The following is a 72,089-nucleotide window of genomic DNA, read 5'->3' on the forward strand; positions in this document are numbered from 1 at the left end:
CAGGCTACTGGGAGGCTACTGGCATTTAGCAGGCAGATGCCAGGGATGCTGCTAAACATCCAACAATGCAAAAGATAACTGCCCACAAGAAAGAAAGAGCCAGTTCCAAATATCAATAGTGCTGCTATTGAGAAACCCTGCTCCAAATGCTTGGAAAAAATATTTTACATCATCTGTGATCAGTACTCACCATGCTATCACCCTCATGTCACTCCTGAATTTTACTTCTAAAATTCATCAGCTGATCTTCCTACAAATCATTCCCAAGAAGCAGATTAAGAGTAATCATGGCATTTACTGAGTTCTTACTGTGTGCCAGGTTCTGGAGAAAGGAATTTACATACCTTATCTCACTTATTGTCACCATTTTCAGAAGAGAAAACTGAGGCTCAGGGCAATTAAGTAAATTGCAGATTATCAATACATGAAACTTAAAGTCACTGAGGTGGGAATCAACCCAGAACTCAAGTTTCTGCTCTTTAAACTCAATGCCTTTCTAAGGAAACCAACGATGTCTATTCAATTTATTGAACAATTGCTTTATATTCAGAATTCTCTTTTTATTTTATTTTATTTATTTATTTTTGGCTGTGATGGGTCTTCGCTGCTGCACACGGGCTTTCTCTAGTTGTGGCGAGCGGGGGCTACTCTTCCTTGCGGTGCTCGAGCTTCTCACTGTGGTGGCCTCTCTTATTGCAGAGCACAGGGTCTAGGTGGGCAGGCTTCGGTAGTTGTGGCTTATGGGCTCAGCAGTTGTGGCTCGCGGGCTCTAGAGCGCAGGCTCAGTAGCTGTGGCGCACGGGGCTTAGTTGCTCCGCGGCATGTGGGATCTTCCCAGACCAGGGATCGAACCTGTGTCCCCTGCATTGGCAGGCAGATTCTTAACCACTGTGCCACCAGGGAAGCCTCAGAGTTCTCTTTTCCATCCTGAGAATTTTTCATCTTCTGACAAAAAGTATTTGTTAAATAAAATAAAACTTTGTAATTATGGTCATCCATCACTTGGAGCAAACTTGATAGATGGATTTAAAAACACATGTATTTGTAAAACTCCCTCCTTTCCAAAAAGAAGAAAAGCTGTGTCTTTTATATATTTTAGTTCCAAATTTAAAGAATCTCTTCATTTATGAAACTTCCAGACTAATGCATATAATGCTTTAAGTGGCAGAACCAGGTAAGACTACAAGGACAATTGCTCTATCTTGAGGTGTCCCTATTTAAAAGAAAGAAAGAAAGAAAAGAGTAGCATTTTGTAACACAACAGCGTATTGAATTTTTTTATTCTTGTGTCTGTCTCCTTCATTGTCCTGTGTATTAGTTTTCTACTGCTGCATAACAAATTAAAACAAATTTAGCAACTTAAGACAACACCCATTAATTAGCTCACAGTTCTGTAAGTCAGAATTTCTAGCACAGCCACGGCATAACTGAGTTCTCTGCTCAGGGTTCCCAAGGCTGAAATCATGCTATCAGTCAGGCTGAGCTCTTCTCTGGAGGTTCTGCAGAAAATTCACCTTCAAGCTCACTGAGGTCATTGCAGTTGTAAGACTCAAGTCTCATTTCCTTGCTGGCTGGTGGTCAGGGGTTGCTCTGAGCTCCTAGAATCCTCTCCAGGAGAGCAGCCCCCTCCATCATCAAAGCCATTAGTGGAGAATCTCACTGACGATGAATCTACTTCATGCTTGGAATCTCCAAGAAAAGCCCAATCCCTTGTAAGGGCTCACGTGATGACATCAGGCCCACCAAGGACAATCTCCCTCTCTGGAAGTCAACTGATTTGAGACCTTAGTTACATCAGCAAAATCCCTCACAGCAGTGCCTAGATTAGTGGTTGTTTGAATAATTGGGAGAACATCTGTGTATACCAGGAATCTTGGTGTACACAGGGATCTTGAAGGTCATCTTAGAATCCTCCCTAGTTCAGTCTGTAAATTCCTCGATGGCAAAAACTGGGCCTTGTGCATCTTTGTCTGGTACTCAATAGATACTCCAGGGATGTTCACTGAACTGAACTGTTTTAAAGGGATTCAGAAATTACGAAGTCATGAAATTGTTACACATGAGCATTAACTTCCAGGTAAGGACAACTCCCATCAGGAAAAAGATCAGATAGGATGCAATGCCCAGGATGCCTTTCGGCTGATCACTATCGTGACCTCTTCCTCTACCAAAAGATTAACTGGATTTTCTACTTTCACTATGGGAATACAGCTTTGATTTTATTAAGGGAAGTCAAGGGAAAAAGAATTCCTATCCCAGAGATGTGCAAGAAAAACAACTTTCCAGAATCGCATCTCTTCTATTGAGGAAGTGGTGTGGTCAATGGGTTTGTGGTGTCATGAGCTTCCCTTCCCTAGTCTGCCAGCTCTTTGAGGGTGGAACTACCTATTATTCATATTTACATCCCTAAGGAAAGCACAGTGCCTGGTTCAGAAGACAAACTTTAAAGATAAAAGCTGATTAAATGTTTGTAGAATGAATGCTGTTTAGCCTGTCTCTGCTACTAGTCATTCACTTCCTGCCGGCCAGGGCTCTGTCCAACGCATTTTCTGCAAGCCAGCAATGCCTGTCTGGTCCCCGGCAGCCAGTGAGCATTCAACAGGCGCAGTCTTTGGGCCTTGTACTCCTGTTTTAAAATGTATTTTCTTCTCTCCCAAATTAGCAGTTGATCATTTTAGGTTATACAATATGAATTGAAGGTGACTACTATTCAAGCTAGTCTTATAAGGCTTAGTTCTAAGAAATATTCAGCTTTATGTTAACATACACACAAACCCCCCAAATCCCAAAACTTTCATCTTCCTTTCCAAATGGACATTCATTTCAGTGTCTAGTAAATGTATTTATGGGAAACATTTCTTTACATTGATCAGAGAACAGAGCTGTGATTTCTGAAAAAGAAAAGCTCTGTTTCCCTTAGGTTTTGTCAGTTCCTCCATTGCTAGCCTCAGACAAGGTACACGTTATCTGCAATTCTGTGAGCTTTCCTGCATTTCAGTCGCATTGGGGAAAACGCTTTCCCGGCCTTCCAACGGCAGAAAAACGCGATCCACATAACTCCACTTCACTGCAACCTGGGAGCCGCGGATTTCGGGCCCGCGCTGTGACGTCACCGGGCTCGCAGGCCGCGGCGCTGGCCTCAGGCTCGGCTGATTGGCTGGGGCCCATGACGTCACGGTCCGGGGCGGCCCTGGGTTCGGGAGGGCCCAGCTATGATCCGGGTTAGTTTTTAAAAAGGGCGGGGGGGGGGGGGAAACAGGGGAGCTCGCGGAGCGCCCGGTCCCTCCCGCCGCGCCGGGTCCCGACCGGTCGCGCCCACAGCTGACCTCGCCCGGCCACCGCGCCAGCCTCGGTGGCTGCCCGAAAGGGGGCGGGCGGAGAGGCGGAGCGGGGAGGAGCCGGGCGCGGCGCCGCGCTGTCCCTGGTCGCCGCCCACCCCGTTACACACAGCATGTAAACAGTCCCCGCCGGGAGGAGCCCCGGGACTGGAGGGAACCCGCGTCGCCCGGCCCCGCCGCCTGCCCGAGAGCCCACAGAGCCGCGCGCTGCCCGCTCGGGAGGAGGGCGCCCGAGGAGAGGAGGACGGGCGGCGAAGGGAGCGGGAGGCGGGCGGCGCGTGAGGAGGCTGAGGGAGCAGCGGGCGCGGCGGGCCAGGATGGATTTCCAGCAGCTGGCTGACGTTGCGGAGAAATGGTGTTCCAACACGCCCTTCGAGCTCATCGCCACCGAGGAGACCGAGCGCAGGATGGATTTCTACGCCGACCCCGGCGTCTCCTTCTACGTGCTGTGTCCGGACAACGGCTGCGGGGACAATTTTGTGAGTGCCTGGGGGAGGGACCGCCGCAGCGCGCGGGAGTGTGGACTCGCAGCCGCTTCCCTGCGCCCGAGCTCCCTTGCCGCGAGGCGGTGGGGCGGGAGGTGGGGGGGCGTAACCGGCTGACCGCGGCGCACCCAGCTGCTCCGCGCTCCGCCGGGGGAGCCCTCGGGCCCGGCCCGTTGGGGTCAGCGCTCCGGGTGCGTCCGGTAGGCGGCAGGCAGGGGCGTCCTTAGGATCCGGGGAGCCGGGCTAGAGAGGGCTGGTTCCGGGACGCGACCCCACGGCTCGAGCGCTGTGCTCGGCTTGGAGCATCTCCGGGGGTGTCTCAGCCTCGCACCAGTGCGGGCCAGGGCGCGCGGACCGGGGCGCACGGACCCTCCCCTCCCACAGGATCCTGAGTCGGGAGCTTCCTACACCCAGGCGTCCCGCCCAGGCGAGGAACCCCGTTACCCTCTAAATACGCAGACACAACTCCTCGAGTTGCCCCCGCCGGGGAGAACCCGCTCCCGTCCCCCTCCCCCATGTTATTCTCAGCGGTGTTTGGACACAAAGCCTCCGTCCACACTAGCGATGCCCCATCTCCTGCACCTTCTTTGCGGAATTACACCTCGGATCTTAAAAACGCACTCGCGCGTGCGCATACACACACAAACACACAGGCACGCCTATCCCCCTTTCCTCTCGTGCTTCCATTGCTTCTCTGTGAGCTTCCAACGAGGTGTTTGGAGCCCGAGAGGTTCTGTCCAGCTGAGGCGGCGGTCTCGGCCCTGCCAAAGCCCTTCGGTTTTTCCAGAAGAGGGGGAATTCCCCCTCCCCACCCCACTCCCCGCCCTGCCCCAGGCTCGGAGGTACCGGGACCTGGAACTGCGGTGTCCAAAACCTCGACTTTGCATCCTGCGCCCACCTGGGATCTTGGCGCTGGTAGTTTAGGAAGGGGATGTAGAGGGCCGGGGAGTTGGGCTGGGAGGTGCAGAGACTGGGCGACGATGGCGCTTCATGAAGTGTTTGTAAGGACGAGGAAAAAATAATGGTCCCCAAATGTAAGATGGAGTCGGCTATGGGCTCAGGTTACCGGCCTGAGTCGCCGGCCTGAGCCTGGAGCTGGCGCTGCTGCCGCCCCTGCGGACGGAGGTGGGGCAGCGCCTCAGCGAGGCCTGGCGCTGGCTCCTCAGGTGGGGTGAGACAAAGCTGGGCTGAGGTCCAAGCTGTCGCGCGCCCCTACCACCCACGGGAAGTTCGAGAAGGAGTTACAGAGACAGCAAGATTGTCCCTCTTGGCCCCAGAGAGATGAAGGCTTCTGTATGACTTGTCGATAAAGCATGCCCCTCCCACCACCTCCACCCCACCCTGCAAAGATGAACAACCCACCTGGCCCCAGCCCTGCCACACTCTAGAACAGGGATGGCATTGGGGGACAGCCAGTTTTGAGTTCTGGCTGTGTGACTCCGGTCAAATGCATTTTAATGTTTTCAGATGCTCAGTGTACACATCCAAAAAATGGGTATAATACCAACCCCCCAGGTGATCAAATAGATAAAGCACCTAATAGTCTCCACTGCACAGCAAGGGCCCCACAAATTTGGGTCAGAGATCTGGGGTTCCAGAGTTTAGAACTTGTCTCTTTTTTAAGAGCCTCAATTTCTCACCTGTAAAATGAGGTTAATCAGAATTCCTCCATCATAGGTACTTGTGAAGAGCAAGTAAACTATAAATGTATGTAAGAACACTATTAACTAGTTAAAATAAGTAAATTAGTATTGTCAGTGGGAGGTCATTAAAAGGGGATTTACTCCATTGTAAAAGTAAGCTCCAGGAATATAGTGGAAAGGGCGTCAGGGTCCAAGTAACTGCAGTGTTAGGGTTTGATTAGGAGTCCCTTCTAGCCCTGGACTTCCTTGGACTGCCAGTGACCTTTCCCCCTCTTTATTGCTCGAGGTGGGACAAGAATCACTCATGGTTCCGGATTTTATGGGGGAGAGTTCCACACAACCTTCCTGCTGGCACTGCAGGAGACATATCCAAAGAGAATAAGTGGGTAGAGAAAAGCAAGGCTATTCTCTTGCCTTGAATATGTTTATCAAACCATCATTCAGAAACATTAAGTATATCAGGCCTTTTTCAAGGCCACCCATATTATATTTTAAATGTTTCCCCACCTGTATGAGTAAAGTGCTTGAAAGTATTTCTTTTGAAAGCATTCATTCACTGACAATTAAATGAAATAGATAGGGAAGAAAGATAATGGTGGGCGTGGGGGGGGGGAGTAATTCATTGGGTAGACTGGAACTTTTTCAGTTTCTAGAGGCCATAATGGACAAGATGCCAACCACTGGAGTTTTCTTCACCCAAAACATCTCCTCTAATCTGTCCCAGGCCAGATTTGTCAAGTGCTGTTTGCCTCTAGCTAAGGGAACTCAGACATGAAGTTAAATGTCCTACCTCTGTTCTTTTCCTTTTCCGAGGAAAATCTGCTAAACATTAGAAGAAATTTGAGATGAAGGGAATGTAATCTGAAGGATTTGTTAACAATAAGAATATTTACATAGCAATTCTCAATTTACAGGGTGTCTTTATATCATTCATTCATTCATTCAACAGACATTTGTTGAGGGCTCACTCTGCACTTGGCCAGGGCTACCTAGAATGGGGCCATTCTATTCATCTAAGAGGCAGTGTTGTATAATGGTTAGGGGCACAGGCTCTGGGGTCAGGCTACTTGAGTTTGCACCCCAGCTCCCCACATCTAACTTTGAGCCTTGGGGGAAGTTATTTAACCCCTCTCTGACATGATTTCCACATCTGTAAAATAGGGATGATATTAATACCTCCCTAGCAGACTTGTTTGGGAAAAGTGCCTAAAGTGGGGGTGATGATATTAGTGGCTCTGGCAGGGTCTCTGCACAGCAGTCCCTCTGGATCTATTTAAAATATAATCCAAGTCATGTTCTCACCACTCCCTACCTCTCCTAAACTGACTTCCCATTATTGCAATAAAACCTAAGCTTTCTTGGCTTCAAGTCCCCACATGATTTGTCTCCTGCCACCTCTATGACCTCATCCTGGACCATTCTTCCCCCTTGCTTACTGTGTTCCTGCCACACTGGCCTTTCTGGTCTTCAGACAAGCCAAGCTCATTCCTGCCTCAGGGCCTTTACGTTTGCTGTTCCCTCTGCCTGAAATACTCTTCCCCCACATCTTTCCATGGCCAGCTCCTTTTTGCCATTGTGGCCTGGGAGAAACCTTCCTGACCACATACTCCCTCCCTCACCCTTTTATTCTTATCATAGCGCTCATCAGCACTTGATAGTCCACTGTTTATTTTCTGCCTGCCCCACTAGTCTATAAGCTTCACGAGAGCTTGTCTTATCACTGTATTGCAGCGCTTGGAACGGTGTCAGTGTCAAACATGTGACAGGCGTTCAATCCATGTTTGTAAGAATGAATGACTAACAGTCTAGTGTAGAAGATAGATGTTAAATTTCAAGAGTGACAGCTTCAAAGACAACTACCACTTAAGTGCAATTTACTGTGTGTCAGACTTTGCATATATGAACTCATTTAATCTTAGTAATCTCACAAACTACTCTGTAATTACCTCCACTTTACAGATGAGAAAAGTGAAGCCCAGCAAGGTTTACTAACTTTCCCACAGCTAATAGATGGTAGAGCAACTTGAACTATATAGCTATATAGTGATTATATAGCACCACAGGAGTGACAACAGGGGACCCAATTCAGACTGTGGGTTCCAGGGCTACTTCTTACTGAGCCTCACAAATATTCTCTAAGGTGGGTATTATTATATCCCCATTTTATAGGTGAGGAAACCGAGGCTAATGAGTTTAAGGGACTCATCCAGGACTATGCCACTAAGAAGTAAGAGAGCCAGGACTTGAGCCAAAGCCCAGAGGGCTATGCCTTCTGCCATGCAGACTGTACCCCAGGCAGCATCAGGCTGGGGGCTCCAGAGGCCTAGGAACAAGGACTTCTTTTTGTCTGCCCTCTCTTTGGCAGCTCCTGGGTCCCTTGTGCACTCCTTCCCCTTCTTGCTTCACAGGCCATCCTGTCCCTGCAGTCCGTTTCCAAACTGCTGTCCTGATTCAGGTCTCTCTCCATGGACGGCCAGGGAGTTCAGGTCCCGGGATAAAATGTTGCCAGTGCCTTGTGTGTGCTGGGAGTTGAGGGACGCAGCTACTCTGCCTGGCTCTTCAGGTGTCATGGGGAAGTGGCCGACAGCTCACACAGGCAGTGTGCTCCCCTCTTCTGCCAGCTCAGAAGGTCCTGAGAGCTCGGTCAGGCTTGAGGAATGGAGTGTTGGCAGCCACTAACATGCCAGCCAGACAGAGGGGCACGTGCTCCTGGGCATGGCAGCACCAGCTGTTTCCCTTTTCGCCCAGGCCAGGAGAAAGGAGCTCTCAAAGTGCACTGCCCGGCCCCTCCCTGGTGCCTGGGCACTGCCGACAAGGAGGGGGGTGCTCCCTTACTGTCCACGACATGTTCGGGTCCACAGTTTTGTAGAGTTTAATCCCTCCTCAATGCAAAAACAAAGGTAGCAGTTGTCATAGTATTGAAGAAAAATGTTTTATTTATAGAGGGACTGTGTGATTTAATTTTATATGTGTGCCTATGCCTATGTCTTTCTCTCTCCGTTTTCGTCCTAGGCATGTCTCTATTCTTAACTATGTGACTAAATAACAACCTTTTCATTTTGGAGAAAGAAAATACAACTTGTTTGAATGAGATCGCATCATGTTTACATGGTGGTATAGTGGAAAGAAGGCACTTTCTTGTTAAATTTAAACTCTATTCTCAGTTTCCTCTTCTGTCAAATGGGGATAATCATACCTATATCACATTATTATTTGCAGATTAAATGAGCAATAGTGGTAGACTGTAATGCCTTCCACAGTGGCCATGCATTATTCATACAGAGAGATTATTTCAGGGGAAAAGATATGCCCTTCATCATTCATGGGTGATCATCCTGAGGAGAGTAAAATTCTGCTAATATAAGTTCAAATAGGAGGGAATAAGCACTCATTGGGCCCCTGCCAAATGAGAGGCAGGGTTATCTACAGATTATCTCATGGAATGTTTATATCCACCCCGTGGGTATTATTATTTTCTGCGACTTACAAAGGAAGGAGCTGAGGCTCAGGTTGAAGGCATGACACCTCTCTTGACATCCTGGCTTTGCCTGTTGCTTCCTGTGTGACCACAGACAAGTTGCTTAACCTTTCTGAGCCTCAGTTTCCTCCTTGGTAAAACAGAGCAGTGTTTGACACTAAGAGCAGGTGGTAGGTGTGGCCAGCCATGCTCTTCCCTGGGCAGAAATACGTTGGCTGGCATGAGATGGCTTGTAGCTCTTACCCTCTTATACCATCTCTTCTGTGGAGAGCGGTCAGTTTTGTGTTAAGCTGCACCAACTTGAAATGCACTCCCCAGTACTGCTGACAGCAGAAAACCCATGCAGTGAGAGTGAGGCCCTTGGCAATGGCCCTTTGACACAGATAACTGAGTCCTGGGAGGACAACGGGCGTGTTCTTAGCTCCCCTGCCACCCCCAGCTCTGCCTAAGCACCAGGAAGTCAAGCGCCATCCCCACAAGTGGTGGAACAGTAGGAGCACACAGACTGATCAATAAGATGTTTGTGGGATTGAATTACCTCGATGATCTAATTCCATTTTTGGGTAAGCTGGATGTTCTCATCTATACTACAGAAAACAGAAAGGCGCTCATTTTCCTGTTTGCAGGTGACATTGTTATAATGTCTTAAGCTGGGTGAGCTTTGATAATAAACTCTGACCCAACTTAGTAACAGAAAGAACGGCCGCAGATGGTGTGTGCTGAAATCAGAGTTCTCACTGGGGATTTTCAACTCTAAATGAGCAGGAATCTATAGGCTGCTCAAGGTAGGTACAAGGGGGGCCACTTCACTGCAACCCATGCCATCCTGAAAATTCGAGGTGGTTTTAGTCAGTAATGACATTTAGATTTTTTTTGATGTAACGCCCACCCTCAAATATGTAGTTAGTCAAAGTTCCATTCTGGTTCTTGTTCTCAGATTGCGGTCCCAGAACCAGCAGCAGAAGCATTACCTGGGAACTTGTTGGAAATGCAAAGTCTCAGCCCCATCCCCCATCAGAAACTCTGGGGTGAGACCCAACAATTGTGTTTTAATAAGCCTCCAGGTGATTGTGATGCAAGCTAAAGCTTAAGAACCACCGCTTTCCCCTCCTTTGCGAAGCCTTTTCTTGGCATTTCCCCTATTATAATAGTCCAGGTCTGCGATCTGCCTCGGCTCTAACTACCCTATTGGAAATTCAGTACACTCTGTCCTCAGATTTATATTTGCCAGGGAATTACGTTGTTCAAAGCCATAGGTTCTCTGACCCCCTGCTATAGTTTTTTCGTGGCCAAAGTGGGTGTTTGGTTACATATGCTTGATATTTTCCAAGTTGAAGGCCTTGTAGCCACACCCTGTGGTGCAGGACTGTGGGTCTTCAAGTGCCCATTTGTCTTTGTACAAGACTAGACCCCAGATCCTGCTTTCAGTAGCTTCAGCCCAGCCACCGCATGCTCTCTCTGCCTTCCCTTGGTTTTGGAATGGGCCTCTCTATTTTCCTAAGAGGTAACCCTCCTGTCCCTAGTCCCTTTCCTGTTAGTTCTGAAGAGCTGGTCTGTTTTATATGTGGGCACTGCCTCGGGGCACTGATGGCATGTCTTTCTTTGCATAGCATAGGCCTCTGGAAAGCAGTGGAGGCAAATCTGTGTCCCATCCGTGGCAAGTGCCAGGCTTGTCTACCGGCACTGTTGGTCCTAATCTCACTTGGTTTTACATTCTTCTTCTGTTGTTTCCCCTTTGTCTTTATGTTCTCAACTGCAGACTTAATTTTTAGTTCATCTTATCTTGTATGCCGACTGTCTTGATTAATTTTAGAAGGGGACAGTTTCAATGAATAAAACTGAATACCTTTTATTATGAGATACAATGGACATGAAACAATTAACGTTTAGCACGTGATGTCTTTTAAGCGGCCGTGGACACCTGGGCCTGTCTTATTCCAAATCCCCTGCTCCCTCACGTTATCATTTGGGCAGGGCTTCAGTTAAAACTCTTTTTTAAACCGCAAAACCAACACTACTGGGAATTCAGGATGAGTTAGACAGCCACGGGAAGGAGATTTAGGCACACTGGACGTAAGGCCCTTTGGCAGGTGTTAAGTCTTTCTTCTCCAATATATTCACAAATCAACAACTCCAAAAGTGGAGTAATGAAAATTGTGGCATGAATAATCTCCTCATGAGGCTATAGATGCCCTAGAAACACTCAAACTGAATAAACTGATTACCAAGCAGTGGTGGATACTCTGTGATTCTGTTACTGTTTGAGTGATATACTTTCCTTAGTTTACTTCGTAATTTGAAGTACTTTTTTTAAAACATGTAGTTAAAAAGTAGCCATGCAAGGTTTTCATAGATACACCTGCTTCTGAATGAACTATATCCCAAGTTGCCTTGGATAGCGTTCTCAGTGAAGTCACATAGGGTGTCTGATTTAGCCTTGTGGCAGGTGGAAACCCCTCCCCCCAATCCTCCTGCAGATGCAAAAGGGGACATAGGCGACTTACATCCACCATTTATTGAATATCTACTATTTGCCAGCCAGGCACTGTGCCAGGCACTAAATAAACATTTTACTTTTTCTCTAATCTTCACAACAAGTCTAGGGAAGGCAGGCTTAAAATTTCCCATCGTGTGGTGCTAGGTGTTAACCCCATCTCTAACTTGGATAAGAATTTGAAATATGCTTGAACTTTTTAAAATTTGAGTTTGAAAATGGGTGCTGAGCTGAACTTATATAAAGTGGGACTTTATTATTGGTCTTGCAGAATCCCCACTAATTAAGAATCAAGTGCAGTAACGGATATAAAAGCGCTTTGTACTATTATGTTTTTGTACAATGCAAGAGACTATTATATAAATGGCATTTCAGAGGCTCAACAACTTTAAGGGCCTCTAATTAATAGGGAATCGTGTTTGAGCTGTTCTCTAAGGTTGGAGAATCTAGAAGTTATCTTTATTAGGTCAGGGTGATAGCTACTCTAGAAGTCTGCTGGAATTAGAGCAGCACGTGTCGGAAATGGACCTTCACATCTATGAAACACAGATAATTGGGTGGTAAAGATGGCATATTAGCACCTTGTTATTCTCTCTTGGATCTGAGAAGTGTTTTAAGTTCTTTCTAGTTCCTGGAGATCCTGCAGTGAGAAAGAAGGAAGTGAAATATGTTTATTGAGTGTTGGGCATATGACTTTCTGGGGTGATGCTCTAATCATTTGTATTAATAGGAGGGGGCAAGTGCTTGACATGGACCATTTCTCCAAATTGATCTTGTCTCTTGCTGCCTAGTCCCTACTCCTTGCTCTCATCTGCCAAATATCTTCCTCTCCTCTACACTTTTTTCACCAACGTTGAGCTGTCATTGCTCAGGCCCCTCTAAACAGTGATTCCTGGTACCTGACTGATACCCCGATGTCATCCTGGTAGCTCAGTGCCCCCTCCATTGCTCAGATATGCAGGGGCCTTCTGCATCTACATCTCTCAAGCCTGTTTCTTGGACTTATTCCAGATCCTTGAACATTTATGGGAGAAGCTAGCCTAGTCTTAAAGATGTGCTAAAATGGATATCCTCATTTGGGGAAAAAATACCCCACTTGTCTAGCCCTAAGAAAAAATAAAACCTAAATCAGTCTCCTCTTGGCGCGTGTTAACATTGCAAAGTGTTGCTTGGGTACGATGATGCCCTCTTAAAGCATTTTAAGGGAAGGTGAGCTTTCAGAAAGCCTTTGTTTCCTGGTGACTTAGTGATGACTTTTCTGTGTGTTCTCCTGAATTCATTTCATCTTGAAGTAAATTTATCATCACAGGCTAATCTGGGTAAAGAATATCTCCAAGTAAGCAGTTACAAACTATGCCTAATTAATCCTTCAGCCAGTGCTGAAGGCAAAGGTAAGGATTACACAGGCTCTCGGTTTCTCCTTCCTCCTGTTTTAAAACCACCCATAGCTGGCACCAGAAGGGGGGCGGTGGAAATCACGGGTAGGGGAATATTGATCCCAATGCCGCTTTTACTACGTATGAGCAGATCTGATGGAAAATTGAGCAGGTGAGATCATGGACCAGAAGCGTGGGGGTTTTCTGCAGGGTATGCATTTTCTGATCTCCTTCAGTGCAAACAAATCAAGGATGACTATATGGATTTTACTCTGGAATGGAGGCCTTCTTCAAATTCACGTAATTAAAGAAAAAAAATCATCTTGGCTTTGTTTATTTCAAACTGAGTATAATAACTGTGTGTCTTTGTTTTCTCCTTTCCCTTGCCGGCGGGCATGTAGCACGTGTGGAGTGAGAGCGAGGACTGCCTGCCTTTTTTGCAGCTAGCACAGGATTATATCTCCTCCTGCGGCAAGAAGACGCTCCATGAAGTCTTGGAAAAAGTCTTCAAGTCTTTCAGACCTGTAGGTGCCTGCTTGGCTTCCAAAGCCATCTTGTTGTCTCCAGTGATTGTGCTTTGAATGACATGGATTGTGGGGAAAGTGGGCAAAACCTGGGGTGACTAATTGTTTTTCTCTTGTCTGCCCTGTGGCTTAAAGATAGCAGCTAGTGGAGGGAGGCTGAGGGCGGAGAGGGAGGGGGAAACGGGATGCGACACAGCTGTTTGTTGCAGGGATGATGGTTATTTCTAGCATCACTTGAGTTAAGAATCTCTGATTGGGTGGGAAGCAAACAGAGCCTTTATGAGACCACTGAGTATTCTGGTTCTCATCCAGTAGACTTAAAACCAGAATGCTTGGAAGTGCTATGGAGGTTCTCTTATGATAGGAAATTGCCAGAAGGCTATATAAAGGATGTACCTCCATGTTGATGGATATAGAGAAGGAGGAAATTGGATAGTTGTTCTGTTCTTTTCTCTTTTTATGAAGTCTCTCATAGAGAGCTTGCTTTCCCCCAACCCCCTTAGGATTTAGGAATCTGTATGTCTATGGTTAGCTGACAGTTTGTTTCATTATAGCTGAAAAACATGTAAAATGAATACTCACCCCTAATTTGAAGACTACTTCTCTCTTTATTTTTATTGGAAGAGAAAGTCAGATTACGTGACACTTGCCCCAAGTTCAATTCCCTGCCCACCATAAATACTCTACATGCTCAGTGTTATTTGCTCTAGGATTTCTTTCTTTTTTTTTTTTCTTTTTTCAAATCTTTTAAAATAGTATCTACTTCTTTCCTGGAATTTTCAAACTTGTCTTCTGTTTCTCTGAACATGGTAGGCTTGGCTGCATAAGAGACTGTCAGATATTCCAGTATTTCAAGGTTTGGGAGTCCGTTTTGTCAGCTTTTGTTACCACTGGTTCCCCGTCCTGGTATCTTGTTTCTTTGCATGTTGGATTATCTCTGCGTGCTTGAATATTTGTATTTGAAAATTTATATATAGGGGTATGTTGAGGTCTAAGATGATGGTACCTTCCTCCAGAGAGGATTCTTATTTGCTTCTGCCAGGGCTGGAGGGGCCCTGTCAGTCAGAGACCACCCTCAATCAGTTTGAGACTTGTGGTTCTTAGAACTCTCCAGGTGATGGACAGTCAGGTTGCAGGCCTGGTTTATTCTGGTTCATCCTTGTTCTGAGAGCAGCCTCAGTGTGTTCAGGCTGATATTACAAAATACCATAGACTAGGTGGCTTATAAACAAAAATTTATTTCTCATTGTTCTAGAGGCTGGAAGTCTGAGATTAGAGTGCCAGCAGATCTGGTATCTAGTGAGGGCCCACTTCCTAGACAGATGGCCATCTTTTCACGTGAACTTCACATGGTGGAAGGAGACAGAGAGAGCCCCAGGGCCTCTTTTATAAGGGCACTAGGCCATTTATGAGGGCTCTACCTTCATGACCTAATCACCTCTCATAGGGCCCACCTTCTAATACGATCGCCTCGAAGGTCAGGATTTCAACATATGAATTTGGAGGGGGGAACACAAATACTCAGACCATAGCATAGGGGTCCTAGCCTAAAGTGTCAATGGTTTATAACAGTGTGCTCCTTTGAAAGGCCCTGGGTTTGACTTTGGTCTCCCTAGCTCTTAGAGTAGGCCAAGGATGCAGTAGAAGTTTCTTCCAGGTCAGCGGATGTCCTTAGGACAAAAGCAGCTTTTTATGATAGGTTTACCTCTCTGGGTGCTAATTCTCAATATATTTAAGAAGGCATTTTTCATATTGAATCTAGATTTTTTAGTTCTCTTTGCAGGAGTTTGTCCTGATCACTATCACTTAATCCATCATTATAAAAAGTGGAATTTCAAGTGGCTTTCGTCACTTTATCTGATTTGTATCATTTGTCCAACCATTTCTTTTTGTTGTTGTTGTTTGTTAATTTTCTAAGCCTGTTTGGCTTATTCAAAATAGATTTTTGACTTAAAGATACTGGTCTATCCCACTTCCACTCATTCAAGATGTATTTACTGAGTACCCAGTAGGCACTTGGCACTCTTTACTGCTCTGTTCCTAGCAGTTGAACCAGACAGATGAAAATCTTAGACCTCACAGAGCTTGTATTCTAGTGGCAGAGAGATAAGATAAATAAGTACAACATAAGATAAATGAGTACAACACATAATGGGTTAGTGACAAGTGCTGAGGAGAAAAAAACATGAGTCAGGGAAAGGGGGTGAGAAGTGTCAGAGGCACTGACAGTTTTGACTAGGGGAGCAGGGAAGGCTTCACTGAGAAGGTAATGTGAGTAAAACTTGAAGTGAGATGTGAGCCATGAGGAGAGCTACAGGAAGAGCTTTCCAAGTAGAGAGAACAGCAAATACGACCACAGAGGGAGAGAAAACTAGTGTTCAGAGAACAAGGAGGGGCTGGTATGGCCTGAGTTGGGGAGGAGGGGAGGAACATTGAGATGAATCCGAGGAACCTCAGGGGCTTGCAGGTCACAGAAGGACTTGGGCTTGTACTCCCGTGTGCTGGGGAGCCGCTGGAGGGGTTTAAGCACAAGAGGGATCTGCTGAGTAGAGAACAGGCTGTGAGGTGGGGGTGGGAGCAGGGAGCCCAGTGAGGAGGCTGTTGCTTTCATCTAGGCGAGGCCGTCGGTCTTGGACCAGGATGGTCACAGTGAAGGTGGAAGAAAGGGGCCGGATTCTGGAGATACCTTGAAAGTAGACCCAACCGGACTTGCTGATGGGTTGGAAGTGTGGTGTGGGAAAAAGAAGACATGGATGACTCCAGAGGCCCTCATCTACTCAGTGAAGGGAATGGTGTTCCTTGGCTGAGATGGATGAGGCCGCAGGAGGAAAGTTTAGGGGTGAGTCTATCAAGAGCTCGGCTATAGACATGTCAGTGTTTGAAATACCTGTTAGACATCCAACTAGAGATATCAAGGCAAGCAAAATTTTTTTAAAAAATTGTTTCCCTCAAATCTTAACCCCCCCCCCCAAACTATCTAATTAGCAAATGATACTCACTGTGCAGCTGGTTTCCTCAGGGGGGTTCCACTCATTAGCCTGCCACCTGATTCTCTGTATGTGGCTGTCATCTGTGGGGGCAAGCAACAGACTACCTGCAGAATGGGCTTAACTGCAGAAGGTGAGCTCCCACCAGGACTTCTTTTGCCACCTTGCTTTACCAAGTCTGTGGCTGTATTTCAGCAACCAGGCCGCCACATGTAAATGGAAAAAACTGCAGTCCAAAAAATCCAGATGCATAGCTAAAAGCGATTGACTTGGTTGAATATTTTCTTTCAGATCAAGCTGCTTTGTGTCATGGAGACACACAGATTTCATTTAACGCTGTTGGGCTTCCAGAGTTCATTTCTAAAGCAGAGCCTTCCGCCACAGTGGGCAGGGATGATGCTCCCAAGGTGGGGCCTTTACCTGGCACGGCACCCCCTTTGGTGGGGAAGCTTTTGCGTGCTGGGCACTCTGGCTGGGTCTTTTTGCCTGCGGGAGAGGCTGGAGGCCTTCTCAGAACTAGTGAGGGTGAAATGCACACAAGCTTTGGGTTTCTCTCAGTCAGGATGTGCCCCAGATGGGATGAGAGGGAGTGTTACAGACCCAGGTGAAGGACTGCTGGAGATCGGTGGGGAAGCTTTTACCCTCTCCCTCTCCACTGAAGAGTGCATTTCTTCCCACTGGTATTTATCTGTTTTATATAAAGGAGCTTCGGATTTAGAAATAAGACCCAGGAAAGGGTCTTACTGCTGCTGTAGCTGAAAGTATTTGTTGAAGTAACACATACCCAAGTGCTACAAGGTTATCACGCAGGTAAGCTTGAGCACCTCATTCCCTGAAAATTTTGGATAATCTGATCAATCTGTGTAGCTCCTTTTTGTTTATAGTTGGGGAAACCACAGAAGGAATATTTTTACCTTCATCTTAGAACAGCCTCATTCATGGCTTGGAATTCTTGTTTTACCTTGGCCAGCCCATTGCCAGCCCCTACGCTGTGTAATCTCTCCAGAAAGATAAGGACCTTTCCGTTGACAGCCTTCTGCTGCCTTTTGGGGCATCAGTCAAGCAGGGTCAATTCACTTTGCTGAAGCCCACGCATGCCTGCCTGCATGGGCCAAAGAATGGAGTCATCTTCTGGCCATCCTCAGCGATCCTGCCTGCAAGGCTCAGCATGCCACAGTAGCGCTCTCTACCTTTGGACATTCCAATTTTGTAGACTGTGTGCTTTTCCTCCCCTTTCTGTTTGCCTTCCCCCCGCCCTTTGTTTGCCTTCCCCGCACTGAAACAATCAATATCACAAAGTCCATGCCCTACCAAAGAAATCTGTTATTTGATTTGACAAGAAAAAAATCATTATTCTTTTTCTTATTCACCATGCTACTCCTCCTCTTTTTTCTCTGTCTCTCCATCACAAGATCAACAAAATGTATGATCATCTGCTATTTGCCAGAGCACCGCTTTGGAGAGTAAGAGGCAGGGCAGGGCGCCTAGCCCTTGCGCTCAAGGAGCTGGCTTTCTGGTAGGAGACAGAGCCACAGAGACGTACAGGGACACTCCAGGTTACAAAATTGAGCATTTATTTTGGTCTAGACACTCTGCTAGATACAGTGCAAAGGAGTTCCATTCCCTGCTCTGCTTGCTCCGATCTGCTGGTTCTCTGGGGAAGTGTTTCCTGAGAGGATGTCAGTGAGTGTGCACCGACCGCAGGCTGTTGGTTGTGGTCCCTTTACCTAGTTAGGCAGAATCGGGTTACTACAGTGATGAGGAACCCAAGCTCTGGGGGCAGGCTGCCTGGATTCAAATCCCAGTTCTGTCACTTGCTGGCTGTGTGACCTCAGGCAAGTTACTTGACCTTGCTGTTTCTCAGTTTTTTCATTTGTAAAAGTAGGAAACAAATGATGATAGTTACCTTAGGATTGCTATGAAGATTAAATGACACGATTCTTGTTGGGGACTTAGTGCAGCGCAAGGCACAGAGGATAAGCACTGAGTAAATGCTGGCATTGACACGGACGGGATGGGGACACTTGGCAAAATGCTGTTGAGAAGTGAGCTCAGTAATGAAAGCATTCGTAGGACCCTTAGGTTTTTGATGGAGGAAGTAAACAATTTGCTAAGTGATTTCAACACACGCTTAACAGAAGCATCTGGCTAAGATAAGAGATTTTAAGGGGGCAGTGTTGGGGTATTATTGCCAAAAGTTTATCGACACTGGTTTTGGCAAAATAATAACCATCCATTCAGTACCTGATCCGTACGACTCAGTGGGTTTGAGGCTAGTGCTACAAGGGGGACAAATGGATGCTCCTGTCCCCCAGAGGGACATAGGACCAAAGAGCCTCTGGTGACAGGGTTATGGGTGATATTTATTTTCTCTTCTGGATTTTCTAAATTTTCCATGATGTCACAGAAAACATTTATAATCAGGAACTATGTTGTGTTTTTTTTTTTAAAAAACTGCCTTATCTACTATGTGTCAGAAGGACTGGGAATATCAGATGTGAGTGGGCTCATCGAGGAACAAAGTGCTGGCAGTGGCTTCGCCAGGAAGGGGGCTTGAAAGGGCGAGATCTGGACAGTGTTGGAGCAGGAGGAGGGCCGGCCGAGAAGAAAGACCAGAAGGGCCCATCTTGGCCCCATAGCCCAGAGAACCTTAGAGATGTCCCTGGGTGGGGCAAGGTGACTTAGCCCTGGCCTGGCCGGCTCCCAGCCCGTGTTGTTCAGCCTTAGTGCCCCCATCTTTAAAATGGGGGTCATACATGTTTCTCTGCCTCGTGGATGCATGGGGAGCTTCAAAATCAGAACACAGAGGGCTATCAAAGCCCAGCCACCCCACTGAGGTTTGTTTCAATTTCCAGCTCCTAACTGCTGTTAGGAAATGCTTATTGGGTGGATATGTGGCTCCGTGGATGCAGTGGGACAGCTTCCTTCCTGGACTGACCTATATTCTGCTCCACTCCAGGGGCCGCCTAGCTTCTACCTAGTTTTTTTTTTTCCTTCCTGCTGCAATGTCATATCCAAATGGTACATGTGTGCAAATGACAGTGCTGCCATTGCCATCTGTGAGCAGGAGGGTTTATCCACGTCCTGGCACCAGTAATGGCTTCGGAGACACCTGTCACTAGGCTTGATCAATGCGAATTGGAGAATCGTTGGAGTCCTACTTTTTTTTTGTTTAAGTGGCCCTGGATTGACAGTTGCCAGCCATCACATGATTGAGTTAGATAATGAAATAGTGGTTATGGGTCTAAATAATGCTGGCCATGCCAGTCATTTTTTTCCTCCATGTTTTTATATCTTTTATTTAGTGATGATTAACAGTCCTTCCTCCCCTCCACCCCCCACTAGAAAACAGTTCACAAAAGAAGAGAGGACTTACCATTTCCAAGTTAGCCGCAAAACCAAAACTAATCTTTACCTTTCAGTTCTCTCAAAGCTTTACTCTATTCTCCTGGAGTATTCTCCTCTTACTAGCACTGTGGACATTAGGGTCATGAGGCATCTGTTGCTGTGATGATTTTCCGTGCTGTTTTGGTTGATGTGTGTTTTTTTTTTTTTAATTGGGGTACAGTTGTTTTACAATGTTGTGTTATTTTCCACTGTACAGCGAAGTGAAGTAGAGTTCCCTGTGCTATACAGCAGGTTCTCATTGTTGCTTTGATGGCCCTACCTGGAGTGAGAGCCTGTGCTTCCCTAGGTTTTCTCACTCTGATTGACCCTGGTTCCCTGCCTGGGGTTGCTGTATGACTCCACGTTTTTTTCTCTTGAGAAACAGAGATCCTTCCACCAGAAGAATTCCCTTAATTAAGTCTTACTGGCATGAGCAAGACTGGTTGTTGGTTTTTTTTTGCCACTAGTGGCTGGAGAGCCAGGGATTATACCCCACAGGAAAACCCTTTGTGACCCAGAAAAAGTTCAATTCTTGCTTCTACTCTTCTAGTCTGGTCAAGAGTCTGGAAGAAGAGAGAGAATCCACTTGTGGGAAGCTGCCCCAGTTGGTCAGAAAGTCTGGTAGGAAAGATTATGCACAAGTGTGGGTTTTAATAAAAACACATTGAATTAACACAGAATTGTAAATAAACTATACTTCAGTAAAAAAATATTAATAAGAAAACAAAAAAAAACAACCCACTACATCCAAAAAAAACCAAAACAAAACCACACACACACACATTGAATGTTGACAATTTAAGTTTATCATGGCATTTGTTTTTTGCTCATATGGTGAACATTCAAACCCTTGTCTTTTGTAGAACGTGTGATAGCCCCTAAAATAAGAGGGTACCTATTACTCTTGCCCATTTGGGTCTTACATCAGTCTTGCCACCTACCCCCCCTCTCTTTCTTTCTTTATTATCAAAAAGACAGACTGACCAGGATCCCATCAGAGGTTTCTTGGTACCACCAGCATCATGGATCATTAAGATAAATCGTGACAAATTCCCCAAATGCTTTAGGGTCTCAATACTCAGAGTGTGGTTTCTGGACCAGCAGTATCCCCGTCACCAGGGAGCTTGTTAGGAAAGCAGAATCTCAGATCCCACCTGAGACCCACTGACCCAGAATCTATATTTTAGGTAGATCCTGGGTGAGTCATATACACAGCAAAGTGTGGGAAATGCTGCTTCAAAAGAATCCTCTGGAAGGAGCTTACAGGAACCTCTAAAGCCACAGGGCACTTAATGGAAGCCCCGAAGGCCTAGCTGGTTGCCTGTGCTCTCTAGGGCCTAGATACTATCTCCCCTTCTTTTATGAAGACACTCTAGGGCTTCCCTGATGGCGCAGTGGTTGAGAATCTGTCTGCCAATGCAGGGGACACGGGTTCGAGATCTGGTCTGGGAAGACCCCACATGCCGCGCAGCAACTAGGTCCGTGAGCCACAACTACTGAGCCTGCGCGTCTGGAGCCTGGGCTCCGCAACGAGAGGCCGCCATAGTGAGAGGCCCGCGCACCGCGATGAAGAGTGGCCCCCGCTCGCCGCAACTAGAGAAAGCCCTCGCACAGAAACGAAGACCCAACACAGCCATTAATTAATTAATTAATTAATTTTAAAAAAAAGATTTTAAAAAAAAAACGACACTCTAGCCCAAGTGTTTGAGTGAGAGACAGTAGATGCTAAGTGCCAACTGAATAGAGCCTCAACTAGTTTATAACACTTTCAAAAAGACCTGGAGTTAGTCCTACAGAAAACTGATACTCTCTTGGGTCTGAAGAGCTTTAATTCTCAAGGGTTGGCATCTCTACCCACCAGGTACAACCATGTTAGGATGGGTGGGCTCCAGTAGTTCTTATGTGATCAGAGACTGTTCTGAAGAAGCAAGACCCTGGGAGTGCCAACACTGTTGTCCAGAGTGATCATAAAGATTTTTTCCCGTCAACTGAAAAAAAAATTTACTGAAGTAGGAATGAATGACTCTATCAGGAGCAATTTAAATATACTTGACAGGGTTTCTGGGCCTGTCCCCTTTCCCTTATAAGAGGGTGTGCGTGCAGTGAAAGCAAGGACTCAGGATTCTTCCCAGTCTGTTTATAGTCCTGTTTCTGATATGAATTCTTGACTGTTAAAAATTTGGATCCAGAAATTAAATTTTTTTTTCCAGTCTGGCTATTCAGTCTATTCTTTTTTTTCCCCTCCAGTTTTATTGCGATATAATTGACATACAGCACTGTATAAGTTTATGGCATACAGCATAATGATTTGACTAACATACATCATGAAATGATGATCACAGTAAGTTTAGTGAATATCCATGGTCTTATATAGATAAACAATTAAAGAGAGAGGAAAAAAACACCTTTTTTTCCCTTGTGATGAGAACTCTTGGGATTTACTCTCTTAACAACTTTTTTTTTTTTTTTTGGCTGCGTTGGGTCTTTGTTGCTACACGCAGGCTTTCTCTAGTTGTGGTGAGCAGGGGCTACTCTTCGTTGCAGTACGCGGGCTTCTTATCGTGATGGCTTCTCTTGTTGCAGAGCACGGGCTCTAGGCACCTGGGCTTCAGTAGTTGTGGCATGTGGGCTCAGTAGTTGTGGCTCACGGGCTCAGTAGTTGTGGCGCACAGGCTTAGTTGCTCCGTGGCATGTGGGATCTTCCTGGACCAGGGCTCGAACCTATGGCCCTTGCATTGGCAGGCAGATTCTTAAGCACTGCGCCACCAGGGAAGCCCCTCTTAACAACTTGCTTATACAGCATACAGCAATGTTAATTATATTTATCATGATGTAAATTATATCCCTAGTACTTATTTAAGTTATAACTGGAAGTTAGTACTTTTTTGACTGCCTTCAGCCAATTTTCCCTCCCCTCACCTCTGCCTCTGGTAACCCAGAAGTTAGACTTACCTACCATAAATGAGAATGGAGACAGAGGTGGGAATGCTAGATTATTACATATCTGTATGATGTCCTTTGGAATCCCAGGCAAATTCTAGCTCTTGTGCTTTTTCTCTTTTCCTCCTCATGCTTCCAAATTGTACATACTCATAAATGTTGATATTAACATTGCATATTGAATTTTTTAAAGTGTATTACTGAGTAGAAAACATTGAAGGCTCCAGCTATAGGAGCAGCATGGACAGCTGGAAGGATATCTCCCAGGTAGCCTGGCGGTTAGGTGTGTAACGTCTACAACCTGCTGGCCTGTGTTTGAATCCTGCTCTGATTCCTACTGGGCAACTCTGAGCAAATTTACTCAACATCTTCAGATCTTCTTTGTGAAAGGGAGATAATAGTACCTACCCCACAGGGTTATTATGAGGACCAAAGGAATTAATATACGGAAAAGCTGCTTATACAGTGCCTAGCAGATAGTAACTTAACCAATATAAACTGTTATCATTGAATCCATAGTGTGACAAAATTGGTTGGTTCAATGGAATGTAAGCCTGAGAATCTAATGCAGAGGCTGATAGAATTGAGTTTCTTAGTTCTCTTCCTACTTCCTACAGTACTAATTAACAATGAGGCAGTCCAGAAGCAAGCCCAGCAGAAGCAAGAGGAGGAAGCAGGGTCTGGAGACAGTCTACTGATGCAGCAGTAACTCCCCTTGAATAATTGAACTGGCTGTGCTTTAAAATGAGAAGCAAGATAATATAATGTAATTAGATAATTCACATAAGGCTCTACAGTTTGCAGACCATGGCCACATTCACTTTCTCACTGAATCTCCATAGTTTCTCTGGAGTAGAGCAGATGTCATGGTTCCCACTTTACAGAGAAGGACACCGAGGCTCAGCAAAGGCAGTGGTCCCCAGCTAGAGCCCTGGCTTCCAGGCGCGAGGTCCAGTGCCTTTTCCACACGGCTTCTCAACAAATCTTCAGATACTCTGCTAAGGTGCCTTAAACGTCCTGACAGCCATTGAGAGCTGCTTCTCTTCTCTCTCCCTCCTTTAAGGACAGGGGGAGAGCAGCTCTCAAATTAGCATCTGAAGATTTCCTGCCAAAGGGAAGGGCTTCCCATGTGGCTGATGCTACATACCTAGAACTATGTGCTTTGGACTCACATCAAGGTAAGGTACAGAGCTAGGCAGAGGAGAGAGGGGAAGGGTTTCATGCTTGGCTTGCTGGAACCTCTTCTACCAAGCCACCCTAAGCTGAGGAGAGGGTGGGTGTTAAGGGGTACCTACAGTTTGAGTCCATGTGAATTATCTAAACGTATTATGAAAAAGAATAATCAGTGGCGTGTCACTTTAGGACAAGATGGCAAATATGTGGATGCATACCTCAACTGTGCCCCCTGTACTCATGACAGCCATTGCTAACTGACCAGGATCTTTCCCACTGAGCCTCAGAATCCTCCTGAACCCAAGGCTCCAGGCATCCAGTCAGATTTGTTAACTGAGAAGGAACCCATTGACCATTCCTCTTTTAAGGAGCATCCCTTCAGTACAATGAGGAGTTATATTTATTATTGAAATAATGCATCTTCTTTTGGCATTTAGGTGATTCTGGAGTTCTTGGTAGTGGCAAAAATATTTATATTTTATCAACTGTTTAAATGTTACCACTCTTTTGATACTTTCACCTTGCTGTGTCATCTAGCAGCTCCTGAAATAAACTTGAACACCATTAGTCATCTGTGTTCATTGTAACCAGCCATTTTTTTCCCTCTCTAGAGGCAAACTTTACGTTTTATTCCACCCAGTAAGATATGGAAGGGAGACAGTAGTAGGGGAAAGGGGCTTTTCCCCTCTCCCCAGCACACACGAGATTGGTGCAGACTATGTGATTGGTGCAGACTGTGCAAACAAGCTGAGATGCGCCCCTCCCACCCCTCCCCCCCAGTCAGCAGTGTCTCTGAGACAGCTGTAGCCGTGAGCTCTAAGGGGAAGGCACGTGCCTGCAGTTGGCCTTAGTGCCTTGGCAGGCCACGTGCATCATATGACCCATAATGCCTGGCAGATGATTTTGTCCTGAGCGTGTTCAGAGGGCTCTCTGAGACCTGCAAGAGTTGTGGTCTGAGAACTTAAGAGTAAAGATGTTACTTTGATCAGGACTCTGCTTACCCTTTCCTCCTGTAAGCCTTTGGGAGGGATTGGAAAGTGGGGTGGGTGGCAGGGCCCTGGGAAGCAATGCAGAGTAAATGGAATGGTCCATCTCACTTTGTCCTAATGCAGTTAGTGTTTGGATCATAGGGCCATTCAGTGAAGTTGTCTGAAAATGGTCAACCAAGGGGCTACCACGTGAGAAAGGTTCATCAAAGAGCTGTGGGTCGGCATCCCCCGTGATGGCAGACAAGGCCAAGCAAGATGCCTGCAGCCATGGCTTCCTGCCAGCACCAGAGCGTTTGTCCATATTGATCAGGCCCAGCAAAGGGCACTCACGGTTTCTAACCCAGGACCAGCCAGTGTTTTAAGAAAACGTTTACTGTGTATTTATTGTGAATTTCCCTGATGATAATTATAGAGCATTTGGAAAATACAAAAAGATAAAAAGGAAAAAATTTACCCATAATCACATTGCCTAAAAAAGTACTCTTAAAATTTGGATATATTTATTTCATTGAAGTCTTTTTTTCTATGCATTTGTGTATACTTTAAAAAAAATTTGTATCATAATGAAAATGCAGTTTTCGTCATGTTCTTTTTACACACATGAGCACATTTTTTATATCATTAAACTCAAAAATAGTATTTTAAGTGGATATATAAGATTCCATTTTATGGATGCACCATAATTTATTTAACCGTTTTGTTGAACATTTCAGTAGTCTCTATACTTTTATATGTGTGTTATGAATAATAGCAGCATGCATTTTTAGAGAAGAAGACATAGAGGAGAATAGATTTTTAACATCTTGATGGGATAGTCAGCACTGTTCATTGTACTACTGCTGACAGCCCAGTGTGTGTGTGTGCATAGATATTGTATCTTTGTGTATGCATGGATGATACTTAAAAGTAGAGAATCTCCAGGCTCTCCAGTAAAACCTAGTCCTTTGGGCACTAATCCATTGTACGATTGACACTTCCATCTAATAAGCTTATGAAAATAATTATAGAGGTAGCTGACTCCCATGAGAAATCCATAGCTACTGTGCTAATTCCCGTTAAGTGCTGTTGAAATTTTTTTATTGAAGTATAGTTGATTTACAATATTATATTAATTTCAAGTGTATAACAGTGATTCAGTATTTTTATAGATTATACTCCATTTAAAGCTATTACAAAACAATGGCTATATTACCCTGTGCTATACAGTATATTCTTGTTGCTTATTTATTTTACACATAGTAGTTTGTATCTTTGAGTCCCCTACCCCCATTTTGCCCCTCCCTCCTTCCCTCTCCCCACTGGTCACCACGAGTTTGTTCTATATATCTGTGAGTCTTTTTCTGTTTTGTTATATGCATTCATTTGTTTTATTTTTTAGATTCCACATATAAGTAATAACAGAGTATTTGTCTTTGTCTCATTTATTTCACTAAGCATAATACTCTCTAGGTCCAGCCATGTTGTTGCAAATGGCAGAATTTCATTCTTTTTTATGGCTGAATAATAATCCTGTGTGTGTGTGTGTGTGTGTGCATGTGCGTGTGTGTGTGTGTGGTGTGTGTAACTCACATCTTCTTTATCTAGTCATCTGTTGATGGAAACTTAGTTTAATTCCATATCTTGGCTATTGTAAATAATGCTGCTATGAACATTGGGGGTACATGTATCTTTTTGAATTAGTGTTCTTGTTTTCTTCAGATATATACCCAGGAGCAGAATTCCTGGGTCATATGGAAGTTCTGTTTTTAATTTTTTGAGGAACCTCCACACTGTTTTCCATAGTGGCTACACCAGTTTACATTCCCACCAACAGTGTAGGAGGGCTCCCTTTTCTCCTCCCCCCTCTCCAACATTTACTATTAGTAGACTTTCTGGTAATAGCTACTCTGAAGTTTGAGGTGATATCTCATTGTGGTTTTGATTTGCATTTCTCTCATATTAGTGATGTTGAGCATCTTTTCATGTGCCTGTTGGCCATCTGTATTTCTTCTTTGGAAAGATGTCTATTCAGGTCTTCTGCCTGTTTTTTGATTGGGCTGTTTTTTTGATATTGAGTTGTATGAGTTGTTTATATATTTTGGATATTAACCCCTTATCAGTCATATCATTTGAAAATATTTCTCCTGTTCATTAGGTTGTCTTTTCATTTTGTCAGTGATTTCCTTTTCTGTGAAAAAGCTTTTCAGTTCCATTAGGTCCCATTGGTTTATTTTTGCTTTTCTTTCTTTTGCCTTAGGAGACATATCCAAAAAAATATTGCTACAATTTATGTCAAAGAGTGTCCTGTGTTCTCTCCTAGGAGTTTTATGGTTTCTGGTCTTAAATTTAGGTCTTTAATCCATTTTGAGTTTATTTTTGTATATGGTCTGAGGAAGTGTTCGAATCTCGTTCTTTTACATGGAGCTGTCTAGTTTTCCTAGCACCACTTGTTGAATAGATTGTCTTTTCTCCACAGTCTATTCTTGCCCCCTTTGTTGAATTTGGATCAGATGCCTTTGGTCGTCTTCCTGCCTGCGGGCCGTTTGGCACTCACAGCTGCTTCTCTTCTCTTCTCTCCCCTGTAGTTACTGGGGCTTCCGGATGCAGATGACGACGCATTTGAAGAGTACAGTGCGGACGTGGAAGAGGAGGAGCCAGAGGCGGACCACCCCCAAATGGGGGTCAGTCAGCAGTAGACTTCCAAGGGCTCCCACCTGAGAAGGAGAGTGGGCCCTGTGGTACCCGAGGCGGGGTCACAAGCTCCTGGGTTAGCATTTTGCAATAGCACTTCGAAACAGGACGTCTGACTCCCAGCATCCAAATTAAAATGAAATACCTTTTTAACGACCACACGATATCTGGGATGAGCTTTGCTCAGAAGTGACCTGAATTTTACTCCCGTTTCAGTGGGTCTCTAATGGAGTTGTCTCGGTAGCCTTTGCCATTTTGAATTTAGAGTCCATTTTGCGGCTGACTGTTCTCTCTTGAGTTTATGTTGGAGAACTAACATTTGCTGACTCAAAAGTAGAGAACTCTGAATGTATTAAGGATATGTTTTGAGTCATCACAGGGGACATTATTGAGAGAAAGCATGGCAGAGAAGAAATGCAGTCTGCACTTTTTATGTACCTTTTAAGTGTATGTAAATGGAAGGTTTTGCTTATAAAGCATGAGTTTTAATATCTAGTCATTAAACTGCACAAGTGCAAATACAAGGGCAGAAAAGGAGAATTACTTAGTTTTGGGTTAAGAGGGTAAGAGAGGCAAAGAAGCCTTTAAGTGTTCTGCCATTACTGAGTTACCTAGATATATAGCAGCTGGTTCATGGTTAGGTAGAAACATTATTTGCCTGTTCAGTTATTTTAAAACATGCTGATTCCAAAGCCACTTTTAAAGTCTCATAGTGGAGAATATAAATGGGGTGACATAAATTATGGATTTCTTTAAAATGTTTATAAGCCACCCCACATATGAAATGAAACATTTACCTTCTCTCTTTATAACAAGATGGCAACTTGTTAAATCATGAAAACATCCCAAATCCAAGTGCCACTTAAACTTTGAAGCCATAGATGAATTTAATAGGAAAATAAACCAGGATAAATTTTTTAAAAATATGATGGAATCCTTCTTTACTTTCTTAATCTGACTTTTATTCTTCAAAAAAAAGTCAAGAAAGGATCCCACTGTATAATTTATTTAAAAATTGTAATCAAGTGCTTTGAGGAACCTAACTGCAGTGAAGTTTTAAAGTCGTATGAAGGTGGGAATCTTTTCATCATGGGTTAGCTTGGTTCAGAAGGGAAGTTTTAATGATCAAATATTCAGACAACTCACAGAAACAACTACTATCATAACTGGAAACACTGCTGTCATCATCTAGCAACACACACTGAGGGGGGAAATTCTTTGCAATGCTAACATGGAATTATTTAAAACATTCATTTTGCTTAGACCCTTCTGCATCTCTGGTTCTAATAAAAGATGCAGAATGCCTCTTTTACAACACTTAACATCTGGGGTGGAATTGTTTTTAACATGCACACACATGCCTGTTGGGTTGTCAAAGTTTTAGATTAAAAAAAAAAAGCAGCAGAGGCCACGGAGTTTACGGGAGTCTTGTATATCTTCCAGGCATGTCGGTGTAAACCTGATTATCTCAACATTTTCTGTTTAATTGATTGGTGCCGTGAGGAGTACAGCTGGTACCACAGCTGCTCGTGGTAAAATGGTGTCCTACAGTTTTAAGTCATCGGGTAAAATAATTTCGTGGTTTCGATCCGTGCTTCAGTACCCATGTTTTTTTCTCTTCTTGGAAAAACATATTAAAGGTTAACTTCAAGTGAAATGAATTATCTTTGGAGTAGCCTATTAACAAAACAAACCTTGGGGTTTTATCCAGTGGAGCAAGCGGACTCCGTGCTTTGCTCCCTTGCCTGTGTTCTGATTGGCTGTGAACCTGAGCACAGGTGATTGGGAGCTATGCCTCCCGTAGGTAGAGCCCACGTCTGTAAAGCTCCGTGTTCACACTGTAGTCTGAAAGAATGACTTCTGCCACCGAAATGAAGAAGCTGGACTGGCTTGCTCCATTCAAAGGTAAACTGGAATTTTGTACGTAGAGGCTTAAAATCTAAATTTACATATGTTTGAAAGTGGAATGGACATATAAAATGTATTTTATGAAAAAAGTGTTTAGGCTTTGACCAAATACATTGTGGTATTATTATGTGAATGTTCTCTGTCGATAAAAATTGAGCTGAGATAGACTCAGCCATTCAGTGGGCTGAGGAGAAATCTGGCCTTTGTTCTGCCCCAGGGGTAGGAAAGGACATCGCTGTGTGTTACTTATTTTCAAGGCAAAAGCCCAGAGGGCATTGCGAATCGGATTGTTTCCTCTAAAGCTTCGTTTTCTCTGATTGTGCACATCCCAGCCAGTGCATGCTGACACACATGCACATGTACACACTCACCTGCGCTGTGGATTCTCTGTTTGGGTCGTGGGTGGCATCAGAACTGGCTCAGTGCAGAGCTTCACCTGGCCGCTCAGGGACGCAGGCAGCCTGTGGTTCTCATTATGGAAGTGGTTCCCTGGCTAGACCGAGTTCCGACTCTCACAAACATGTAAACACACCTACCGAGAGGCAGTGTGGTGCCACAGGAGAAGCGTAGACCCAGGAGTTAGGAGAGAGACCCGGGTTTAGTCCTGACTCTGCCAGTGACCATGTACGTGCCCTTGGACAGGTCATTTAACTCGCCTGAAGAAAGGGGTGTTGGCCCTTCCTGCTTGAACCACTGTCCTTCCTTAACTGCCTTACTATGTGTGTGTGTATGAAGAGCAACAATGAAGGAAACTTTTCGAGAAATGCGAAGCAAATGCATTTTGAATCTTGCTGTCCTTAGGATCCTGGCCACAGGATGACCTTAGAACAGGTTTGTGTTAGTCTGTACGTGTTGAAACCCCCTCAGGTCTGATGCTGAGGGGCTGATGAGATTCTGTCCTCAGATGAGAGGGTAAAGGGGGGCCCCGGAGATATGGAAAGCGTATCAATACTTGTCCCAGTTGGCTGCTGTGCCGTGGAAGGTATGGATTTGCCTTGTGCTCTGACAGACTGGGGCATTGGAAGTAGAGTAAGTTTAACTTAACTTAGTCGGGGAATTTGCATGAAGAATAGCTGGAAGAGCGTGAGAGATGAGTGCTTTGTTGCCATGTCATCCAGTAGAGAGAAAGAGAAGTAACAGAGAAAGTGACTGAGTGTGTGAGTGTGTGTGTGTGTGTGTGCGAATAGGGGAATGGTTGATTGCTTGTTGATCACTGTGGGCTAGCTGTGAAGTCACACCTGTGATAACGTTCCAAAACCTTGGTCCCAGGTTTGAGTGAATCACAGAGACATTTTTCTGGTGGTTACCTGGTTACTTTCCCTGCCTGATAATCATACCAAGGAGACTTCGGGGAGTCGGAGCGCAGATTCTGGAGGGAGGTGAGACCCCACAGTATGCCTGCCACCACCATGGACACTACGGTGTCCACTCAAGTCTCCCAGGCTCCCAGCAACACATAGTGCTTTTTTTTCCCCATGCCTAGAACATGAAAAGTCTCTAATTTAGGAATTCTCCTTGTGTCCTGGTGCCAGAATTGAGGTTTCCAGTGTCCTTAAGTGAAAACCCCTCTCCTCTCGTAGTCACTGTGTTTCCACATAGGAGCAGAAACCTTTCCCTAGCACAAGTACATGTCTAAATATTGCTTCTGTTTCATAAGAGCACAAAGTGTATGGACCTAGGAGAGCTGTGATACTAGAGCATCATTGGAATTTATATTTTAGGAATCTGCCTCATGTTAAAATGTACAAGTTGGGAAGCTGTGGTATGAACAGATCTTATTTCTCCTGGTTTGCGAGACACATAGGAATAGGCAGGACTTAACCCGGGGTAGGAGGAGATGAGTGAGGTAGAATGGGAGAGTTAGGGTCTGATTTTTTAAATAAATATAAAGGCAAGAGGCAGTTATCATATAAAATACAAGAGAACTGTTGTCCTGGCTATCTCACCAGGATCCTGCTTTCCTCAAAGGGGCTGCTTGCATGTTGAGAGGCAAGGCCTCTGTCGGGGGTGGCTTTGTGGCTTTAAAAATGCCCCCCAGCCAAGGAGACAGTGGGTGTCTTGCAAATCTGGTGGAGTTCTGTTCCTCACTCAACCAGCTGCTAGCGAAGCCTGTATTTCCAAAGTGCTGACAGATCTGCAAGGGGCTCCAATCACCTGGCAGGCACAACGGGAACCAAACTTGACCTCGCTGTCAGCTGCAGAGGAGGCTACAGATCAGGAATGCCCCAGCCGGCCAGAGGGCAGAGCCCGCCTGCTCCACCACGCTTCCGGGTTGTAAAAGAGCACAGTTAAAACTCAAGTGGATCACAGATCCCTCTTCCCTCTAGTGAGTGTTAGCTCCAAAGAGACGCCATTGCCTGATTGCTTAGTCTTTGGATTACCAGAGAAGCCTCAAGTTTTTTTGCATTAACAACTAATCCTCTTCCATAAAGACACAAGCAGTTATCTTGGTTTGGTGATACCAGGTATGGCATGAAAGGCTGAAGTCTTTTAGATTTCATACAGAATAATTCTCAGACTTGCCAGAATGCCGGTAGCCACTGGTATCCGTGGCAACGTGGTGTCCATGGTAAAGTATCTATAGCTCGTGTTCCTTGGGCAAATTGTTAAATAATGTGTTGTCTTTGGTATTTTCATTTAAATTTGGATTACAAAAATAGAGGACCTATGAGCATTTCATGTTGTAGAAAGTCTACTTAAAGCACGGTATGGCTGAAGAGGCCCAAGTAGTTAAAAGCAGGCACCAGGCCACATACAAATAAACATTTCATTTTCTGAGAACTGTGTATTCAAGTTACTCAGTACCACAGAGAGAGCTGACAGTCTGTTCCTTGTAAAACTGCCTTTGCCTGGTTTTTTTTTTCTTTTTTGTTTCTTCAGATTCATTTTTTACTTTAAGTACCTTCTGATAGCTAGGCAGATGAGATACAGAGCAATACTCTGTACAAATGTCAGCTTTTTAGAGGAGAAAGTAAGTCATCAGTTCTAGGGAAAACTTGAAACTATCTGTGAACCAGTCTTAATTTGTGTAAGAGAGCAAAGTTTAGTATCTACATAAGAAGAAAAAGCAAGGAATGGTTTGGGGGTTTTGTTTTTTAGGTGAGAAATGTTTCATGCAGGGTGTCTCTGCTTTCTTTGCCTTTATATTCCTTTCAAAGAACTCTCTTGTAAATTACAAAACTGTGAAATGGGTTGCCAAAAACCGTCGCCCTTCATTAGCTTCTTCAGCAGTGTAAACGCAGAATTGAACCCTGTCCACACCTGCTCCTTCCTCTCTCCCCTGAGGGTGAGGATCTCATCCAACGATGTAATTACCATACGCTTGCTATTAAAGAGCCTTCCGAACTCCGCTGCGATTTGCCTCTTGTTTACTTTCTCCACCACGTTTGGTCCTAAAGGACACCTGACTTGCCATAAAGGAGGACCGGGAATAGGGACCATCAGCCGGCTTTGTGGTTGCTGATGCTGGAGCCTGGCTGCGGGGGGCAGGGGGATGGGGAGGGAGGAGTGATTACAAGAACCACTGATATGATTCAGATGTTAATAATTGATGTATTTGGAGACATTAATCTATCCTGATGCTGTACCTGGTGTTTAGTAATTTTCCACTCTTCCTTCGAACTTTAGATTTTTTCCCCGTCCTAGTTAGGAATCCTTCGTGGCATCAGTTAGAAACCTGTGGTCCTTCTACCATGACATGACACCATTTCCCATTACTTTCCGCCCAATTGTTATTCAGAAACAATGGCATTTAAAAAATAAGTCTGGAAGTTGGTGGTAAGTCCCATTATTTGATCAAGAGCAATTTTCTTTCCCCAAATGAATAGGTCTCCATAGATGGTTAAATTAGATTTGCGAGTGCCTTAATAGGCACAGCCCAGAGGCTCCTGTGTGTGTTTCAGGTAACTTAATTCGTGCTTCTTCGTTTTGGACATGGGTGTTGTCAGAGATGGTACTGAGTGGTCGGCTGTGTGCAAGCGTTCCAGACCTCACTTAGTGTAAGATCCTGACCTCAGACAAAGGCTTTCTTACAAGAGAACTCATTTCTTACTGTTAGTTGAGCGCTCTCACAGGTAGACTTTTTTTTTTTTAACTTTGTATTTTATATTGGAGTATAGTTGATTAACAGTGTTGTGTTAGTTTCTGTTGTACACACTGCTATATTTAAAATGGATAACCAACAAGGACTTACTGTATAGCACAGGGAGCTCTGCTCAACTTTATGTAACAACCTAAATGGGCAAAGAATTTGAAACAGATGTAAGCTGGCTCCTCTATCTGAGTGCAGGGACTGGTGTTGGAAAGAGCCACTTCCCGCTTTGCAGTGAATCTTTCTCAAATTGGTTCCAGGGGGACAAGGTTCTAGCCCAGTCTCCTCCCTGACCGGCTGTGTGATCACAGGCTTGTCACCAGCTCCCCCTTGCCCCCTGCCCCACCTTTGTTTCCTCATCTGTAAAAACAAGACTGTGGACTCATTTCCAAGTTCCCTCTAGGCACTAGCATTGTAGGAATGTATCTTGGCTAGTGAGATTAGGGCAGGTGGGAAGCAAAGTTTATAAGGAAAATACTGTCTCAGGAAACGAGGGCTGGGCGACTGACATTGACCTGTCTTCTCTAAGGTCCCTTTTAGAAATAAAGACCCCAAAAGAGAGGGATTAATAGACGGAGCAGAGAGGATTTTCAGGGGGTTTTAGTAGGGAAAGTATTCTATGTGATACTGTAATGGTGAACACATATTATAAATTTGTCCAAACCCATAGGATGTACAACACCAAGTGTGAACTAGTGTAAATTATGGACTCTGGGTGATAAGATGTGTCAGTGTCGGCTCATCAGTTGTAACAAATGCATCACTACATGGGGGATGTTGAAATGGGAGATGCATGTGTGTGGACTGGGGCTAAATGGGAAATCTCTGTACCTTCTGCTCAAAATTGCTGTGACCCTAAAAGTACTGTAAAAAGTAAACTCTAATAAAAAGAAAAGAAATAAAGATCCCAGCCAAAATAGTGGGTGTATATTAGCTCCAGTGCTGACATCCCTGGATACTTTCTCCTGCCTTCCTACATGTCCCTTCTTTCTGTGATCAAGAATACAGGATAAAAAGTACCACAAAATAGGAATATTTGGGCTGTTTTGCTTAGGGACGTAACAAATAGTCTCGTTTCCTTTAGAAACGAGCCTGGTTTTCATAGTAAAGTCAGGCCGGGTGGGATACCCCATTGTCCCTAGTGTTCACTGTGGATGTGAACAGGTTGAAATAAAGTAAGCGGAACAAAACCCACTACCCAGTGTTTGGACCCTGCCGCGGGGCTGGAGCCAGTGGGCTGGCTGCGTGCGTGCAGGAGGGGCTGGCAGGTAGTACCCCCTCCCCACCCCGTGCTCTCCTGCTGAATCAGGGCGAGGGGCGGGGTGCGGAGCGAACATGCCTTCCTCCCTTGGCGGGCCTGGCCATCTGGTACTTTGAAAACTCAAGAAATGTGTCCCGAAATAGCTGGCACAGTGCGTTTCCTCTTAGTTTCACAGTGGGCAAATACTAACTTTCAAATACTTTCCTGATCTTTGACCCACCTTTTTTCCCTTTTTTGGAGCAAAAAGCAATGGCATTTCTAAAAATCTGAGCAGGCTGTAATTAGGGAGCCAAAGAATAAAGTAGGCATTTCCTATTAGGCAACATTTAAAGGAGCAGAGAGATTTTCTCCTCTTTGTTTTCCAGGAAAATATGGCAACGATGCGGGATGTAAAAACCTACAGTAGGGCTTCCCTGGTGGTGCAGTGGTTGAGAGTCCGCCTGCCGATGCAGGGGACATGGGTTCGTGCCCCGGTCCGGGAAGATCCCACATGCCGCGGAGCGGCTGGGCTCGTGAGCCATGGCCGCTGAGCCTGCGCGTCCGGAGCCTGTGCTCCGCAACGGGAGAGGCCACAATAGTGAGAGGCCCGCGTACCACAAAAAAAAAAAAACCCTACAGTAAAACGAAGTTGGTCCTTTGGGATGCTTTTTAATTGGAAGCCTCTAGAGGTCAGCACTGCATAAGGAAAGGGCTTTCTAGTGCTGGGTAGCCTTTTGCCCATTTCCTTGTGGAGCCTTTGGGAGAGGCGTGCTAGCAGACCCCCAGAGTGGCGTGAAAGGAGCGAGCAGCCCAGCTGTGCATAGGAGACGAAGGTGTAGAGTCCTTTCTTTATACATAAACCCTAACATTTGACTCTGGTTGGTTTTCTTCCCTTCTCATCCATCTTTCTCTGCAGCTCCCACACCCCCGTACGTACACACTGTCAGCTCAATAAACATGACTTATTGACCAATCGATGAACCATGGCATTTAGCTCACTCTGAGAAGGGCTGGGGAAATGCCAGAGAGGAGATGGATGGCACATTTCATTTTGCTCTGAGCAAGGTGAAAGGCTGCTCTGTGTTCCAAGGCAGCCCGGGACTTTCTGATGATCAGCCGGCAGGCTTTGTGAAGCCCTGTGACTTCCAACCCAAATTCAGGGTGCCGAGGGCGGTGCTGGGACCACAGGTTTCTACTTGGCTGAAATCAGTCTGCCTGAGGCCTGCACAGATCAGGGGTGGGTGGGGAAGGATTTGAGCATCTGTAGGATATCTGGCCAGAAGTGAGGTAGTTGGGAGCCCCTAAAAACTGGCTGACACTCCTGGGGGCTCCAGGGCACAAGATGCAGTGACAACATGTGGTGATGGCCAGGGGTGTCATAGACCACCGCAGGCCAAAGCCCAAACTGGAGGCAGCCTTGGGAGTTCCCAGCGGCTCCCAGAGTTGCCCCAGGGTTTCCTGTTGGCCCAAGAAGGAACAGGAAGGCCTTTCCTTCCCTCTTTCTGTGTTGCCCCTTCTGTTCAGGGCTTTTATTCTTTCTACTGAATTAGGTCTAACCCATGTCACAGTCATGGGGTTGACAGTTGTCCTTTGCTGGGTGATTTGGCTGAGTCTGGGACACACTCCCTGAGAAGGGATATTGGTGAAAAGGACAGTAAACATGTCACAAGCATAACGGAAGCCCCTACTCCCCCAAGAAACATTTTAACAGTGGCTTAACAGCAGTCTCGCTACTACCGTTAAGTTTCAAAATGATGTTTTTTGATTCTGGTGAGTGTGGACAAGGTCCAAGGTTACCCTGCTCCCCAGTGTTGCTTGCATTCTTTGCAAGTGTGGAACAGCCCGAGGAGGTTTCATTCATTTTGCCATGAAGCAAACAGTGCTAAGTGAATATACCCCAGCTGTGTGCACTGTTACACGCAATAATTTTTTTTAAAACAAACATTTATAAAGCCCTTTCTAAGTACCAGGCGCTGTACTAAACTCCTTTTGACTCCTGCAATGCTCCCAACAAAAGGTAGATGTTATGATTGATACCCCCTCTTTTTTTAAAACATTTCTATATCTCAAGGTTTGTGTTTTTTTAATTTTATTCAAGTCTAGTTGATTTACAATGTTGTGTTTAATTTCTGCTGTGCAGCAAAGTGATTCAGTTATACATACATATATATTCTTTTTCATTATGGTTTATCACAGAATATTGAAGGTAGTTCCCTATGCTATACAGGAGGACCCTGTTGTTTATCCATGCTATATATAATAGTTTGCATCTGCTAATCCCGAACTCCCCAATACTTCCCTTTCCCATAATATCCCCCTTTTATAGATGAGGAAACTGAGGTCCAGAGACATTAAGTAATTTTCATAAGATCACACAGCTGGTAGGTGCTGGAGCTGAGATTCAAACCAAGGCAGTGTGGCTTCAGAGCCCTCTTACCTGCTCTCCTCCACAGAGTGTCATCAGCGTTGGTCTTAACTTTTAATGAAATCCCTGGTCCTTTTTGCTCGGCATCACGGAGGCCCTGATGCGGTGAACACAGCTGGTCTGCTTGGTTGCCCGTGCACGGGATGGAATGAAGCAAACTCATTCAGTTTCATCAGCCCTTTGCCTTGCCTGTGACCAGGATGGCCATGCTGAGTGGATTAGGATGATAACTGACACATTTTTTCCCAGTATCCATGTGGTTGCAAAGACTTGAAAATGCCCTAAAGAACCGGAGCAATAATTTAGTGATAATTTAGTGATTGATAAAATCAGAGGATCCTGAGGCAGGGCAAGGCTGTGGAGACAACCAGTGTGCTCCCCTATCTGGACCCTTCTTCCTAGATAGGGGAAGGGTGCCCCCTGAACAAGGCCATTACGGACTCTTCTGAGAACAGAAGAAGCTCTTACAGACTCCTCATAATGAAGCGGCTTTTACTCAAGCTTACTCTGAAATAACCAGGAGCAAAAATTCACTCTGCAGTCAGGCTAGTCCCTGAGAACCAGAAGGAAGCTGTTGTCACCCAGTCAGACCTGGTGCCGCGCGGTAGGGCCACAGCACACCCTGACGACTTCAGTCTGTGTATCTCCCCGACCCGTGAGAACACCCTTCCAGCCTGCCTTCCAGCCCTTTCCTTTCCCACGTCCCTGCTGAGGCACTAGCACACGCCCTCAGTAACCCTATCACCGCGGCGGAATTCTCAGGCTTGTCTTGGTACAGTATCATGCAGGAGTGCATGGGAATTGGAGAACACATTTCAAAGACAAATTCCATTCACTTTGAGCCTCATCAGCTTGTTTGGATGATCTCTGCAGTTGTTTCCTCCACCAGTGCAGGAAAAGAAAAGGTGGCCACATCATATCCCATAAGAAATGTTAGTGCTCCAAACCTACTTTCCCTGCTTCTGAGATCCCAAGTGTCAACACACAGATCCATCATGGTTGGGACCCCATGGGTCACGCATGCGAGCGTGAGCTTGCTGGTGAGTGGCGCCAGGGAGAGGGTGCTAAATCCCGGGAGCGGTGCTTTTCCATTTTCCAAATGATGCTGGGATGCGAGGAAGGAGAGCAGAAAAGGTGAGTCAAAACCAAACCCTTGAACAAATTCTCCAAGGAGCATGAAGCTACACAGGCTCGGAAAGAGAAGGGGATAATGTCACATGGTGATGAAGAAAAGCGGGGGTCTTGGATGGGAGTCTTGCTTCCCACATGGCCTTGGTCTTTTAAATCTTGAGTTTCTCCTGCTTAGAAATGTTATGGGCCACTTTGAGCCTTGGGCTGCAAGGGGCTCTAAAAAGACAAACTCCTGTGGAGAATCAACTTTAAAACGGGTCTGGAAAGTGTCCGGTCTAACAACTGACTCCAGCAGTCCTTGTTATCAGAAATAGAAATCTAGCAACTGAAGGGACACGAACTACACAGCCTCCCCCAGGTGTCACTCTGCAATGGGACACGAATTTGGTCAGGTGTACCCTGCTGAGGGCTGTCTCCAGGCCTCCGTTTCCCACCACACCCACACTCCTTCCATCCCCTCCTCTCCCAGCTCGCCTGACATTGAGCCCTTTAGAATTCAAAGTTCATCTAAATTAAACATGGGGATATAATGAAATTCTTTACTAGACAACCCTACTACTTCAGAAGCATGTCCTTCATATTTGCAAGCGGCCTTAGCTCAGAGGAAAACCCCTACGTGGAAAGTGACTGTTATTTAACCCGTGCCATTTACTAGCTGGCTTGTACAGTGCCATTAAAACTGGTGATTTCGCTGCGGAGTGGGTGATACTTGGTGACAGAGCTAAACTATGCACCTCCTTCCTTCAAAGACTATTTCTGACTCTGGCCAGCTCCTCAGCGACTCCTGTAACTGGTTACAAGAAGGGCTTAGTGAGGTAATATGAGTGACTTCGTGTAAAGCTCTCGCTGTGCAGGAAACACAAACCAGTGCCCTTCTTGTGGCAGGCGGGAAGCACCTTCTCCACCTGTACCTCCCAAGCTTTTGAAAAAGGTCTGTTATCCATAAGCAAGCCAGAGGCATCATCTTGCTCCGGGCTAATGAACTCATCCAAGCCATCCACATGGTCCAGTCTCTTTAGAACTCTGACCAAACCTTTGCTTAATGCATGAAAGCTTATTCCCCGAGGTGCCCTTCAAACCTTACTCTGACCCTGTGCTCTTCAGCTCTGGAAAAGCACAAAAAAAACCTGGCCACATGCTCTTGAAAATTCCATTTGGAAGCTAGTGGTGGTGATTCCAGACAGAATTTTGACAAAAGACAATAAACACTGAGTTCAGTATGCTGCTCGCTGCTTAGAGCCCCTTTCCTGGGGACGGTCCTGCCTGCTGCTGAGGGAGAGGATTACGGATGTGGAGTTGGGCAGAGCAGCTGCTGGGAAATACAATGGCCTTGGTGTGTTAGCTCGTCATCAAGACAATGGCACTCTTGTGAATCCTCTAGAAATAGAACTTTTCATCTGGCACCACAGTGGGCTATGCTTTGGAGCGGTGATGTCACAAGCAGGCAGAAACTAGGGAATTCATCCTCTTGGGCAGGGTGACTAATTCTGTCTCCCAGCCTCTGGACATTTACTGATGTCATCCATCTTCTCCAAACCGCACCAGCCTGGGGTGAGGAGAGACTCACAACTACAGACACGAATTCTTGTTTCTCTGGCTCTGACACTTACTTTGGGGATTCTCAGCCCTCCTCAGATCCCTCCCAAATATTCTGGGGTGGCCCTTGTGGTGTCTCATGTGTGTTTGACAAGCTCATTTCTGTGGCACCTGCTGTTCTCCTTCCTGGGATTGCACTTCCCTTCTCAGTACTGCACAGCCAAGCTTTCCCGTTGTAGGCCTGCCCTTCTCCCTGTGACTGCTGGAGCAGGCTTTGGTTCCCAGGAATGGTCACTCCAGCCATAGACTTGACCCTTCCGCTTTAGACCCCATAGAAGGTTGAGTGGCGTTTCCCTGCTGTTTCCAAGATGGGAACAGGGATTTTGGTTTGAGAGAGCTGTATTAAAGCTCTGACACCTCCTCAAAGCCAGGCCACTGGGTGGCAGAACTGGGTTCTGATTGGGACCAGGTTCCCCCCCACCGTAGCATCTTCTTCCAGCAGGGTCTGTGTTGACCTCAGGGAGCCCCCAAGTCATAGTAACTTGTTTACAAAGACCCAACTGGAATCACTGTCCAAGAGGATCAGTGAGTCTGGAGTGACAAAAGAATCAGGTTCATTACCTGCTAGTCACATCAAACCTCTGAGCTGCCTGGACTCACTATGAAACTAAGCACAGCTGCCTGCAGCAAGGGTCTGCCCCCGTGCTGGTCTGTGACGGCCCCAGGCTAGGGGATTTGAACAGCTGCCTACTGACAGCACCCGGTTCCTCTCCCAAGATTATCTTTCCCACCACGCCCACAGCTGGTGCTCTGCAGAATGTATAACATGGTACGGATGCTGTTCAGGCTTCCAGGCAGTGGAAACCCTGAAAAGGACTTCTATTAATAGAGAAGGCATTCCTGGGGCACTCAGATGCTCTCGGGCCTGCTGAGAAGTAGCCAGATTCCCGACAGGCACTGAAGGGCGGGCTGCAAACCCCTGCCAAAGAAAGGCCTTGTTCTGCCACAGACAATGGTCGGGTGGCCCTGGCATGATGTCAGATGAGTTGGCAGCAGCGGCTTGCGCGTTCCCTCTCCAACTTTCCAGCTGAGCTCTGCCAGATCCAGGGAGCCGTATCAGGTTCAGATTTTGGAGAATGAATTGCACCAAAAGCCACGGACTGTCTAGCCCTAATCGGCAAGTAAGGAAATGGCTGTAAACCAGAGGTTGCTACTTAGCTCTGGCTGCCTGTGTCTTGAGGGGCAATGTAATTGCTCTCCAGCTAAATGCTGTAGCGTGGGCAGCCAGGGCCAGTGCAGCACGACAGTCGTGGTCAGTCAGATAGCCTGATGGCCTTCCCCAGGGCCTTCATGGAGGCCCAGCCCCTGGAGGGAGCTGCATCATACAGCTGGGATGTTTCAGTTAAAAGCAGGAAGGGCCAGGCTTCTGCAGGACAGTGATAGCCAGCCTTCAGGTTTTTTGGGGTTTTTGTTTGTTTGTTTTTTTAAGGAGATGAAGGCTAAGAATAATTAGGAGTTTTTTTTGTTGTTTTTTTTTTTGGGGCCACATGGCATGTGGGATCTTAGTTAGCCGACCAGGGATCAAACCCACGCCCCCTTGCATTTGAAGCGCGGAGTCTTAACCACTGGACTGCCAGGGAAGTTCCAGCCTTCAGGTTTTCATTCATTAGTTAACACTGACCATATGTGAGAAAGCAGAACAACTGACCTGTACTTTCAAGAAACAGAGCCAAGCTTAAGTCCCAGCTCAGCTGCTTACTACTTGTGAGACTTCAAGCCAATTTAGAAGTTAACTTAATTTCTCCAGTGCTCAGATTTTTCATTAGTAATTTGGGATAAATAACCCAACAGAAACATGAACCAAGGCTACAGAGAGACAATTCACTGAAGAACAAATACAAATGGCCAATAAATACTTGAAAATGTGTTCAGGCTCTCTAGTCATCAAAATGTGTTCAAGCTCTCTAGTCATCAGGAAATTGCAAATTAAGACAAGACCTCATTCGTGGCAAATTTTTAAAAGGTTGAAAAAATAAAAAATAAAAGGTTGAGAGTGTCCAGCATTGGTGCAGAGGCATCGTCACACGCTGTTGGTGAGGGTGTAAACTGGCTCAGACACGTTCAAAGAGCGTTTCGTCAGTTTCCACCAAACATTTCACGTGTAAACACTTTGACTTTACCATCCCACTTCTGAGATCTATCCTGAAGAAACAATTGTGCATATGGACATGGATGTTCATTGTAGTGTTGCTTGTAATAAAAAAATGGGGGCTGGGGTGGAAACAATCTGTTCATCAATAACAGAAAGGTGGTAAGTCATGGCCAGGTGAGTGCAGGTAGCTCCATAGGTTCTGATACGAAAACAATTCTAACATACGTGGTGGGGGAGGAGTGAGGACAGCAGGACAGAGAAAGGAAGATGTTTGCTTTGTACTCTTTTTACTTAAATCTCCATTTGTGTATCTTTCACAATATGTATTGTAAGGTTATTCTTCTATCATCCCAGTTCCCTATAGAGGTGTCAGAGCAAGACGAAAGTGGGAGGGCTGCAGCTGGAGTAGAATCTAGAGGACGAGTTTGAAATCTGGAGTTCAGATTTGGACATGCTAAATTGCAGATGCCCATTAGATACAAAGCGGAGATGCTGAGCGGGCAGATGGATAGAGAAGGCTGATGTAGGGTTTGGGAATCACCATCAAAAAGGGGTCCCCTGGGATTCCTGGGCCGTGTGGCGAGGAGTTCCATGAATAAGATGGGGTGAGGGCCTGGAACCAAGTGCAGTGGGTACCCAAGCCCTGGATTCCAGTGCCCTTGACACGAATTGATTTCCGCCATGTATTTAAACAATCATAGTGTCCTAATCTATTCTTCCCACTCATCGGCATCACTGGCACCATATAAGAGGCTCCCTCCATCTCATTCTTAGCACTGTTTCCCACTTTTCCTTTGAGTCTACAGCTCTGTCTGGCTGAACTCCTTTGGTGGTCTCTGGGGCCCCTAACTTTGTCTTTACTTGACATCCTGTCTTTAGATCCCTGTGCTCCAAGCCTCACGGCTACAGGGAAGCCCTTCCCACTCCTGAGTAATTCCAACCACTCCACTCACCCCCATTCCTCCAACTCCAGCCCAGGCAAAGCCCAGATCCCTTACTCAGGAGATTTCAACATTTGCACACTTCTGGGCACACTTTCTCTTTTCATTCCTCAAAGTCAGGCGTATTATCATTTTTATTATTGCCCCTGCCTTTTTGACACATGAGAAAACTGAGGTTTATAGAGGAGAAATAACCTGCCCAAATTCACCCAGATGGGAAGTGCCTTACTGTTCTATTGCTGTGTGACAGATGGCCACAAATGTAGCAACTTAAAGCAACTCACCTCTATCATTTGAGTTTCTGTGCTTCAGGAACCTGGGCACATCTTAGCTGGGTCCTCTGCTTCAGAGTCTTTTATGGGCTGACATCAGTGTCAGCCAGGGCTGGGGTTTCATCTGATAGCTCAGTTGGTGAGGATCCACTTCCAAGGCACCGTTGTTGACAGAATTCCATTCCTTTTTAGCTGTTGGACGGAGGGCCTCAATTCCTTGCTGCCTGCTGGCTGGAGGCCACTGTCAGTTCCTTGCCGTGGGGGCCTGTGTGATGTGGCTGCTCACTTCATCAACGTGTGTGGGCTGAGAAGGCACAGAGTGTCTGCTAATGAGACAGAGCCTACAATCTCTTATCACCTAATCTCAGAAGTGACATCTCATCACCTTTGCTATATTTGGTTGGCTAGAATGAAGTTGCCCCCACTCAAGGGGAGGGCTGGCCTAGCAAGGGCATGAATTCTAGGAGGGGGGAGGATGGGGGGCCATCTGAGTCAGCCCGCCACAGGAAGTAACACCTGGGGGTTTAACTCAGGTCTGTCAGCCTCCAGTGTTTGGGTTCTTCTTTCTATGCATGCCTGGATGCTCAGTGCTTGTTCCCTGCTATGACCTGAACAAAAAGGTAACAGTGATATCACCTTCATCATGTGACTCCATCAACTAAAAACTCTTAGCCAGGGATATTGGGTAACCTGAATTTAACAAGCAATAATTGGGACTTTCAAATTAACACACTTTTTAAAAAAAATAAATTTATTTATTTATTTTTGGCTGCATTGGGTCTTTGTTGCTGTGCACGGGCTTTCTCTAGTTGTGGTGAGCGGGGGCTACTCTTCGTTGCAGCGTGTGGGCTTCTCATTGTGGTGGCTTCTCGTTGCGGAGCGCGGGCTCTAGGCATGTGGGCTTCAGTAGTTGCAGCGCATGGGCTCAGTTGTTGTGGCTTGTGGGCTCAGTAGTTGTGGCTCGCAGGCTCTAGAGCACAGGCTCAGTAGTTGTGGTGCACGGGCTTGCTCCACAGCATGTGGGATCTTCCTGGACTAGGGCTCGAACCTGTGTCTCCTGAATTGGCAGGCAGAATCTTAACCACTGCGCCACCAGGGAAGCCCAGCACACTTTTCTAAAACAGTGTTATTTAAAGCTGAGCAACTTACATGATGAGGGGAGGAGCAAATGTTGTCCTGTTATCAAGGCAGCTGATAACAACTGTCGTCACCTTTTCTTCTTTTTTTAAACAGGAGAGGGGAGAGTGCAATTTTATTTTATTTTAATATTTATTAATTTATTTATTTGGTTGCTCCTGGTCTTAGTTGCAGCAGGTAGGCTCCTTAGTTGCGGCTCACTGGCTCCTTAGTTGTGGCCTGTGAACTCTTAGTTGCAACATGCATGTGGGATCTAGTTCCCTGACCAGGGATCGAACCTGGGCCCCCTGCCTTGGGAACTTGGAATCTTAACCACTGTGCCACCAGGGAAGTCCCAATTGTCCTCCCCTTTTAACGCAGTCCTGCACTCAGAGACCACTGGTAAATTATCTCTGTATGCCCAGCCCAGCAAATTGGCCATTAATGGGATGCTGCCACTCTGGAGAAACAGGTGGGGCAGAAGAGCATGAGGAAAGCAGCCCACACACTGTCACAGCAGCCTTCTCTGGGAGCCACCTTCTTCCACGCCACTGGGGTAGACAGAGCTTCCAGTCTGTGTGATGGACCAGGGCCCGACTGACTGACGGCTGTAACATCCTTCTGTGATGACAGCTGGGAGAGATGGTTAGGGTCAGCCCTCTCTTCCTATCTCCTGCAGCCACCACCAACACACTCTGAAAACTCCTGGCACGGACAGTTTCTAGCGCTGTGGCTTCTTGGCAGCTTGGACAGCAGTCTCGGACATCCCCTCTGCTCATACCTGTTTCTCAGGCCACTGTTGGGTGGGTCTTCTCTCCCCCTGCCTCCCTCTCAGAATGCTCACTCAGTTCCCACGACCCTCATTCATCTCATCGTTTGTGACCTCTGTCCCTAGCTTGAGTCACATGGGCATATTTACTTAATAACAAGCCACCATAGGCCAGATACTCTTGCAGGCACTCTAAAGGAGATAGTGCTTGTATGTGGGTATAAATGTACATAGATACCTATGAGATAGAGGCTAAGAGCATGGCTTTGAAGTCAGATAGATCTTGCCATTTAGTAACAGGAAACTCTCCTTTGGCAAGTTACTTAAACTTTCTGAACCTTAGTTTCCTCTTCTGTAACTTGAAGATCATTATTCCTACCTTGTAGGACTATAGTGAGAATTAAGTGAAATAAGTTGTGTGCAGCACTTCGTATCATGCCTAGCACATGGTAAATACTTAACAATACTTCTATGCGATAGGCACAGGACAGACCATTAGCAGAGATTCCCCATCCCCACCAAACTCTAGGCTCCATGAAGGCTGGGACCACACCTGTCTTGTTCACAGTTGTGTTCTTAGTACCTGGTACAACACTTGGCACATGATAAGTGCTTAAAAAACATTTGTGAAATGGCTTAATCAATGAATAAGTAATATTGCAGTTAATGACAACATAGTTATCTAGGGCATCTTTCCAAGATGCTCAAAGACCTCTCAATATCATCTAATTCAAAGTCCAGCTTGGATGATAAATAACAAGTTTGGCCATTTATTTAGGCACTTGACCAAGGTCCAAAGGGGTAGGCTTGCCTTGCCTAGGACCGTAGAGTTGAGCTGGCATGGTTATAGGGTTGGGATTCAGATTCTCGTACTCTCAGCTCACAGTTCCTACATATCCAGTATGCTGAGGTCATCTTCCCAGCCTGACTGATTTAGCAAATAGGGAAAAACCCCATCTGAATAGGGAAAGTTCTAATAGGGAAAAGCCCCATTAGAACTTTCTAATTCCTTGTGACCATGACTCACTTTGGAAGAAACCAATCAGTTGTCCCAGGCCTTGTTCCTGAGCAAATGGTGGAACAAAAGCCAGCTGCCTTCTACTTGTTAGTCCAAAAGTGTGATCTGAACATCCCCGCAAGAGTTCGTCCAGTGCCCCCATGGGTGACTCTGCTGCATCGAGAGGTTATCTGCTCAAGTGCAACCAGCAGCCATTCTTGGAGAATGAGAACCAATCTCAGTATCCAGTGATCTGGCTTCTAGTCCCAGCTGCACTAGCTGTGTGACCTTGAACATGTTTCCTTAACCTCTTTGCATTTTTATTTTCTCCCTCGAAAAGGAGGGGAAAGAACACCTTGTAAGGATTTAATGATATGATGTATGACAAAAGGTACCTAGCACAGTTCCCAGTGAATACTTGTGCAGTTTAGATTGGAATGCAGAGCAGGCCCGGGAAAATCTTCCTATCCCCCGTTTCTCCCCCATAGTCTGGCCAAATTCCCACTGGCATTTTGGGCAAGGGAGTGATTTTTAAGATTTATCTCAGAGCAGAACTCTTGTGTCAAGCACTTAACATGGAATGGAACTGAAGTATATGAAACTGACAAAGTGGAGCTTACTCATCAGGGCAGAGCTGGGGACAGCCTAGATCCTTGTCTGGGATCTGCCCGTCAACATTTTTCTGTGAGCCCCAAAGCTTCCCAGAACTTGGTTGGAAAACAGCCGAACTAAAGTATTCTGCATGGTCCCTGTCAAAGCAATAATAATATCAATACAATATTATGATATAAATACTAGCTTGTTATTATTATTTATTACTACTACTGGCATTTACTGCAGTGGTTTTCAAACTTAGCTTGCGTCAGTATCACCTAGATATCTTATTAAAACAAAGATTGTTGGGCCCACACCCAGAGTTTCTGACTCAACAGGTTAGGGGAGGGACCAAGAATGTGCAGTTGTAACAGATTCCTAGGAATGCTGATGCTGGCGTCTGGGAACGCACTTTGAGAACTGCTCATTAACTGTGTGCTTTCTGTATGATAGGCGCCATGCCAGGCACTTTACCAAGATAGTTTTATTTAGTGCTCACAACGTTGCTTTGAGGTAGGTATTATACTATTTATATCTCTTATTTACAGATGAGGAAACTAAGCCTTAGAGACTCTAAGTGACTTGCTCGAGGTCTAACAGCTATTAAGTGGCAGATTCCAATCCAGGTCTGACTCCAAAGACTTAACCGAAGTTTCACGCTTAAAATGAAAATGCGTTATAAGGGATGAATACACTTATTCCCATACACTTATTTGCATTCATTGACCCATTAACAAACAAGTTAATGGAATGAACTGGCTCTGAGGGAAAGAATTCAACATAGTTAGGGCTTGATGGAGAGCAGAAAAACAAGACAGGAATTCCTGAAGAACATACCATTGTTCATCATGGTCTGCCCATTAGGGGCATCTGGGCGGCCATAAAACTCCTCAAGTCACCTTGGAGATATTTGACCAAGGGAGGTAGACTTGTGACAAAGGATAGAAAACAAATTTCACTTTATTCATTTATTAATTAATTTACAAAATACTTACTGAATGCCTGCTCTAAGCTGACTGCTCTTTGGTGCTAGAGGTACAATGGGAAGCAAAAATAGACATGGTCCATGACACTTGGAGCCTACAGACCACTTAACATTATTAAGTCCAGTAACAACTTTGCCCAAGTCTTGAATTCTTGAAATTCAGCTTTGACCACATGATTATTTTATGTCTGAGCCCATTGGTTCTGACTCTTCCAAGTCTTATTATCTTATACTATTCTCTCTGTCCATTGACCCAGTGAATTTCCATTCTGACTCATGTAGTTCAACCCAATTCTGACATCATGATCTCAAAGGTCCGCCTTCTCAATAGGTGTTTTATTATTCTTGATTATAGACAGGATTTGGCTGGTGTTTGATAATTGGTAAGTTGCAAATGTGACTAATAGGTAGAGGTTTTTTAAATTGGTCTGCTCTTGTGTTCTTACTCATTATTGCTAATTACCCAACGTGTCCAATATACCAGATAGACGCTCAAGGAATGGCCTAATGACGAAATGTGACACACCACATTCAGGTTCAAGAGAACCACGGTCCTGGGAGGGAGGTTGGTGCAGTTCTCTATTCTACCATCCAGCACCTTTCCTTTTAGAGCAGGTTTGAGGAGGCCAGATTAGATCCTGAAGATCTCATGACATTGTTTGATTCCAAGGAAATTTCCCCTGCATCCTGGGCTTAGCATACTTTCTGTGCAAACTCATTTTGAGGAAAACTCTGTCTTGTTCCAATTTAGATTTGCTCACTCTGGCAGTGTTGTGACCTATAAAAACGTAGTAATAGATATGGTAAGTCCTGACAACTGAAAAGCCGAATTTCAAGGAATCATGTGAAAGAAAGAAGAAAAGGAAAGAAAGGAGTGCTAGGAAAGAGGGACTAGTAAGAAATCCATGACATAATGAAACGCGGGGTTTTCATAACAAGCTAGAGAAAACCTCTAGGCTGCCCCCTAGAGATGCAATTTCCTCCTATCTAATCTACAGATTTATTTGCATTAAAAGCAAAACTAAATTTAAGCTTCAGAGCAAACACTCAACATTCAGGGCAGGCATATGGACTGTTTGCTTTGAATGAGTGGCAGCAGCCAGTCTGATAGAGTTGACCCAGAGAAAAAGTTTAAAAAGCAGACTGTAATGCTAGCTGGTGCATGAGACCTGTGGAATGAAATAAGTTCTTTCAAAAAGAAAAAAATGAAAAAAGAAGAAGGAGGAGGAGAAGAAGCAGAGGAGGAGCTGCCGCCCACACATTCAGTTTTTTTGGTTAATATCAAATTTTTCTCGCCAATCCTAACGGACCCACCAGTGATTATCCTTATTTGGGTATTCCCAGTGGAAAAGTATCCGGTTTGTGAAAAGCCTCAGTAGCTGTGTTATGAAGGACGCTACTTTCATTTGAGCACAAAATTAGCCTGGGCTGAACTACCCCCACCTGGAAAGTTCATGCTGCCTACTCATGCCCAGCCCTGCCCTCGCCTTTGGCAGGGTACCGCTCCAGCATGACATTCAGTTTTGGCTCTGTCCCCACGTTGACCGGCCAGGCCCACATCGGTGTGGGGGGCGGAGGAGTTGGTAGAGCTGAGTGTGTAAGAGCTCAGGCCCTGGAGACAGAAAGACCTGCGTTCAAATCTCAAGTCGGCCTCCTACTCTATGACCCTGGGCCTCAGGTTCCAATTAAGTCTTGATAGTAACATGGGTTGTTTTTTTTTTTCTTATTTTCAGTAACTTTTAAAAATTGAAGTCTAATTGGTTTACAGTAGTGTTTTAGTTTCAGCTGTACATCAAAGTGATTTGGTTATACATATATATATGTAAATATCTATTTTTTTATTCTTTTACATTATAGTTTATTGTAAGGTATTGAATCTTTACTGTGCTATACAGTAGATCCTTGTTATTTATCTATTTTACATATGATAGTGTGCATCTGTTAACCCCATACTCTCGATTTATCTCTCCCCCCAACTTTGGCAACCATACGTTTGTTTTCTATGTCTATGACTGTTTCTGGTTTGTAAATAAGTTCATTTATACTATTTTTTTAGATCCCACATATAAATGATAGCATAAAGTATTTGTCTTTCTCTGTCTGACTTATTTCACTTAGCATAATACCCTCCAAGTCCATCCATGTTGTTGCAAATGGCAAATTTTCATTCTTTTTAATGGCTGAGTAATATTCCATTGTACATATAAACCACATCTTCTTTATAACGTGGGCTTATAAAGATTCGATGAGATAGTATACACTAAGGGCACCGTCAGTGCCTGGCACAGGACATGTAATCAATAAATGGTACCTGTGATCACTGGCAACCTTGGTCTTAGTATTAGTCTGAGCAGTTTAAAAGAGGGAAGTAGATGGGTCAAGAGCAATTCTCAAATGAATTAGTACCAGATTATGAAGTCTGTCAAGTTAGTTTCTAAATCCATTATATACTGCTGTCCAAAAGAACATTCTGCAAGAATAGAAAAGCCCTATATCTGTGCTGCCCAATGCAGCACAGCCATGTCACATGAGGTATTGAGAGCACTGGAAATTTGGCTAGAGGAAATGAATTTTCAAATTTATTAAATTTAAATAGCCTTATGTGATCTGTGGCTACCATGTTGGACAGCAGAGCTTTTTAGGATTAAAATTGCCATATCTACGTGAGGAAGGGCAAACACTGTCAGGGAGCAGTTAAACGTAAATATAAGGAAGGATAGAGGTTGTAGGGTTGAAAACATCAGAAAGAACCAAATTCTTAATGCGGGATGAACATCATTCTTATTCTATCCCTTTAGTGTAAAAACAAGCAAAATCTAAACCATTTCTAAATGTTAGATGTCAAAGAGTCTGGTTTTTAGAGCTATCTGGCAAATTGTAATTCCACTGGAATAAAAGAGATTGAACTTTGACTCAGAACTTACCATCACAAAATTTGTGCCCTTTGGTAAACAACCATAATGCACAAATGAGGCAGCATCAGATCTCATCAAACAGAGGAGAGTTTCCTGTGTCCTTCTCAAAGTACATGTTGAACCTGTACAGGTGAGAGTTATTTTTGGGGGGAAGATAAAAGAGGAAGCAGTGCTTATGTAACCCACTCTGAGTTGGCAATGAGTTCGCTCATTGACAGCCTAATGAAAGAGCCCATATGGGGAGAAATTAATAAAGTTGGCATGTTTTCTGTTCCTACTGGCACAACCAAGGATATAGGTATAAAAGGTGTTTGTTCACTAATAACTCAAATGTGTCACAGACATTGTGGGAGAATGTCTAGTGTCTATGGTAAGTTTAAATATTAGGAGAATTATAACCCAGAGGGTCAAGGATCCAGGATGAAAAAAATAATGTTTCGGGCTTCCCTAGTGGCGCAGTGGTTGAGGGTCCACCTGCCGATGCAGGGGACACGGGTTCATGCCCCGGCCCGGGAAGATCACACATGCCGCGGAGCGGCTGGGCCCGTGAGCCATGGCCGCTGGGCCTGCACGTCTGGAGCCTGTGCTCCGCAGCAGGGGAGGTCGCAACAGTGAGAGGCCCGCATACCGCAAAAAATAATAATAATAAAATAATAAAAAAAAAATGTTTCAAATATCACTGCTTTTACATTGCCCTTAATATTTACGTGGAGGTCCCACAAAGCTGAAATAAAAGTGGCCCTGTATTAGGAATTAAGACATATGGTTTTGAGACTTGGTTTCTGCTGGTTACCAGTTTGGAGTCCTTCAGCAAGTTACTTACGCTGCCTCCTGGTTTCCATACATGTAAAAATGGGGTTGAGACTAATTACCTCATGAGATTCTTGCAAGGGTTAAATGGAAAACAATTTGGAAAACTATGAAGCACTTTGCAAATGGAAAGTATTGTTACCATCATTATCATCATCGTTGTTTTGACTTTCTCAACAATCCTCTGGGGGAGCTAGATAGAGCAAGTTGACCACTTTATAGTTGAAGAAACCAAAGCTGAGAGGGGTTAAAGGATTTGCCCAAGGTCACGAAACCATGACCACCAGCATTCTTATCCGGCTGATGAACACAAAGGTTTCATATTTCTTTTGAATCCATTGCTTTAGAAATGCTTAAATTCATGGGATTGTAGAGTTGGAACAGTCAGAGCTGCCTTTAGATTCTGGGAAGAGAGGCCTCTGCCCAGGGTCCTGCGTGTGTGTTAGTGTGTTAGCGAGTTAGGTAGTGTGTTAGTGAGTTACTTAGTGTGTTAGTTAGCTAGCCTGCCAACTGGACCAAATCCAGCCTGTTTGGGTAAATAACGTTCTATGAGAACGTGTCCACGCTCGTTCACTTAGGAATTGTCCTTGGCTGCTTCTGTACTACAAGAGTGGAATTGAGTACAGTAATCGCAATAGAGACCAAAGCCAAAAATACTTACCCTCTGACCCTTTACAGAAAAAATGTGCCCGTTCCTGCTTTCAAGGACCCGAATAGCACAAACCACACCAAAACAAAAAAAGGATTAAAGAACGCACAGCCGTCCTGTCCCTGGCCATCTAAGGATCTCCATTGGCAGCGGGTGACCCGTACCCCTTAATAGCCACTATCATGACTAGCACACCTCAGGCTCCAGACCTCCACATCGGCCTTGTGTCCATCAAAGGAAGGTTTAGGGCTTCTGTGTTCCTGACTCAGGTGGGCACCGCTTTGGGGTGCAAGGACGATTTGAGCTGCCTAAGTACTTAGATAGCAGAAATGACAAATCAATTAACTGGTCAGACCCTTCCTCTCAGACAACATAAATGTGGTGGACTCTTGCATAACGAAAGTATCAGTTCCTGGTGCAGCCAGGCAACCTGGCTTCTCTTTGAGTTTCAGTTCCTGGTTCTGGTTCTGGGGGTGCTCAGCTTGGCACGGTATTTACAACAGATGCACGTGGCAACTGGAGAACATTCTGCAATGTTAAACAACTTATATTAAGACAATTTTTTTTTTTTTTTTGCGGTACGCGGGCCTCTCACTGTTGTGGCCTCTCCCGTTGCAGAGCACAGGCTCCGGACGCGCAGGCTCAGCGGCCATGGCTCACGGGCCCAGCCGCTCTGCGGCATGTGGGATCTTCCCAGACCGGGGCATGAACCTGTGTCCCCTGCATCGGCAGGCGGACTCTCAACCACTGCGCCACCAGGGAAGCCCTAAGACAATTTTTTGTATAGGTCTTGCTATAATGTGAGTGAAATGTGACACATTTGTTGCATTGGTGACTCAATGGACATTGGATACTAGAACTGTGAATAGTTTTATTTTTCTAAAATTATTTTATTTAAATAATTTTGACTCAAACTTTTAGCATTCATTGTAATTTGTATTTTGCCTTTGAATCTTAAAGATAAATTTTAAAGTTTTAGAAGACAAATACATATTTGATAACATTTTAAATTTTAATTTTTTTACATTTATTTTAATTTACATTATTTGATGAAAATAGCCTCAAATTTTATATCCTTTGAATACCATTTTATCTTATCTTTATAACCCTTTGAGCATTAATGTCAATGAAATAAGATCCAGGTTTCTCATTTATGATGGTAGTCACACTTTTTTGGTTTTGGCAAGAACGGAAATAATATGCCTGTCTTTGATTTTTTTGTTGGGTTTTTTTGGGCTTTATTTAGACAACAGATGGGAAAGTGACTGAACAGAATCATTAATATGGTTAGTTGTCCCCCATCCCCCAACCTCCCGATGGGCATTCTCTATTTGGAGTTATGTTGATTCCATTCTACCTCAATACCTCTGGGAAGCTGTTTCTCAGAGAAAAAGTCCTCTTCAGTTTGGGGACTACACAGTCCTATTTAACTGCTTCCCAGCGGGTTTGGATCTCTTTTCACACTGACTGATTTCCTGGGAGGCTGATAGTCAGCGCTTCCTGTGGCTGCCAGCACCGAGTTCCTGGCAGCGCCTTCTGAGGCTGCCCTTCCCAGGAGGAGGAGGGAGGGGCTGCAGGGCTGGCCTGGAAACTGGGAACCTGGTGGCTTTTGGCCCCTTTGTCCCGAAGACAGCTGCTTCCCCTGGGGTGCCACTAGGACCCGCCACTCAGGGAGCCAACCAAAACCCTGCTTCTCTTGTAGTAATGAGACACACTTCCAAATCCACCCAGGGTGCTGCTGGAAAACTGGCGAGAGCGGTTTTTAATTACCTAAGTGGGCTCTGGGGCCAAGGCTTGGTTCTGCCATCCCAGTTCCTGGGGGAGCTTCTCCCACACGTCAGAGAAAATAATGTATTCATTTGTGAGCTCATTCATTCATTGAACAAATACTGACCGCAGGCCTACTGTGTGCCAGGCACAGCACAACCGTGAACATGGTCAGCATTTTCCTGTGGTGTAATATAGGAAACGTGTTTGGGCTTTTTTTTTTTTTTTTTTTTTTTGTACTGAAGTATAGTTGATTTACACTGTTGTGTTAGTTTCAGGTGTACCGCAAAGTAATTCAGTTTTATATATATATATATATATAATATATATATTCTTTTTCAGATTCTTTTCCATTACAGGTTATTACAAGACATTGAATACAGTTCCCTGTGCTATACAGTAAGCCTTTGTTGTTTATCTATTTTATATATAGTAGTTTGTATCTGCTAATCCCAAACTCCTAATTTATCGCTACCAATCCCCCTTTCCTGTTTGGTAACCATGAATTTGTTTTCTAATCTGTGACTCTACTTCTGCTTTGTAAACATGTTCACTTGTACCCTTTCTCTGTAGATTCCACATATAAGCAATATCATACGATATTTGTTCTCTGTCTGGCTTTACTCAGTATGACAATCCGTCGGTCCATCCATGTTGCTGCAAATGGCACTATTTTGGTCTTTTTTATGGCTGAGTAATATTCCGTTGTATCTGTATACCAAATCTTCTTTATCCGTTCCTCTGTTGATGGACATTTAGGTTGCTTCCATGTGTTGGCTATTGTAAATAGTGCTGCTATGAACATTGGGGTGCATCTATCTTTTCAAGTTAGAGATTTTTCCAGCTATATGCCCAGGACTGGGACTGCTGGATCATATGGTAACTCTGTTTTTAATTTTTTAAGGAATCTCCATACTGTTTTCCATAGTGGCTGCACCAATTTAAAACGTGTTTGATCTCTGTCTCTGGTCCTTGGCACTGAGCTTGCAAAACCCTAGGAATTTCGTGGTAGGACTATCTAGAGATCGGGCTCTACAAACACTCTCGAACACGGAGATTTGATGCGCTTCTGGGTTGGCGAGCACATGCCCCTGCTGGGAGGGTGACACACCCCCAACTACGTGGGGACAAAAGTTCCTGCACTCGGGGCCCTTCCAGACTTCGCCCTATGTACCTCTTCATCTGGCTGTTCATTTGTATCCTTGATAATAAGCCAGTAAACATAAGTGAAGTGTGTTTGTGAATTCTGTGGGGTGTTCTAGCAAATTATTGAACCTGAGAAGGGGGTTGTGGGAACCCCTGATTTTACAGCTGGTTGGTCAGAGGTACAAGTGGCCTGGGACTTGTAACTGGCATCTAAAACGGGGGTAGTTTTGTGGGACTGAGTCCTTACTCTGTGGGGGTCTGTGCTAACTCTGGGTATTTAGCGCCAGAACTGAACTGAATTGTAGGATACCCAGCTGACGTCCACAGAATATTGGTTGTTGTCAGAAAACATCCCAGGGTTCCCTCACCCCCATGAGGTTACAGGGTAGCAGGGAAGGTCCATAATGAAACAAGTAATTACAATAAGGTGATGAGTCTGACGAAGGGGATGGATGAGGTGTCCTAGAAACCTACAGCAGGGGTCTTATCCTAATTGAGGAGATGGATAAGCTGTCTCTGAGGAAGAGGCATTCAAGGTGAGACCTTGATACATAGGAGGAGACCAGGCAGAGAAGTAAGAGTGGGTCTGAATTTGAAGGACACCTGTGCCAGGTAACACAAACCCTGGGAGAACCCTAACCTCAAGGTGTCCTATAACAAATTCACAAAGCCTCTTGGGTGCCCTGTGGATGTTCAGAATGCCACTGAACCTCATTCATTTGTTCAACAAGTGTTAAGTAAGCACCTTCTATGTGCCATGTGCTAGGTGAGGAGCTGGGAATATGAAGTGAAACCAGACGCTGAAGGAGACGGCGTTCTAGCCGTGAAGACAAGCAGAGTGGGTGCCCACTTTCTTCTGCCCAGCATCTCTTTGTGGAGAGTCCGACTCTCAGTCAGTGTGCTTCCAGGGGTGCTATCTTTACCTCCGCCAGCTCCAGGGACAGGCATATGACCAGGCTTGGCTAATCAGAGCGCTGTGGTGACTGGTTCATAAGTGGACATGTGACCTGCGGTCAGCCACTTAAATCCTTCCCCAGGACTTTTGATGGAACTAAAGAAAGACTCTTTCAGCACCTGAGATAGCAAGGTAAGGACAGTGTAAGACTGGAGAGGCTAGGAGCCGCCTTTGCCACCTCATAGAAGAATCTTGCCTGAAATGAGAGCTAACCTAGAGGAGAGAAGGGCTAAGAAATGGGTGAGAGAGAGTCAGAGCAAGGGTGTGATTACATCACCTTAGTCCCTGGCCCAGCGGTACTGCATCCTAGACGGATGGATAGATAACCAACTTTGTAGTTACACGAACCAACAAACTCCCTTTTTAAAGTTAATTGACGTTGGGGTTTTCTTCACTTAAAATCAAGAGTTCTGATTAATAGAGCGGACAGGCCGAAAATCTACTTCACAAGCATGTGACAAATGCTATTATAATAGAGGGAAGCGGGGAGGCAGGAAAGCACAATGGACGAGGGGCTGGTACAGCCGATGCCTCCATCCACTTGGACGTCTGGAGGTCTCCTGCAGCTTCTAGGGACCATTTCCATAGTGATCATCAGCTTCCTGCTCGGGTACCCGTGTCGCTCTGCCTGGAGGAGTGTGTTCAGCCCACCACAGGACAGGCCGGAGCGCTGAGGCGTTAGAACCCTGAGGACCAACCTTCAACAAACAAGGGACTCCGCTCACTCCTGGGTGCAGCAATTCTGAGGTATGTTTTCCTCAGCCCTTCAGAAGGTCTCTGGCAGGCTGGAGCCCTGTCGTCCTCAGCAGTAATCCTGCTCTGCCTGCTGACTCTTGCTCGTGGAGGATCCTTTTCTTATGTTTATGTTTTATAATCCCACTCCAGCAAGCCTCTGTCTGCGCAGTCTGGGTTGAAGATGTGTCCCTCAGGGCGGTTCTGCCTTTGATTCTGCCGAATGTCTCAGGGACATCATAGGCTTAGGACCAAGTTTTGTGTTCTTTTCTTTTCCCAGACATGAAACAATGCAAATTTAAAGCCCCAATACAAGTGGAGTTACGGATAATCATGAAAGACATTTTCCCCCATCCAGAGCCACGTCAAAGACAGACAGCTTTCTCTGTCGTCTCCCTTTGCCATGAATGGACTGTATCCGGCTCACTGGCTCATTCGGTGTGTAGCCCTGATGGAGCTCTGCTTTCAGGAGGAGGTTTCAGTTCTAACTCTCCATCTCATGGACCCAAGGCTCTCTCTCCTGTTCTCAAAGGACATTCAAACTCAAACGCCTTGAATGTGGTATTAACTGGGGTACAGTATTGATATAAGCAGCTTTGACAGAGACCCTAAATAACAATACCTGAAACGAGAGAGTGTATCTCTTTTTCACATGACAGTTCATGGTGGTGTAGCAGCCTGGCCCTGTGATGTTGTCAGGAGTTCAAGGTCCTTCCATATTGTCTTCCCATCAGCCTAGGGTGCTGACATGCTCCAGAGGGGGTCTCAGCCATGCCTATGTCCAGGTGTCAAGCTAAAAATTAGGGAGCGTTGGAGAGTATGGGTATGGTGGGATGCAGAAACAAGATCAGTCTCTACCATAGTAGTGGAGACCAAAGCTCTTCTGCCCCAGAGCAGATGAAATCTGATTGAGAAAATCGAAGACACATGACGCTGCTTCACCACCTGTGGTAGATGCTGATTAACGCCCATGACACTTCCTAATCGTGAGGAAACCATAAGGCAGCGGGTGGTGTGGACAAACTAAATAGGTTTAAAGGAGGAAGTGTCTGTGTATGCATGTGTGTGTGTTATTTCAAGTGTTTTTATTCTGAGTGGTAGGTACCAGAAATACTGACAGATGTGTCTTAGTCTGTATAGTTCAGCAATCTGCATAGGCTCTCAATCTCTGATTTGATCCACTTTTACAGATTTAACAGATCCTGGAATCCATTTCAGGGCATATACTTCCTCCTTGCTCTCACTGGCAATCGAGCCAAAGTTGGAAATGTGCATTTTCAGACTTCAATGAGGAACTCCAGATGGTGTGCCGCTGGGATGCGGATTGAGTCCATGGTCAGAAAAGATGGATTAAATGGGAACAAAATGGGAAACATGTGCTTGAAGTCTAACAGCAGCTGCCGAGGGTCATTCTGCTGTAGTAGCTAAGCCTGGATTATTAGTATAAAGACCAATGTTACCCGTTCTTCAAATTCAGGGGATTGGGGGTCTGTTTGTGTGTGCATGTGTGTGTGGGCCTGTCTGTTTGGTGTATGTGTCTGTCTGTGAGTACGAGGTGCTATATGTGTCTTTGTGTCTCTAATGTATGTATTTGTGTTTATACGTGTGTGTAGGGGTTATGTGTGTACCTGTGTCTGTGTGTGTGTATGTGTGTCTATCTCTGAGCTCCACGGGACTATACCCTTTTTTCTGTCACTATTCAGCATGATAAACAATAACTTGTCATAATAGAAGTGATCATGTAGGGACCTCCCTGGTGGCGCAGTGGTTAAGAATCCGCCTGCCAATGCAGGGGACACGGGTTCGAGCCCTGGTCTGGGAATATCCCACATGCCACGGAGCAACTAAGCCTGTGAGCCACATCTACTGAGCCTGAACTCTAGAGCCCGCGATCCACAACTACTGAGCCCCCATGCCACAACTACTGAAGCCTGTGCGCCTAGAGCCCGTGCTCCGCAACAAAGAGAGGTCACTGCAATGAGAAGCCCGTGCACTGCAACAAAGAGTAACCACCCCCCGCTTGCTGCAACTAGAGAGATTGCACGCAGCAGTGAAGAACCAATGCAGCCAAAAATAAATAAATAAATAAAATTTTTTTTTTAAAAAAAGAAGTGATCATGTAATTTAGGATTAAATCACTGTCTATTCTAGCATACTGAGTGCAAATCTTAGCCCACAAACATAAGTGTGCATGAAATAAAACTGTTTTACTTCAGCAGAAGTTAATGTATATCATAAGCCTCCTTTCTGGGGGTGGGGGAGGAAGAAACTGAATCTCAATAAATTCAGCTTTCTTCTTCTCCCACCACCCCTTCCTTTGAGATTGTCTAAGTTCCCCAGGACTTGAGTAGCACAGATATATGAGTCACATCTGGTCTTCATGGGCATCTGTCCATGTTGGTATTGACCAGGACCACGGCTGAGGGACAGTGGGGGACAAGGAAGCCAGGACCCATTTCCAGGGCCAGAGGTGTGGAAGGGGGTCGGGGTCCGACTAAGCTGCATTGTACAGATCTGCCTGAATCCTCTCTAGGGACCCCACCCAGGGCCTCCCTACCCCTTCAGATTGTTGAATTATGGTTATTTGTTGTTTGGGTTGTTGATTCACCACCCCTTGTTCCCTCCCATCCCTGGTCTCTTTTGTGTGAGTCTAGTGCCCTTCTTGGGCACCTGGGAACCCAGTGGCTCTCACAGAGAACTCAGGAAAGTCTGCAAACATCTTCTCTGCCATCTTGCCACTTCCACAAATCTGCACACTCCAATTCCTCCCACCTTCTAGATTTTGCCATCATCCGTCCCCCACTCTGAGTCTCAGTCTGGAGTGGATAGCAGGTCACAGTGCACCTCCAGGACCCATTAGTGTCTACCCACTCCTTCCTCTCCTTTCCCCAGCTGGGAGAGTTCCAGATTGGGTGAGGAAGTTGGAGTAAGGGTAAACTATGGCCCCTAATCAGGTGTTGTTCCAAATGTATTTTTGATGCCCTCGATTTTTCTTGCTGATCCTGAGGCGTTTAGACTTTTAAAAATCAAAAGCTAAGAACCAACTCTTTAACATATTGCTCAGCTTTCTGCAATGTCTCTTCACCTCTGTGGCAAGCTGGGTGTCAGGCTGACTGATAAGGAAAGGACAGAGAGTAGAAGGGCAGAGGGGAAGGGAGAAACACATCCGAAAAGACATCATTCTAGCACCTGACCACACCAGGAAAATCACAGGGCTACAACTGAATAGGATACCATAGCTTCCTGTAATCAGGATTTGGAAACCTGTTTCACACACCTATGTCTGGGATATATTTTGCCCTGGAAACTTCAATAAGCCCTGAAACTATTTGAATTTTGTAGAGAAAACTGTGCACTTTTCCCCATCTCATCTGCTAGGTTGTGGACCAATTTCAAAGTAATAGCAAATACCATGAAAATTCTCTCAAATCCAACATTCATAGGAAATGTGCTAGCCTCTGATCTGCTGCCAACATAAGTGTCAGATGTGCTTCCAAGGCTGCCACTCTTCCCTGTGACTGGCCAAGAGTCTACCTCTGATCAGCAGAACATTGCCATTTCTCTAGGAATGAGTGCACACTCAACCCAAACTGGGAGTTGGCAGCTCTCTCCCATAGTTGCCAGCCTTTGCAAGACTACGCTTCAAGCTTCCCACTTTCTGGTCCTTCAGGTTTGGTCCTTCTGGTCTACCTGCCCAACCTCACTTGCAGGGTATGTCAAGGTCATACAGAAGAAGAAGCCTGACAGAGGGTCAAGGTCACCTTTCAGAAGAAGAAGGGAAAATATGTTGGTAGCCAAGGGCCTGCATGTCTCTTCTGGCACAAATTTCTTGCAGGTGCAAATCTCTGCTCCACATGCATGAAAACACTATCAATGAACTTCAGGCAGATGTGTTTTTCCTAAAGTGGGCTCTGTGCAAAAGTGATAGATATTATATGAAAATAGGAATCTGTGACCAAATATATTTAGCAGGTCAACTTCTCAGAGCCTTTAATATATAACTGTACATTGTAATGCTCCAGATGGGGGTATAATATGTGATGTTGACTAATTCAGCTGGCCCCCAAAGACTTTCTGACACAGATAGCTCCTGGGACTGACACAGATAGTCGCTGGGAGAAATGCCATGGCAGTGCACACTTCTCTTGTTACAGTATATTGCTCTGTGGTTCTGACCGTTGTGGTTTGGGGTTAAAAAAAATATTATCTTGTAGAAGCTAAGTGACTAAGAAGCAGCAGTTTGGAATCACTATCAAAGCAGCATCTCATCATTCCTGTAAATGTCTAGATTCTAAGAAATCAATGGCTGGATTGTTGTCACTGCTCATTTCAGAGCTGGGTTTGTCTGGCTTTGTTACTATTTGTCCAAGATCCAAATTGTTTCTTTTCTTCATACTTTCTTTTTTGAAACACAGACACAACCTTCAGTAGCCCTAAAAGATTGTCGGGAGGGTCTTATGAGCATCTCAGAGTCTTTCTGGGTGATAAACCGGTAGCCTATTTATTATTATTATTTTAAATGTATTTATTATTTATTTATTTATTTTTAGCCGTGTTGGGTCTTCAATGTTGCGCGCGGTTTTCTCTAGTTGCAGCGAGCAGGGGCTGCTCTTCGTTGCGGTGCGTGGGCTTCTCATTGCAGTGGCTTCTTTTGTTGTGGAGCATGGGCTGTAGGCGCGTGGGCTTCAGTAGTTGTGGCACGCAGGCTCAGTAGTTGTGGCTTGCGGGCTCTAGAGCACAGGCTCAGTAGTTGTGGCACACGGGCTTAGTTGCTCCACGGCATGTGGGATCTTCCCAGACCAGGGCTCGAACTCGTGTCCCCTGCATTGGTAGGCGGATTCTTAACCACTGCGCCACCAGGGAAGTCCCCCCTATTTATTATTAAATTAATTCATCCACCCGATGATTAGTATCAGCTACGATGCTAATGGGCCCTTTGGAACATACAAAGTTAAATAAGGCAAACTTCCTATTCTTTAATATCTTCTGTGCCTGCTCTGTCTTGATGTCTTCAGCCATTATGTTCTAGAAAACATTAGAGTAACATGTTTATAGATAAAGGAGCCTATCTGGAGTTGAAGTTAATAGGTGGTTCCAGTTTGGGTGCTGTGAGGCGAGAAACTGTTCCAAGGCAACAGAATAAGGAAGGAAGATCATTATTTCAGTTCTACTTAATTTCAGTGAACTTCTTGGAAGAGGTGGTATTTTAAAAGATTTGAAATAAGGACATTGGACTGATCTCAAGACTAGTGGTTCAATAAATGTATGAGGATCCAGCTTGGAAATGTCAGCACAATGAATGAAAGGAACAACATCCACCCACAGCTGAGAAGCGGTGGCACTGGGTATCCTAAACGTCTTTGTTCACAGCTGAAGACAGCATCTCCTATATTTCCTTAATTCCCACTGTTGTGAACTCTCAAACCAGTGTTTCATTATAATCTTGGCCCTTAAACAGCACAGTTCACGCAAAGATGACAGGGTATTATGGACAGAAATTAGGCCTTGGACCCAGTCTGTAATAAATCATAAGCTTCATTGTGTAGGTGAGGAAAAGGGACCAACCGCTAGATGGCAGATTTGCCGTGTAGCAAGAGGACAGACTCCACGTGGGCATTGCAGAAAGATTCCATTGTGGATTTTGACCGACCCATGAGGCAACTCTCTTTGGGGGAAGTGGTGTGGAAGGAGAACAATAGAAGGCAGAGAAAAAGAGGGATAATTGGGGACAGATGTCCCTCCATCCAACTACTCCATCAAAATCATTTGAACTCCCAGATAAATGTTAGCACGGCACAGTGCTCACTAAATATTAAAGGAGAAACTCAAATTATTTTCCTATTCAAGCCCAATTAAGACCTACGTGAAGCACAGGAGAATTTTTCCTCTGACTCAAAATGAACAAAAGGCGTATGAATAATGTTAGGATGTGACCTCACTGTGGTTAAAAATATTTGCATTGCTTGTATGTAAAATGGCAGGTAAACCACTCAGGACTAGTGTGGGCAACAAGAAATATAAACATAAAAGAGAAGAGGAAATGAAAATGCAATGGTAATAATAGACTTGGATTAATACCAGTATTTTCAAAGGAGCCCAAACAACTGCAGATTCAATAGACGTTTCTTTGCCAAGGACTCCAGCACATTCCATCTATCAGCAGGCTGGCTGCTGTTTTCTAAGGAATGTCTCTAAGATCAGCCCTTTCCCCTTGGCCCTCCATACAGGGGCTCATGACCCACATGGCTTGCTTTAAGTTTCAATTTCCTCTTAGGCTTCTGAATGGAAAATTTGTCTTCCTCTCTATAATACGTTCAGTTTGCTTTCATACAAAAATAATATTAATTAAGATTTCGCCCTCAAGTTGAATTGACTTTTAACCTGGCATCTTGAGTAACAACCATGTTAAAGTTTGGCTCCAAAGATTCCTGCTCCTTCCCTTTGCCCTGGTTGTTTGGTGAAAAACAGGGTTACATAAGGAAACCACTATGCAGGATTTTAGTAAGTTAGTGCCTTTTAGATTTCACATGCCTGATTTAGTTCTCTAAAAACAAAAATCAAAACAGACTTCGTCCCATTTTTTGTTAATGCTGAGGCTATTAAAAATGTTTTAATTACTTGATTTGACAAAAAAGACAGAACATATTAAAAAAAAAAAAGTTTAGAGATGTTTATTGAATCCATGTCCCTCTTTGGGGTGGGCAGCCAAGGTGTGAAGATAGCTAATGTCTTTTTTTCTGCCTTATATTCACACCTTGGTGAGTTTTCCTCCTGCTTCGGTTGAGGTCACACTACCTAGAAGGTGACAAGCCAGAATCATAGCCTGGGCCCTGGAGAGTCCCCTGGAGTCCCCCCCTGCTTTGATGTTCAAGCAGGAATCCATCAAGATTACCTGAGATCAGGGAAAGGGCACCTGAGTCTGCTCCTGGACAAACTGAAAGCCCCTAGTTCCCTTTATCTCTTCCCAGTATTCTTATTTGCCTATCTTTAATGACCTATCTAGTGAATCACTGAGAAATTCACTGTCAGAGGCAGAGCAAACTCAATGAGCTGCCACCATCAGCTGAGGAATAAGCATGAAAATGAGTCGCCCTTGGACCAGCTTCTCTGCATCTCACGTCTTAATTTTACCCTCTGATCTTTCAACATAGATTTAATGGCCATTATACTGACATAGAATCTTCAAAAAAGTTATTGAAACCAAAAAGAATGGAAAGCAGGGACTCAAAGAGATATTTATACATCCATATTCATAGCAGCATTATTCAAAACAGCTAAAAGGTGGAAGCAATCCTTGTCCATTGATGGATAAATGGATAAACAAAATGTGGTCTATACATACAATGGAATATTATTCAGCCTTAAAAAGGAAAGCAGGACTTCCCTGGTGACGCCTGCCAATGCAGGGGACACGGGTTCAAACCCTGGTCCGGGAACATCCCACATGCTGTGCAGCAACTAAGCCCATGTGCCACAACTACTGAGCCCATGTGCCACAACTACTGAAGCCCTCGCACCTAGAGCCCATGCTCTGCAACAAGAGAAGCCACCGCAGTGAGAAGCCCGTGCGCCGCAAAGAAGAGTAGCCTCCTCTCGCCGCAACTAGAGAAAGCCCATGCACGGCAGCAAAGACCCAATGCAGCCAAAAATAATTAATTAATTTTAAAAAAGAAAAGGAGGCAGTTCTGACACGTGCTACAATATGGATGAACCTTAAGAACATTATGCTAAGTGAAATAAGCCCGTCACAAAAAGACAGATACTGTATGACTTCACTTATGTGAGGTACCCAGAGTGGTCAAAGTCACAGAGACAAAAAGTAGAAGGGTACTTGCCAGGGGATGGGGGGAGGATGGAATGCGGAGTCACTGTTTAATGGGCACAGAGTTTCAGTTTGGGAAGATGAAAATTTCTGGAGATGGGTGATGGTGATGGTTGCACAAAATACGATGTACTTCATTGCCACTGGACTGTACATTTTAACATGGTCAAGATGGAAATGTGATGTTATGTGTATTTTACCACAGTTAAAATTGTTGTAGGGACACAACATGGGAAGAATCGGTTGGGAGGAGGTGATGATCCCCTCTCCTCACCCCCACCCCAGACACACCTGGGCAGTTGGAGTAATTTATTTACGTATTTAGTTTCCATGTGAGCACCCAGTTAGTGATTTATTTCGCTGCTTTACACTCCTGAGCGTAAGAATACAACAGCAAACTCCTCCCTCTTCCTTCACAGTGAAGGGTCAGGTTTTCAGGTTCTTTGGTATTCTGCCCCTTCTCCCATTGAGAATGATCGGCTCTTCTGTGTTCTAAAGGCTGCTTAAAAGACAACCCCACCTGGGTGTGGATTTGATCTTTCTGGATCCGTCTAGGGAGGGTTGGGAGTTATCCCAAATGGACATGGGTTGGAGCAGGGAGGTGGGGCCTAGGAGTTTGAGATGGGGGCTTTGAAGGGCTGGGAGAGCTTGCAGCCCCAATGTCAGGAAGGGTTGAGGGTTTGTGGATTTGGGATCTCTGGCCCCAATGGGAAGTTATGTTAATACCTGGAAGAAGGAGTCAATGGTTGCAGTAAGGGGCTTCAAGGGCAGGTGCCCACATGCACACAGCATGGCAGTCCTGTGAGGACATGCCCACCAAGGGGACATAGGGAGGCAGACATTGACACTGGCAGCAACACAAGTGGCAAAAGAGCAAGCACCCAGGACAACCACAGTGGATTAAGGAGTTTATGGGACCACATAATCTCCCTGTTCCTGTGCCAGTCATTAGAGGGAGGGGAGTGAGCCTGGGCTTGAGGGGCAAGGGAGGAATACGTGCTCAGAGCTGGATATGAGTCAATGGGGAAGAAACCAAGAAGTGTGTCGCTGCCTACACCTTTAACGAGTGCCTTGGAACACTTCCAGCCGTCACAATTGTCCATATTTTGCTCTGAATCCAATCTGTGATTCCTATTGTCTTCTTACACTGTGGGATGCTTAGGAAGATGTAACAGATGGCCGTGTGTGGCAAGAGTACTCCTTCCCCACTGTCAGGAGTGGTTTTTTTTTTTTTCATACATTCCTTTTTCTCTCATCCAAAAATAATTTTCTTTATATCAAAAGCAATATGCTGTTTTCATATTGTAGAAAATTATAAAGAAGAAACTTTAAATCTCCCATTATGCCACAGCCACTGAGACAACCACTATTAACTTATTACTGCATCTCCTTCCCAGTTTTTCCCGTGCATTGTTTAAAGTCTTTAGCCACAGGCCTCTTTCAGGTCCCACTGCCCCAGGTGTGCCAGTGAACCTGTACTAAACCTTTTACACGCCACTCATGCATACAGTCGCAGATGGAGCCAGGAGTGCCATGTGTGACCCAGAACAGAGAGAAATCTAATCCGCTCATAAAGGATGCAAACCCATCACCTTCTCAGCAGATTCCCCACCAACCACAGATCTGATCCTGATGCAGGCTGTTTAGATGACATTGAGCTGTTTCCAAACGTATATTGGAACTTGCACGATATTTATCTATAAAAACAAGATTGTAAATGGTGTTTAGATTTCCAGGCCAGTTCAACAAAACTGAAGTGACCAACAACGTAACTGAGAGATCGTTGATAACACTTCTGATCACAGATTCCTCCAAAGTCCTTCTGAATTCCGGGTCCCTCTGAGACCCGAATCTCAGCTGTCCAAGTCTTAACCCCTTCCCCTTGTCTTGGTCCTCTAAATTTGGAGGGTGTGTGGATTTGGCTTGGCAGATGGCAGTGGAAGGTCAAAAGCAAGATGAGAGGACTCAATGGGAGAAGGATGGCATCATTTACATGTCTAGTGCTATTAATCTGGGAGTCAGAGTTGAAATCTTGGGCTTGGGAGTCAGTCTTGACCTAGGTTCAGATCCCAGCTCTGCCTTTTATTAGCTGTGTGAGTTTGGGCAAATCGGTTAACCTCTCTGAGTCTCAGTTTTCTTATCTATAAAGTGGAAATAGTGATACATATTCCTAAGGACTTATGAGAAGGTTACATGAGATAGGACGTCATTTCTCAGACTTGAGAATGACTCTATCTTAGATCCCCACTGTTGATTTGAATTATTTAAGTTAGGACATGTCTTAAATACTGACAAATATATTCTTATACAACGATAAAACCAAAGGCAAGTTTACAAGTAAAAAGAACAAACAAAAAGCCAATAAAATTAAAATCAATTAACGCGAGGGAAGACGTTATTTTGCTGGAATTAATTCAGCTTCTTGAAACATTCACTTCTAGCAACTGCCAGGGCATATGGTTCTTTTGAGCTTGGCATCTCCAGTCCACTACATGCTGCGTGATGATTAGTCTCACCTACAACCTGAGTCTTAGACGTTGTACCCTGGAGGACTGCAGGCTGTCTTCAACCCAGGGACGTGTTTCATTTGCCCCTCACAATATTCGGGGTTTTTTTTTTTTTTCAGTTAGTTGCTATTATAGAAGAATTAAGACATTCCACACAAACTCTGCCTTTCCAGCTTCTCCTGAATAGCTGGAAGATCTAGCCCCACGAGGCCCACATTCCCACAAGGCCACAGAGTCTGGAGCTGAACGGCGGCCCCTCTAGCCTAAGCCTGGGCTTCGGTTTTGCCCCCAACTCCACTCCCCCGGCTGTACTCATTCATGTCAGCTGCCAGCCCCTGTGGTATTCGGGTCTGTGACCCCTCCCTGGATGACTTGTTGAAAAGCATCTGTTCTTTCTTCACTAGCTAGTGACAATTAAACAGCGCTTCAAGACACCCACAAAAGGTGAGAAACCCAAGAGCAAAATAATTGCTGAAATTATGAGTATTCAGTTACAAGGTGTCCATCTAGATGACCCAGCCAAATATGTTTATGTAAATGTGTTTGAAGATTACAGACATACTTTGTTTTATCACACATCACTTTATTGTGATTTACAGATAATGCATTTTTTTTTTTTTTTTACAAATTGAAGGTTTGTGGCAACCCTGTATGGAACAAGCCAATTGGCACCATTTTTCCAACAGCATTTGCTCACTTCATGGCTCTGTGTCACACATTTGGTCATTTTTGCAATATTTCAAACTTTTTCATTATTATTATATTTGTTGTAGTGATTTGTGATCAGTGATCTTTGATGTTATTATTGCAAAAAGATTACAACTCACTGAAGGCTCAGATGATGGTTGGCATTTTTTAACAATAAAGTATTTTTTAATTAAGGTATGTAGATTGTTTTTTAGACATAATGCTATTGCACTTTTAATAGACTACAGGATAGTATAAACATAACTTTTATATACACTGGGAAACCAAAAAATCCATGTGACTTGCTTTATTGCAATATTCACTTTTTGCAGTGGTTTAAACCCACAATATCTCCAAGGTATGCCCACCTTATTGAAGTGAAAATACAAAATGTTTAAATTCTCCCAGGATATTCTTAGTCCCTGTGGGGTCCTTGAACGCCAGTTTGAGAACCACTGAGATAAGGGTGTCAAGCACTGAGAACTGTGCCTAGCGCAAAGACTAATAAAAGGGCAAGGGTGTTTCAATGATATGGCCTGAACAATGGGAAAGTTGCCAGAAGGTTCCTGCTGCCTGCCTGCTTGACTCTGAGTCACAGGTTAAGCTCATTGACATTTGACTTGTGGTTCACCATCCTTTGCAGAGCTCCTTCTTTGGGGTGTACACTCTGAATTGTCCATCTGCTCCGAGAGCTCTGCCCCTAAGACTTCTCCTTGCAGACCTTCATTTGCAGAGACCAGAGTAGCAGAGAGGTGACTCCACCCCTCCCCCTCTGAAAAGAAACCATGCACTTTTAGCTTCTGGAATCTCTGTGTCAGGTGGTTAATCCTCACTGCTCATGGGGGGGCAGAGATTCACATGCAAAAATGAAGTCAAGGGCTTCTCCAAACCGATTACAAGACATTTGCTGACTTTTCTTTTTTTAAATAAATTTATTTATTTATTTTTGGCTGTGTTGGGTCTTCGTTGCTGCATGCAGGCTTTCTCTAGTTGTGGCGAGCAGGGGTACTCTTTGTTGCAGTGCGTGGGCTTCTCATTGCGGTGGCTTCTCTTGTTGCGGAACACAGGCTCTAGGCGCACAGGCTCAGTAGTTGTGGCACGTGGGCTCGGTAGTTGTGGTGCATGGGCTTAGTTGCTCTGTGGCGTGTGGGATCTTCCCGGACCAGGGCTCGAACCCGTGTCCCCTGCATTGGCAGGCGGATTCTTAACCACTGTGCCACCAGGAAGCCCGGCATTTGTTGATTTTTTAAGCAGCTCTTAACAAAAGGAGGTGGGGGAGTAAAGGGAGATATGCTTATTTGATTTGAATGGTCTTAGAGAAATCAACAATATGAGAGAAAGTAGGAGGAAAAAATACAGGTCTAGAGATCACACATGGGAATGGAAGGGTGCCACTGAACATTGTCTAAGGTAGGGACACATTTCTAAATCCCAAATGTCCAATAAACAGGATCAAATTGATCAGCACCAAAAGATGAGCCCACTACCTGGGCACTGCTGAGAAGTAAATGGAAAAAAATCAAAACTATAGGACATGGAAATCCATTTTCCCTTTGTGGATCAAATTAAGTTTCCATGGCAAGCATAACCCAATCTTCTTATTGTTTGAGGCCCTTAATTAGTAGTAAGCCACCTCCGAGCATATACCCCTTCAAATTTTCTTTGCTAGTTTACTGTGAATGGACAGTGATGAGAATGGAGAATAATGGGGGAACAGATGGAAAAGAAGTGGTGTCTGAGTCTTGCACGTGCTGCTGGCGGATGCCTGGAGGGAACTAGTGCAGGGAGAGGATGAAATGTCTTGAAGCACTTTTCTGAGAGTTGGTGAGCAACCCAAAGACGCACTGAGGACTTTTCTTCCCAACAGGCTCATGCTGACCCAGCATGTGGACAGAGACTAGTCAAGGGCAGGATGGTACACAGAGCCCCTGACTTACTCACGGAAGTGAGTAAATTCCTCAGGATCAAAACAAACAGCACACTCCTCAGTGACTATAATCATGACCAGTCCTGCCCCACAGGAGTCCTGCTGCACCATCCATGGCCACTTTTGGTCCATGAAAGGCTGGGGAAGGAGCCTTCACTCTAGTAGCTGGTCCTGCCTAGAACTGAATAGGGGACTGTCTTGGCCTTCTCAGGCTGACATAACAAAATACCCTAGAATGGGTGGCTTAAACAACATAAATGTATTTCTCACAGTTCTAGAGGCTGGGAAGCCCAAGATCAAGATGCTGGTCCTCTTCAGTGATCCTCTTCCTGGCTTCAGATGGCCGCCTTCTTGTTGTGTCTCACATCTGCCACTCTCTGGTGTCTCTTATAAGGACACTAATGTTATTGGATCAGGGCCCCACCCTTATGACCGTAATTACCTCCTTAGAGGCCCATCACCAAATACAGCTGCAATTGTGGGGCTTAGGGTTTCAACCTATGAATTTTGGGGGGACACAGTTCAGTCCATAGCAGGGACTATCCATGCATTATCATTTGAAGTGTCACAAACACACCCACCCAGTCCATCCCAGTGGCTTGATTGATGTTGATACAGTCTCCACAGATAGAAGTAAGGACATACTACACTTGTCCACTTAACCAGACCTACTAAAAGTTTTACCTACCAGCAGTGACTAGAGAATGCCTTTACCCTGACCACACAGAGCTTCAGCTTGAGGGGAGAGGGGAAAGAAGCCTCAAGTTTCCTTTAGAGGCCAACCTCTCCATTTTGCAGATGAATAAACTGAGGCTTAGAAAAGTAATGCTTTGGATTTGTTAGGGACTTAGAGGCCCGTCCTCCAGAATTTATACTCTGCACCAGGTCTGTTTGAATTTGTAGAAAAATTTAGTTTCATGTATGTTTTCCCATGTTAACATGCTGAGGACAGTACTGGGAATTCTCTATGGGACTTCAGCCATAGAGCCAGCCATGGACACAGGAAACAGAGGGACCTTCACAGTGCCTTCTGACCATGCTCGGCTGAATTCCAGAGTCCAGGAGTCTGGAGAAAATTCTGCCCTAAGTTCTCAAATATAAGAAAAAATGAGCTTATGGAATGAAAAGTCCTTTAAAAAGAGAAGATATTTAAACCCAGGGTACAGTTCCTGAGATTAAAGTCATGCATCCCCCCGCCTCCCTATTATCCTGGGGTTTTTTTTTAATAAGAACAGATGAGATGGATTGCAAAGCAATTCTGCCTTTGCACCACGGTGGCTTAACGCTTCAGTAAAAACTTCAGCTTTAGTCATTATTATGGGTTGAATTATGTCTCAGAATGTGAACTTATTTGAAAATAGGGTCATTGCAGATGTAATTAGTTAATTTGAGGTCACACTGGAGCAGGGTGGGCCCTTAATCCAGTACAACTGGTGTCCTTATAAAAAGATGCTGCGATGTTACAAGGGAGGAAGGCCATGCAATGATGAAGGCTGAGGTGGGAGGGATGCCACTGCAAGCCAAGGAATGCCAGCAGTCACCAGCAACAGCAGCAGCTGGGAGAGAGGCGTGGAACCAACTCTCCCTCAGAACCGTCAGAAGGAACCAACCCTGCCGACACGTTGCTTTTGGACTTCCAGCCTCCAGAACTCTGAGAGAATAAATTTCTGTTGTTTTAAGCCACCCAGTTTGTAGTAATTTGTGAGGACAGCCTTAGGAAACTAGTATAGGCGCTTTGCATAGAATTAGACCCCAGAAAAGAATGAACTGGCTGGGACTGTCACTGAAAGGTAAGAGACTAGAAAGAGGAAATAGTCCCAGTCCAAAAATGTAAATATGCAGTTCCAGTGTCGCCAGTCCCCTATCCCTTGCCCCAGGTGGACATGGTGAATGGGTCACAGCCGGCTCTCCCACGGGGCTGGGGCCAGGCCTCTGAGTGCTTCTCTACCAGCGCTCCAGGCTGCCACTCACGTCAGAGACCCCTACCCAGTTCTGATCCCTTCCTCTTCAAGAGATACTTTCAACTCCCTTGTGCCTCCTTAATCCACAGTCCACTCTTTCTCTGAGTATTTAGTGAGCACCTGATAGATTGAACCACAAGAACAACTGCATGGCTGAGAGAGACGGACGAGAGGCTGGGTCCAGCCCAGGAGTGGGAGATGCTGCTAGGAGAGAGAAAAGCCAGGAAACACATAGCATATTAATTCACATATTAATTAATTCCTATTAATTAATTTATGCCAGGCAGACGGTGACAGCATCTACAGACAATGCCCTGAGTATCTAATAGTGAAATCTATGCTCCTACTTAGCAATTCCAAACAAAGCTGTTTTCTCTTTTAAGGAAAAAGGAAACCTAAATAACATTCCAGTCTTCAACAAAACTGTCTGCACAAACAAACCATTCATGCAATGTGGGTTTTTAAGGACAGGTTTCAATTTGCAGCAGGTGCTTCCAAGGCATGGTGTGAAAAGTTGTGTTTCCTCTAGCTCTCTTTTCTGTGTAGCCTGGACACAACTGCATCCGTGCTT

The 72,089-nt window shown here is 45.1% G+C and overlaps 1 protein-coding gene across 1 annotated transcript; it reads left to right on the forward strand.

Annotated features, from left to right (window-relative positions):
- Window positions 1-3,419: 3,419 nt before the first annotated feature.
- Window positions 3,420-29,141, forward strand: MTURN (maturin, neural progenitor differentiation regulator homolog). Its single transcript, XM_029234062.1, has 3 exons — window positions 3,420-3,817; window positions 13,216-13,338; window positions 27,379-29,141. Exons 1-3 carry the CDS (start codon window positions 3,656-3,658, stop codon window positions 27,487-27,489), a joined length of 396 nt encoding a protein of 131 aa, XP_029089895.1. The 5' UTR covers window positions 3,420-3,655; the 3' UTR covers window positions 27,490-29,141.
- The last annotated feature ends 42,948 nt before the right edge of the window (window positions 29,142-72,089 follow it).

Source organism: Monodon monoceros, unplaced genomic scaffold (assembly GCF_005190385.1).
Source record: "Monodon monoceros isolate NGI ecotype Baffin Bay Population unplaced genomic scaffold, NGI_Narwhal_1 Super_Scaffold_2, whole genome shotgun sequence".
NCBI lineage: Eukaryota > Metazoa > Chordata > Mammalia > Artiodactyla > Monodontidae > Monodon > Monodon monoceros.

Bases quoted from the DNA above. Each gene is read 5' to 3' on its own strand.
- MTURN (XM_029234062.1), top strand. From the start codon at position 3,656: ATGGATTTCCAGCAGCTGGCTGACGTTGCGGAGAAATGGTGTTCCAAC. The intron at 3,818-13,215 runs GTGAGTGCCTGG...GCGGGCATGTAG, and splicing joins ACGGCTGCGGGGACAATTTT to CACGTGTGGAGTGAGAGCGA. The intron at 13,339-27,378 runs GTAGGTGCCTGC...TCTCCCCTGTAG, and splicing joins TCTTCAAGTCTTTCAGACCT to TTACTGGGGCTTCCGGATGC.